This window comes from Arachis stenosperma, chromosome 10, assembly GCF_014773155.1.
Source record: "Arachis stenosperma cultivar V10309 chromosome 10, arast.V10309.gnm1.PFL2, whole genome shotgun sequence".
NCBI classification, from domain to species: Eukaryota; Viridiplantae; Streptophyta; class Magnoliopsida; order Fabales; family Fabaceae; genus Arachis; species Arachis stenosperma.
Window position 1 is genome coordinate 59,931,708 of NC_080386.1, and position 72,089 is coordinate 60,003,796.

At 39.9% G+C, this 72,089-nt stretch overlaps 2 protein-coding genes and 1 non-coding gene across 6 annotated transcripts; 2 read left to right on the plus strand and 1 right to left on the minus strand.

The window, feature by feature from the left end:
- The first annotated feature begins 23,511 nt into the window (after positions 1 to 23,511).
- LOC130959575 (small nucleolar RNA R71) lies at positions 23,512 to 23,619 on the plus strand. Its single transcript, XR_009078647.1, has one exon. It is a non-coding gene; the product is annotated as a small nucleolar RNA R71 (small nucleolar RNA).
- Positions 23,620 to 43,386: 19,767 nt separating this feature from the next.
- LOC130955173 (filament-like plant protein 7) lies at positions 43,387 to 48,197 on the plus strand. Of its 4 annotated transcripts, XM_057881987.1 has the most exons (7): positions 43,387 to 43,533; positions 43,821 to 44,005; positions 44,232 to 44,341; positions 44,526 to 44,673; positions 44,934 to 47,142; positions 47,259 to 47,319; positions 47,400 to 48,197. In XM_057881987.1, exons 3-7 carry the CDS (start codon positions 44,243 to 44,245, stop codon positions 47,907 to 47,909), a joined length of 3,027 nt encoding a protein of 1,008 aa, XP_057737970.1. In that variant the 5' UTR covers positions 43,387 to 43,533; positions 43,821 to 44,005; positions 44,232 to 44,242; the 3' UTR covers positions 47,910 to 48,197. The 4 variants fall into 4 exon arrangements, with proteins under 4 accessions (XP_057737970.1, XP_057737971.1, XP_057737969.1 ...); XM_057881988.1 differs by lacking the exon at positions 43,821 to 44,005; XM_057881986.1 differs by lacking the exon at positions 43,387 to 43,533 and having other exon boundaries at positions 43,548 to 44,005.
- A 614-nt stretch (positions 48,198 to 48,811) lies between these two features.
- LOC130955175 (40S ribosomal protein S16-like) lies at positions 48,812 to 49,573 on the minus strand. The gene has a single exon (XM_057881989.1). The coding sequence runs from the start codon at positions 49,460 to 49,462 to the stop codon at positions 49,025 to 49,027; it is 438 nt and encodes a 145-aa protein (XP_057737972.1). The 5' UTR covers positions 49,463 to 49,573; the 3' UTR covers positions 48,812 to 49,024.
- Positions 49,574 to 72,089: the final 22,516 nt, after the last annotated feature.

Genomic DNA, 72,089 nt, shown 5'->3' on the forward strand with positions numbered 1-72,089 from the left:
TTTCTAATAATATCAACCAATTTGATAATAAATTTTAACTAATTATGTCGAATTTATTTTATAAATGGATAAAAATATTATTCCAAAATCCATTTTTATATTTTGAATTATGAAACTTTGACGATTTTATATCAAAAAATATATTTAAGAGTAAGAGAAATAATCAACATCGACATAAAGTCACAAAAAAATCAACATCGACATAAGTATACTAATGATCCACTCAAATTTTTTTTTTTGTGTTATGTGAAAGTAAAAGATCTAACTTTTACAAAACACAATTAATAAAAATGATAAGTGATATACCAAACCACAATACGTGTGTGAGTATATATATATTTCCCTATAACAAGATATATCTTTCGTTATATTTAGTGTAACTTCTAATTTAATTTTTTAAGGAAGGCAACATTTTTGTTTAAGTATTATGAGTTTATGACATGATCGAAAAAATTTCTTAGCCATAAACTTTTTTCTTTGGATTTTTTTTACTGGCCATAAACTTTCTTTATTTTTTTCCTATTAGTAATAGAGGTCTATTATTTATTTATTGCTCAAATCCAAGCTAAATTGATTAACAATTTTACTGTACACAATTCATTTCTAAATTGCATGAAAGTCTCATCATAATCTAAAGTCAGGTCCATAAAGAGATAAACTAAAATAATATAAAGTATTATTAAATACATTTCTTTTAACGAATTATTAATGTGTTTATGGCTAATTTTAAGTTTATCGCTAAGTATATCGAAGAACAAATACTGCCGTCTATGGGTCCCGATTATGTTTGTACTGGGATTAACTGTAATTATTTTATTGGGACAGGTACTTTTATAGGACACGCGTAACACATAGAGGATGACACCTTATTTCATTAGGTGAGGATAAATTTTAATTTCAGCACCATAGAATTAATTCTTGGAATTAGGTTGTAGTGGATAAGAAGATACTGTTATAATAATATTTTTAATCCAGATAATTTTTTGTCTGGTTATAAGACTGTTGTCAATGCCAGAATCATTACAAATGATCTTCGATTGTATGTGGTAATTATTACAAGATTAATTCTAATGCTAATTTAGCAGTAGATTTGGATATGATTAATTTTTGATGTATTATTAAAAGTTCCAATGATACTTAAATTTTAGGTTATTAGATTCTTATTCTATTTTAAAATATCTTTAGATATAAATTATTTGCGGTTTAGAGAAAACTTGTTTTATCTTAAGAAAAAGAATAAAAAATATTATCTGTGAAATTAATTATTTGAATATTTTTATCCTACTTAAAAATCTTAATTATCTAAAAAAATGTGAAGAGTATGATCTTATCTCCAATATTCAGGAACTCATCCTTTTTAACAATGGGATATTCAGTTTGATTGGATTTCTGGCGAGGTAAATACTGCAACAGATTGATTAGTTTATTATACTACTAAGCACAACATTAATAATGTGACTTGGTTAACTCCATCGCATGATCTTCAAAAAGACATTTTATTCGAATAGAAAAATAGCTAGTTAAACTTCTTGTTTTTTCCCTTTTAAGTTAGTTAAGCTCGAATAGTTATATATACATTTTCTTGTAATCATCATTTATCTAAATCCACATTGTATGTTATTGTATCTTGTGTTTGTATTATGAAGTATGGATAATAATATGAATACAAGATACGAATTATACCATACGATATGCGATATACAAATATATTAATATCAATTTTTTGTAAGATACAAAAATATAAGGATAAAATACATAATTAAATTAAAGATATCTTAAAATTATATAAATCTTTCAAAATAAAAATTTTTACGTCAAAAATGCATGCACATATTTATATAAATTGAATTGAACTAATAATTAGCTTTTTCAGTAATAAATCGAATTGACCTAATTTGATTTATTACTGAACAATTCATACAATAAATTGAATCAGTTTAATTTAATTTAGAACTAATACAGATTATTGATATTTATTACTTTTAGGTTATATTTTTAAAATATAAATGTCAATAAAGATAAATACTTTCATTTGAATTTAAATAAAATATTAAAAAAATCAAAATGAATAAATGAATACTGTACATAGAACTTTGACGTAACAATTTTTATTTTGAAAAATTCATATAATTTTGGAGATGCTGTTGGTTTAATTATGTATTCTAATTAAAATATAGCAAATATATTTATTTTTAAATAAATTTTTAGATATACAAATTTTTAATAATATCTTAATACTTTATATATTAAAATACAAACCGATATTGTTAAGTGCTTTTAATATTTTTTAACTATATAAAATATTTAAAATAATTTTTAATAAATAATAATATATATTATTTTAAAATTTATTTTAAAAATATATATTAAAATTAAGATTTGACATAGTAACTTTTTATAATATTTAAGTTGTTTGAACGTGTCTGGTAAAATATTTTCTTATTAAGGCATACACAAAAAATATGTGTATTAGACAAATATAAAAGTGAATTACTATCATGTTTGAAATGTATACACTTATAGTAAGGAATTCGGAGATAAGCATTCAACATTCCTTATAGTTAAAGGCGTGGGTCTTTTGTTACTTTTCATTTTTCAATACCAACCCCGTATCCTTTATTATTATTATTATTATTATTTGTACGGATGTTTGGGTTCCGGACGGGTCGAAGATGTCTCCTGGATATGATGGGAATCAGCCTTGGTCTGGGTCCGCAGAGCGAGGTACTGGTGTGTTACCGACCTTTCGAGATCTTCGTGATGCGAGGGGGTGCCACCTGCAAGGACACTCCGACGCTCAAGTCAAAAACTGTGCAGGCAGTTAGAGAGTAAGGAATATGGTGACGTACCTTGAGGTAGGGGTAGGACCCTCCCCTTATATACCCTGTTAGTAGAGTGGGCCCCGTAGGAAAAGTTTCCTTCCAGGAAGCTTCATTCCCCATAGCTGTCATGTAGCTGTCAACAGGGGTGCGCGTGTCCGGGCCGCAAGCCGAGTAACGGTCGCCAACCCGACTGCTTAGGTCGGGTCATCCTTGAGCCGGGTCGCTTAACAGGCCAGCTGGTTTGGGCCGTAACAGTGCCCCCAATGCGCCAGCTAGGGCCGTGAGTGCCGTTGTTGGCGTGTTCTTGTGTTCTCTTTTGTGCGTCGTCGCCTTGTCTGTCGCTTGTGGGTAGGATGCGCCTTTGGCGTGTGTGGACTTCTTCGCTGTAGGGGAGCATCTTTTCTCGCCTCGCTCTTCGCGCCGATCATTTAATGCTCTTAATAAGTGATTCAAAACCCTGCGAGGAATGACTATTCTGCCCCTGTCCTTCGCGCTTCTCAAGGTTAGTTATTGTTCAGTTTCTTTTCTCCTTTCTCTTTCACGCTTCATCCTTCCGGTTCATAACCATTTCTTCTTCTTCTTTTTCTTCCATTTTCTCCCAAGTTTCTGCTGCGAATCGCTTGTTTCATACGAATCTTACCAAGGATTTCCAACTGTACGTTTTGTTGCATGTTTGAATAGTGCCAACATTAGGTAGGCGCATTTGGGTGGTTACCATTTTTTAGGATTTACTTTGGCCATAGATTTACACCCTGCTTGGTTGTAGGCATCAGATAGGCAAAATGTAGTTTCTAGGCCAGCTCCGATCTCCCGATCTCTTAGACTAACTGAGTGGTGCCCCTACTGTAGGTATGGCCTAACGTCCTGTTGCACGGGTTTCCGTTGCAAGAGCGCCTTACGACCGGTACGCATGGGTAACCTCGAACGTGAAAGACTCCCCTAACCAAATGGGCGAATAGGAGCTTACCGAGTTCGACAAGCTGAGTACTTGTGCGATGGGACTGACGAGGAATCTAACTATGAGGTCTTCGTTCCCGCCGCTCACGAGTTGATATATCAACTCAACCTACACTCCCCCTGGATTGCCGATTGGATTTGGTTCTTGATGAGCGGATATTTTATACGCTTTTTGGGGATAATTTCATGTAGATTTTAGTATGTTTCAATTAGTTTTTAATAGAATTTTATTAGTTTTTAAGCAAAAATCATATTTCTGGACTTTACTATGAGTGTGTGTATTTTTCTGTGATTTCAGGTATTTTCTGACTGAAATTGAGCGAGCTGAGCAAAAATCTGAGTTAGGCTGAAAAAGGAATGCTGATGCTGTTGGATCCTGACCTCCCTGCACTCAAAATGGATTTTCTGGAGCTACAGGAGTCCAATTGGAGCGCTCTCAACGGCGTTGGAAAGTAGACATCCAGGGCTTTCCAGCAATATATAATAGTCCATACTTTGCGCGAAGATATACGACGTAACTTGGCGTTGAACGCCAAGTTCATGCTGCTGTCTGGAGTTAAACGCCAGAAAAACGTCATGATCCGGAGTTGAACGCCCAAAACACGTCATAACCTGGAGTTTAACGCCAAGAAAGGCCTCTACTCGTGGATAGCTTTAGTCTCAGCCCCAGCACACACCAAGTGGGCCCCAGAAGTGGATTTCTGCACCAATTATCTCTGTTTACTCATTTTTCTGTAAACCTAGGTTACTAGTTTACTATTTAAACAACTTTTAGAGACATTTCTTGTACCTCATGACATTTTCAGATCTGAATTACATACTTTTGACGGCATGAGTCTCTAAACTCCATTGTTGGGGGTGAGGAGCTCTGCAGCGTCTCGATGATTTAATACAATTCCTTTGTTTTTCATTCAAACACGCTTGTTCTTATGTAAGATGTTTATTCGCGCTTAATTATGAAGAAGGTGATGATCCGTGACACTCATCACCTTCCTCAACCCAGGAACATGTGCCTGACAACCACCTCCGTTCTACATCAGATTGAATGAGTATCTCTTAGATTCCTTAATCAGAATCTTCGTGGTATAAGCCGGATTGATGGCGGCATTCATGAGAATCCGGAAAGTCTAAACCTTGTCTGTGGTATTCCGAGTAGGATTCTGGGATTGAATGACTGTGACGAGCTTCAAACTCCTGAAGGCTGGGCGTTAGTGACAAACGCAAAAGAATCAATGGATTCTATTCCAACCTGATTGAGAACCGACAGATGATTAGCCGTGCTGTGACAGAGCATAGGAACGTTTTCACTGAGAGGATGGGAAGTAGCCACTGACAACGGTGACACCCTACATAGAGCTTGCCATGGAAGGAGCCTTGCGTGTGTTGAAGGATTTCAAGGAAGAGTTGAAGTCAAAGGACAAAGCATCTCCAAAACTCCAACATATTCCCCATTACTGCATAACAAGTAACGCTTTTATTCTCCATTATTAAAGTAATAATTATTTATTTTATGCCCTTTTCTTTATTAAAATACGAGGCTAAAGAATCCTATTGGTATCCTGACTAAGACAAATAAAATAAACATTGATTGCTTCAAACCAATAATCTCCGTGGGATCGACCCTTACTCACGTAAGGTATTACTTGGACGACCCAGTGCACTTGCTGGTCAGTTGTGCGAATCACAAATTCGTGCACCAGTTCTATAAGGCGATGTTCACCCAATTGGGGGTTCGTATCCCCTTCTTCCCCTTTCAAATGGCGCTGCTCAATCGATGTGATTGATAAACCCCATTTTTAGGGTTTATCTTGTGCTCAATTTAGAGGAGTTTATCACCTTTTACCCACATTTATCCAAGGAAATAGCATAGTTTCATGATTGTCTCCTAATTTGTGCTTAAGTGTGAAAATATGCTTTTTTTTACCTTTAATGTGTCAATATTAATTCACCTTTGATTCCACTAGATGTCTTAATATGTTTGTCAGTGAATTCAGGTTGGAAAGGCTAGGAATGAATCAAAGGGATGAAAAGGAAAAGCATGTAAGTGGAGAACTCATGAAGAAACAATGATTTGGGATGCTGAGATCGACGCGCAAGCGCAGCAGACGCGCACGCGTGGATTGTGGAGCCGCATGGTGACGCGTACGCATACATGACACATATGCGTCGATGGAAAATTGCCAAGCGATGCGTACGCGTACATGGCGCATACGCGTCGATGCTCGGATGTGACTCACTTAAAGGTAAAATGCTAGGGGCAAATTCTGGGCTTCCCAGGCCCAGATCCAACTCATTTCTGAGGCTATTTAGGGCAAAATTCAAGGGGGAATCAACACATTAGAATCACTTCACACATTAGGACAAAGTTTAGTTAGAGAAGTAGTTAGAGTTAGTTTCTAGAGAGAGAAGCTATCTCTTCTCTCTAGAATTAGAATTAGGTTTAGGTTAATCTTTTAGATCTAGGTCTACTTCTTCTCTTGCTTCAATTTTCCTTTTGCTTTATGAATTCTCTTGTAGATCTACATTTCTTCTCAATGCAATTGGTAAGTTCTTTAATTCTTGCAATTTGTGATATTTACTTTTATTGCTTTCTATGTGTTTGTTGAAATACTTCTTCTAGTTATGAGCTAGGTTTTTCTCCTCTTGGCTTTGGTTGAGTAATTGGAGACTCTTGAGTTATCCAACTCTTTTGTTGATTGATAATTGAACGTTGCTAGTTAATTTGAATTCCACTAACTCTAGTCTTTCCTTAGGAGTTAACTAGGACTTAAGGAATCAAATTGATTTATCCACTTGACTTTCCTTCATAGCTAGAGGTTGATTAAGTGGGAGAAATGGACATTTGATGTCACAATTGAGGATGATAATGAGGATGGGACTTCTAGTTCTCATACCTTGCCAAGAGCTTTGTTAGTTGTTGGTTTATTTTCTTTGCTATTTATATTTCTTGTCTATTATCCCAAGATGAATTTTACTTTCAACCACAACCTCCCATGGAAGAATATTCATGTCCACCAATCCAAGAGCAAGATGATCTTGCTTACCTTAGCAAGTTAGAACCAGAGTCAAGAGATCACCTCAAGGAATCAATGGACCGGCTTCAAGCCACCATGGAGTATGTTGTGCGACGAGTAGAAACATTGGAGAGTGTTGAACCGCCACAACCCTACCAAGAAGAACCACCTTCCTACTATGAACCTGATAAACCCATATTTTATGATATATATTGTGCTCAAATTAAGTGATTTATTTAACCCTTCACTTACTTATTCATGTAAATTGCATGGTTTTACTTTCCCTTCCCTATTATGTGATATATGTGAATTACATGTTTCCTATGCTTTAAAAATAATTATTTTAATTACCCTTTATTACCATTCGATGCCGAGATTTGTGTGTTGAGTAGTTGCAGAGCTTCTAGGGCAGGAATGACTTAAAGGATGGAAAGAAAACATACAAAAATGGAAGGAAAGCATAAATTGGAGTCCTTGGAGAAACTGGCAGTGACGCGTCCGCATGGACGATGCGAATGCGTGGTTCGCGCAAAAGAGAATCGACGCGAGCACATAGATGAGGCGAACGCGTGACCTGCGAAACATAACTGACGCGGGCGCATGACTGACGCAACCGCATGGAAGAGCAACACTCCAGATGACGCGACCGCGTGACCCATGCAGACGCGTGACGTGCGTGATCTGCAGAAGTCATCCTCAGCGATTTCTGGGCCCTTTTTGGCCCAGATCCAAGCCCAGAGAACACAGATTGAAGGATTATAAATGGAGGAATCCACCCATTCATGAAGCATATAGAGAATACACACTTTTGAGGATTTAGATGTAGTTTTTAGTGAGAGAGGTTCTCTCCTCTCTCTTAGGATTAGGATTAGGATTTTTAGAACTTAGGAATATTTTCATCTCATCTTTTTATCAGGTTCAATACCTTTTTATTTTGACTTCTCTTATTTGTTGATTATATATTTTCTCAATTTGGCTTATGAACCATTCATGTTAGGATTTTCTCTATTTAATATAATTTGAGGTATTTCAGACTCATGATTGTTTTCTTTTATTTATATAAATAATTTAGATTTTCCCCCTTTTGGCTTTGGTTAGGTAATTGGTAACACTTGAGTTGTCAAACTCAGCAGTGATTGAAATGGGCAGATTTTAATTGATCTAGATCGCTCTAAAGCAAGTCCTCCCACAGGGATTGACTAGGACTTGAGGATCAAGCTAATTAGGCCACTTGACCTTCCCTTGTTTAATAAAGGGTAACTAAGTGGGATTAAAACCCAATTCTCATCACACCTGATAAGGATAACTAGGATAGGAATTCCAATTCTAATACCTTGCCAAGAGTTTATTTTATTATTACTATTTTATTTTTCTTATCATTTAATATACTTGTTCCTCACTTTCAAAACCCCAAATTTACAAAACTCTCAACCAATAATAAGAACATACCTCCCTGCAATTCCTTGAAAAGACGACCCGAGGTTTAAATACTTCGGTTATTAATTTTAAAGGGGTTTGTTACTTGTGACAACCAAAACTTTTGTAAAAAAGGAATTCTTGTCGGTTTAGAAGCTATACTTACAACGGGAATTTATTCTGAATTCTAGATCGCACGAGAGTTTCTCTCTCCAAAATGGCGCCGTTGCCGGGGAATTGCAAACGTGTGCCTTATTATTGGTTATTGTAAATATTTTTCTTTTACTTGTTTATTTGTTTTTGTTCTCCCTTCTTATTTCTGATAGCTACTATGAATTCTCACCCCTCTCGCTTTGAGTTTGGTTCTACTTTTGTTGCAAGGAATGGAAGCTATAACAGGACTATGCATCAAGGTCTAAGCAATCAAAGATGGATGGAGCCAACAGGATATGATCAACCCTTGAGGCAACAACACCTTCCTAGATATCATGAACAGAGACCGTTCTACAATGCATACCAAATTGATAGGTATGGTGAACCGCCTTGTAGATACCAACAAGCCCTACCCTATGCTCAGAGACCATCCTTTCAACATAACCTCAACCCACCACACTCACAAGCTTCTTTTCACCATTCGCCACCATATGATCCTTATCCGCCCCAACACCAATCCAATTACTCCCAAGAACCACCACTCCCCTATGCACCATGTCCATATCCATCAAGCCAAGAATCACAGGTTCGCTTCTAAGAATCGGTAGACCAATTTAATGCAACCCTTTATCAACTGGAGCAAGCAATAAATCAATTATCTTCCAGACATTCAGACACTCAACAGACTCCTATGGTTTCATGTGGGGAATCTAATGAAGAACGCAGCACGAAGAAGACACTAGAAACTCCAGTGGATAGCATAGAGCATAACTTCGTACTGAAACAAGTAGAGAACGCTGTCATTGTAGAAGAAGAAGAGTTGGTTGAAGATTTAGGAGATGCTGAACCTCCATAGGAATCCAGAGTTGTGGAGAATTCCGTCAAAGAAATTACAGCTGATGCTAAGGAGGATAGTGCACAACCCCCGAAGCAGATATTTTATGAAGAAATGGATGGAATAACCCAAGACGCATGTTTTCTTGATGATGACAATCACAAGTCGAGTTCTCCTAGCAATGAACATGCATCCGCAAGTGAATTCTTTGAGACAGAAGAATCTTCCCCAAGTGAATACGAAAATGATGCAGAGGTCGACTTTTCTCAACCTCCCAATTATGACTCAAGTGATGAGGAACATATCGAAGACTTTGATCAAGACATGGTTGAAGTTGAGGAAATTTGCAAAGACGAGGAGGAATTCACTGAAGACCACAAAGGAGTAGGTCTTGCAGAACCACTGGAAACACTGATCCCAAGGCCATTACCGCCCAACACAAACTTCAAGTGGGTAAAATCCGTAACTTTTATCTTTACTTTTCCACTTGAATATGGTTTACTTGAAACAGATGGCCAGCTTAGAGCTCTTTGCGGCTTTAAGAGAAAAAGGGAAATGACTCGCACTCAGAGATGGTATGCAAGATTCAATGAGGCTTCACACTTCAATTTGAGGTGCAAGGACTGGTGTCAAGCTCCATTGAAAAGATCTTGGAAGCTATTTGGTCACTGCAGTGAGAATTCAGATTACTCACCACCCGACTGGAAAAATGCAGATCAAGACAAAGACGGGTGCAAGAGTAGAGTTTGGGATCCTGGAATTTATTCTGACATTCAACACTTCGAGAGCCTTGAAGCTTATGTGAATTCACCTAAGGGCTTTACATACCTTGTTTGGGACCCCGGAGGATGCTGGCATTCCAAACACTGGTGGAGATATCTGGATGAATTCAAGCACAGGCCACCATAGCAGGAAGCTCATCAAATGTCCAACTTAAGGACTTTAACTAAAAGTGCTAGGTGGGAGACAACCCACCATGGTATGGTCGTTTCCTTTTCAACTTTTATTTCGTACAGTTTAATTTTATGTTATATTGAACCTGGATGTTATTCGTAAGCATTTGCATTAGCATTACATACTGGATAACTGTGTACTGCATTAAAAAAAGAGAGAAAAATAGAGAAAGAGCACGCGACGCGACAGCGTCGCTGACGCGTCCGCGTCAAGGTGCATTAAAGGAAAAGGAAAGTGAACAGAAAGTCGCGCTATAGCAAGGCTGGAGGCGTGCCTTGGGCACAAATTGCTCCACGCGATCGCGTGCCCCACGCGATCGCGTGCCCCACGCGATCACGTCAGTTACGGAAAATGCCTCCCACGCGTATGCGTTACCCACGCGAACGCGTGATCGAGATATCAGCGTAAATATCCAATGCCCAGAAAGTTGGGCTGGAATCGTGCGGCTGGTGTGCGTTTAGCACACTACAACCCATGCGATCGCGTCCGTCACGCGAACGCGTCACTACTACAACCCCATCCCACGCGAAAGCATGAGCGACGCGATCACGTCGCATGAATTTTATGACCCCCTAAACCAAACAGAGAGTTGTGCTGAAATGACGCTAGAATCGTGCGTCTAGCACAAATTCCAGCGATGCATTCGGGTGCTTCACGCGTCCGCGTCACCTATCTTATACCCAACCCCATTTTACCCTCTCGCGATCGCGTGGATTCGCGATCACTAACGCCAGATCACGCGAACCCTAACCCGTCGCGTCCCCATACCCACCTCTCCTCTGCAACTCTCTCTCTCTCTCTCTCTCAACCACCCCCAGCCACCACCAACAACCACCTCCGACTGCCAAGGCCGCTGCCACACCACCACCACCCAAACCCCACCGCGACACTCACCCCCCTCTCTTCTCTCCCCCTTCTTCTCCCTCTCTCTCTTTCTCCTCCATCACTGTTCCTCACCGTGGCTGGCCTCGCACCACCGCTGCCTCCTCCGCCGGCCACCACCTTGAACTTCACCCCTCTCATCAAACCCCAACACTCTCGCCTTCCTCTGCCACCGCCACCTCACCGCGGCCAACCTCCGACGGCCATTGCGCCACCGTTGCGCTGCCGTGCTCCTCCCGGTGCCGCCACATCACCACTTCTCTGCCCTCATCTCTGTTCCATCTTATCACCCTTTCAACACCAGGTTCCGGCATTCTGCGACTCCCTCTTGCGACTCACTAGTTCGTTTTCTAATTTTTGTTCCAACTAGGCTAGATAGAGAAGCATGTTTGTAATGGATTCTAGGTTGTTAGGTAGCTAGGATGTGGTTAGTGGATTTAGGCCTGATAATTGCACCGTACTTGTTACTTGTTTTATCTGTTCCGTAATTTTATTCTGGCTGTGATGTTAGTATTGTTCATATGATGTTCTTACTGTTCATGCTGCCATTGCGACTACTCTTTCATGTCATATCATTTATATCCATTTGCAGTTTTTCTTAATTTATATGAACTATCTTGCTTTCTGTTTATTTTTCGAGAACATCCGATTTTAGCCGGAATGCTGCCCAATTTTCTGCAAATTGTTTTCCTTTTACATTCAAGTATTGTTTTTGGCAATTTCCAATTTTGCACTACTCTACGAATACCAAACCAATTCTTGAATGCACGGGCCAACATTCTTATCACTTTTGATTTCCTGGTTAATAAATTGCATTATTGATGATTTGATTTTAATTTTTACTACTTCTATATCTATATGAATCATCATCAATACCCCGTTAACCCTGCTTGAATATGAGTTGACTGTTGTTTAAATTTGTGGAATTCTTGTCACTTAGAAACTAATCTTCATGCCACTTACTCTGACCTCCTTTTTACTAACTCACTGACTTTCGCTTTCTAACCTCTTTTTCAATTTTACCAATTTTTAACTTTCTAACTTTCTCCTTTTTGCCTTTTTCATACTTCTTTCAATTCATTTCACTCTTGGCATGATTATTGTTTTTTCTAATTAACAGGCTTTCCACTTCTAATATATTTTGGAATGTGATTTATCATCTCAGCTTTTCAACTCCAACACAATCCAAAATATACATTTCCTTAACTCATTTCATTCTTCTACTGCTCCTTTGCCACTTACTGCTTATCTTGTTGTTTGCCTACTTGTTTTTCTGCTTTTATTCCTCAATTATATCTTGAAATTTCTATTTTTCAGGATATCTGACTCTCAAAGAAGAGGTAAGGGCAAAGTCACCACTAGCAAACAAAAAAGAGGTGAATCCTCTGGTTCCATCCTTGGCATCTTACACGATGATTCCTGGCGGGAGAAGAACTTTACCCCGCAGGAAAAGGCTGATCAATTGGTACCTTCGGCTGACCCGGTAAAATTTACGAACAAATACTGTGAGCTGAAATACCTGACCTTTTCCACCGCCAGGAACCTACACCTGGAAAGGACACTCAAAATTTCAGAAGAACTCCAGCAGTACACCTAAGATCAGATCAAACAGAGAGGCTGGTTCTTCCTGGAGAGGAACCTAACTGAGGTCAACTCATCCTGGGTCAGAGAATTCTACTGTAACTACTTTCTATCATCCCTGGATGCAGTACAGCTCAGAGGCAAATAGGTTCTAGTTACTGAGGAAACAATTGAAGAAATCCTCCATCTTCCACCTAAATCAGATCAGCCAGATGGTTACCAGAAAGCTGAGGAGGATATGAGATTCATGAGGTTTGACTAGGATGTAGTAAAGAAGGACATCACTCTTGATCCTACTATTCGTTGGGTCATGGGAACGAGCACATTAGTACCCAAGGGAATCAGGATTATATATCTGAATGATGAGGCTCGGCTATGGCAACAGATTCTGAATAACTATGTGATGCCGAGCACTCATGAGACGGAGGTGCCAACTGCTATGATTACCCTCATCTGGTGTGTGATGACGGGTAAGGACCTTTATCTACCTCGCTTCATCCTGAATTACATGGCCAGGGTCCATGTTAGAGGCACCCTCTCCTTTCCTTACCTGATTACTCAGTTGGGTCGCCGAGCTGAGGTACCTTGGGAGGCTTTTGATGAAAAGCCCCCCGCCGCAGAGTGCTGGAAGATCATCCCTCACGGTCGGAAGTTTCTGGCTTTCGGCTACCACCCTCCATTTCTCATTAACACTACTGAGGTAGCCACTTCTTCAGCTGCTCCTTCTGCTTCTACTGGCCCAGCACTACCCACTGTACCCCCACCTGCTCCTGAGTCCGTCTACCGTCTGGTGCACCGACTCTTTGACCGCCTAGATCAGATGGAGTGCCATCACCAGCAGCAGACGCTATGAGCACCTCAAGCTGATGATCCGCTCTGGTAGTGACATTCCCTCCGAGCCCGACACGTCATCCAACACATCTGAGGAGGGGGTGAGCGATCATGAGGAAGAGGCACCTACCCAGGCTGAGTAGGGAGATCCCGGCCACACTGCACCACGTCATGAGGAGCGCCACCAGCTACAGACCACAGATCTGGAAGTTCCTCTACGGACAGAACCCCCGCTTCAGCAGACCGCTCCTCCGATCCTCACAGCGACTACAGACCCTCAGCCTACCATCGACACACCAGCAGTCCATCCTTCCGGAGATGACACTTCCTCACACCTAGCCTAAGTGAGCATAGCGAACGATGCTATTATTTAAGTGTGGGGAGGTCGTCATCTCTGGCATCTAATTATTTTGGTGAACCACTACAGACTCTTATCTTATTTTAGCTATTTTCTGTATTTTTACACATTTGTCTCTCTTTTGCTTTTGACTGTATTTTTGCATTACGCACTTTGGGCTGTTTAATATCTAGGATATTTTAGCTTGATTTGCACCTTAATTTACTGGTTATATATTAAGTGGATTAATTATTATAATTTACCCTTTTTAGCATATAATAGTTGATTTGATTGAAAATAAAAAGAAAGTAAGCTATAAACTTTAACAGAATCAAAACAATCCACACCCCTTGTATATATAGCATTACATGTTAGTTAGTTAACAACATTTCTTCAAGGAGAAACACTAAAACTTTAAAGCCGTCCAATAAATTTTACATTGAGAATAATGGAAACTCTTAATTTCTACTTGCATGACATACATAACTGATATATGATTTATGAGCTTGAGAACACACAGCCTGTGAGTTTTGAGCTTAATTGTATGGTTACATTCAGACCATAATTTTTATTCCTATGTGTTTTGCCCTTCTTTTTTATTCTGGTGTTCTTTACTTTGCTTTAATCTATATGTCCAATATAGAATATAGATACATACCAAGATAGGATTGAGGCCATGTTTAATTATTAACTCACTTATCCCAAATAAAGCCTACCTTTTATGCCATCCTTGTTAGCCCCCTTGAGCTCTTAATCCCCTTCTGTTTTATAACCACATTACTAGCCTTAAGCAGAAAAACAAAAAAAAATCCCAAGTTGAATCCTTGGTTAGCTTAAGATAGATATTGTGTAAAATTTAAGTGTGGAGAATTTTATGGGAACATGGATGATAGAAAAAAAGTAGGAAATTAAATTAAATAAGTTATGTAAAAATTTGGGAAGCATGCTCATGTGAAATTAGAAAAATTGAATTACCTTGTGCATATAAAAAAAATATTTTATTTTCAACAAGGGGATACAAAAATTCTCCAAACGCAAAATAAGAAGAATCAACGCACATGGGATAAAATTAAAATCAATACATGAGTTTGCAATATAAAGTGAGAAAACTGTGGGCAAATAGGTTGAGAAGCTTTAAATTACAAAATATGTGTGTTAGGTGAGATCCTAGACTAATCAAGGATTCACTTATTAGCTCACTTAGCCTTATACATATACTCTTACCTCTACCTTGGCCCCATTACAACCTTGGAAAAGACCTCATGATTTTTGTTTGTATGTATTCTATAATTGTTGATTGGTTAGATGAAGAACAAAGTTATAGAAAGTAAGGATAAAAAGAAGAATAGAGTGATTAACCCAATAAACACTGAGTAACTAGAGAAGTAAACATAAAATCCAGTGAGGGTTCAATAGCTCATCACCATATATCTCTACCTCTATTGTTAATTGTCTTGCAAGTTTGAAAAATATTTTTTTCCCATCTCAATTGTAAAAGTACCTTAACATTATCTAAGGTTGGCTATGCGTATATGATTCCTTGAGACTGTGAATTAATTTAACTACATGTAAAGCTTTATATATAGGTGAACAATAACTAGATTTGCGTGACTCATTTAGGTATATGTGGTGCACGAAATTGTGATCATCAATGGCGCCATCAACATGGTACGCTCAATTGCAATCTCAACTTTTTATTACAACTTTGCACAACTAACCAGCAAGTGCACTGGGTCGTCCAAGTAATAAACCTTACGCGAGTAAGGGTCGATCCCACGGAGATTGTTGGTATGAAGCAAGCTATGGTCATCTTGTAAATCTCAGTCAGGCAGATTCAAATGGTTATGGATGATTTATGAATAAAGCATAAAACATAAAGATAGAGATACTTATGTAATTCATTGGTGAGAATTTCAGATAAGCGTATGGAGATGCTTTGTCCCTTCCGTCTCTCTGCTTTCCTACTGTCTTCATCCAATCCTTCTTACTCCTTTCCATGGCAAGCTGTATGTAGGGTTTCACCATTCTCAATGGCTTCCTCCCATCCTCTCAGTGAAAATGTTCAACGTGCTCTGTCACAGCACGGCTATTCAGCTGTCGGTTCTCGATCATGTCAGAATAGAATCCAGTGATTCTTTTGCGTCTGTCACTAACGCCCCACAATCGCGAGTTTGAAGCTCGTCACAGTCATTCAATCCTTGAATCATACTCAGAATACCATAGACAAGGTTTAGACCTTCCGGATTCTCTTGAATGCCGCCATCAATTCTAGCTTATACCACGAAGATTCCGATTAAGGGATCCAAGAGATATCCACTCAATCTAAGGTAGAACGGAGGTGGTTGTCAGGCACACGTTTATAGGTGAGAATGATGATGAGTGTCACAAATCATCATATTCATCAAGTTGAGGAACAAGTGATATCTTAGAACAAGAATAAGCTGAATTGAATAGAAGAACAATAGTAATTGCATTAATACTCGAGGTACATCAGAACTCCACACCTTAATCTATGGTGTGTAGAAACTCCACCATTGAAAATACATAAGAACAAGGTCTAGGCATGGCCGTGAGGCCAGCCCCCAAAACATGATCAAAAGATTCAAAGATCTAAAGATGATCAAAGATCCAAAGATGAAAATACAATAGCAAAAGGTCCTATTTGTAGAGAACTAGTGGCCTAGGGTTTACAGAAATGAGTAAATGACATAAAAATCCACTTCCGGGCCCACTTGGTGTGTGCTTGGGCTGAGCATTGAAGCTTTCATGTGTAGAGACTTTTCTTGGAGTTAAACGCCAGCTTTTGTGCCAGTTTGGGCGTTTAACTCCCATTCTTGTGCCAGTTCCGTCGTTTAACGCTGGGCAGTTTTGAGCTGATTTGGAACGCCAGTTTGGGCCATTAAATCTCGGGCAAAGTATGGACTATTATACATTGCTGGAAAGCCCAGAATGTCTACTTTCCAACGCAGTTGAGAGCGCGCCAATTAGGCTTCTGTAGCGCCATAAAATTTACTTCGAGTGCAGGGAGGTCAGAATCCAACAGCATCTGCAGTCCTTTTCAGCCTCTGAATCAGATTTTTGCTCAGGTCCCTCAATTTCAGCCAGAAAATACCTGAAATCACAGAAAAACACACAAACTCATAGTAAAGTCCAGAAAAGTGAATTTTAACTAAAAACTAATAAAAATATAATAAAAACTAACTAAAACAAACTAAAAACATACTAAAAGTAATGCCAAAAAGCGTATAAATTATCCGCTCATCACAACACCAAACTTAAATTGTTGCTTGTCCCCAAGCAACTGAAAATCAAATAAGATAAAAAGAAGAGAATATGCAATGAATTCCAAAAATATCTATGAAGATCAGTATTAATTAGATGAGCGGGGCTTTTAGCTTTTTGTCTCTGAATAGTTTTGGCATCTCACTCTATCCTTTGAAATTCAGAATGATTGGTGGTGGGCAAAATTGTGATCACTACAACTTCGCACAACTAACCAGCAAGTGTACTGGGTCGTCCAAGTAATAAACCTTACGCGAGTAAGGGTCGATCCCACAGAGATTGTTGGTATGAAGCAAGCTATGGTCACCTTGTAAATCTTAGTCAGGCAGACTCAAATGGGTATAGATGATGAATGAAACATAAAGATAAAGATAGAGATACTTATGTATATCATTGGTGAGAGCTTCAGATAAGCGTATGAAGATGCTTTGTCCCTTCCGTCTCTCTGCTTTCCTACTGTCTTCATCCAATCCTTCTTACTCCTTTCCATGGCAAGCTTATGCAAGGGTTTCACCGTTGTCAGTGGCTACCTCCCATCCTCTCAGTGGAAATGTTCAACGCACCCTGTCACGGCACGGCTATCCATCTGTCGGTTCTCAATCAGGCCGGAATAGAATCCAGTGATTCTTTTGCGTCTGTCACTAACGCCCCGCCCTCAGGAGTTTGAAGCACGTGACAGTCATTCAATCATTGAATCCTACTCAGAATACCACAGACAAGGTTAGACCTTCCGGACTCTCTTGAATGCCGCCATCAGTTCTTGCCTATACCACGAAGACTCTGATCTCACAGAATGGCTGGCTCGTTTGTCAGGCGAGCACTCGGTTGTCAGGCGATCAACCATGCATCGTGTATCAGGAATCCAAGAGATATTCACCCAATCTAAGGTAGAACGGAGGTGGTTGTCAGTCACACGTTCATAGGTGAGAATGATGATGAGTGTCACGGATCATCACATTCATCAAGTTGAAGAACAAGTGATATCTTGGAACAAGAACAAGCTGAATTGAATAGAAGAACAATAGTAATTGCATTAATACTCGAGGTACAGCAGAGCTCCACACCTTAATCTATGGTGTGTAGAAACTCCACCGTTGAAAATACATAAGAACAAAAGTGATCATTGGCTTCGGTCCCAGAGAGGGAACCAGAAAAACCAAGATCTGATCTAGGAACTAGATGTCCAAAGATGAAAAATACAATAATAAAAGGTCCTACTTATAGGGAACTAGTAGCTTAAGAATTACAAAGATGAGTAAATGACATAAAAATTCACTTCCGGGCCCACTTGGTGTGTGCTTGGGCTGAGCATTGAAGCATTTTCGTGTAGAGACTCTTCTTGGAGTTAAACGCCAGCTTTTATGCCAGTTTGGGCGTTTAACTCCCATTTTGGTGCCAGTTCCGGCGTTTAACGCTGGGAATTCTGAAGGTGACTTTGAACGCCGGTTTGGGCCATCAAATCTTGGGCAAAGTATGGACTATCATATATTGCTGGAGAGCCCAGGATGTCTACTTTCTAACGCCGTTGAGAGCGCGCCAATTGGGCTTCTGTAGCTCCAGAAAATCCACTTCGAGTGCAAGGAGGTCAGAATCCAACAGCATCTGCAGTCCTTTTCAGTCTCTGAATCAGATTTTTGCTCAGGTCCCTCAATTTCAGCCAGAAAATACCTGAAATCACAGAAAAATACACAAACTCATAGTAAAGTCCAGAAAAGTGATATTTTACTAAAAACTAATAAAAGTATACTAAAAACTAACTAGATCATACTAAAAACACACTAAAAATAATGCCAAAAAGCGTATAAATTATCCGCTCATCACAACACCAAACTTAAATTGTTGCTTGTCCCCAAGCAACTGAAAATCAAATAAGATAAAAAGAAGAGAATATACTATAGACTCCAAATTATCAATGAAACTTAGCTCCAAATTAGATGAGCGGGACTAGTAGCTTTTTGCCTCCGAACAGTTTTGGCATCTCACTTTATCCTTTGAAATTCAGAATGATTGGCTTCTTTAGGAACTCAGAATCCAGATAGTGTTATTGATTCTCCTAGTTAAGTATGATGATTCTTGAACACAGCTACTTGTTGAGTCTTGGCCGTGGCCCAAAGCACTCTGTCTTCCAGTATTACCACCGGATACATACATGCCACAGACACATAATTGGGTGAACCTTTTCAGATTGTGACTCAGCTTTGCTAAAGTCCCCAATTAGAGGTGTCCAGGGTTCTTAAGCACACTCTTTTTGCCTTGGATCACAACTTTATTTCTTTCTTTTTCTTTTTTTTTTCTTTCTCCCCTTTTTTTTTCGTTTTTCTCCTTCTTCTCTTTTTTTTCTTTTTTTTTTGTATTCACTGCTTTTTCTTGTTTCAAGAATCATTTTTATGATTTTTCAGATCCTCAGTAACATGTCTCCTTTTTCATCATTCTTTCAAGAGCCAACATTCATGAACCACAAATTCAAAAGACATATGCACTGTTCAAGCATACATTCAGAAAACAAAAAGTATTGCCACCACATCAAACTAATTAAGCTAGTTTTAAAGATGAATTCGAAATCCTGTACTTCTTGTTCTTTTGTGATTAAAAACAGTTTTCATTTAAGAAAGGTGATGGATTCATAGGACATTCATAACTTTAAGGCATAGACACTAAGATACTAATGATCATAAGACACAAACATGGACAAACATAAAGCACAAATTTTCGAAAAACAGGAAAATAAAGAACAAGGAGATTAAAGAACGGGTCCACCTTAGTGATGGCGGCTTGTTCTTCCTCTTGAAGGCCTTATGGAGTGCTTGAGCTCCTCAATGTCTCTTCCTTGTCTTTGTTGCTCCTCTCTCATGATCCTTTGATCTTCTCTAATTTCATGGAGGAGAATGGAGTGTTCTTGGTGCTCCACCCTTAGTTGTCCCATGTTGGAACTCAGTTCTCCTAGGAAGGTGTTTAGTTGCTCCCAATAGTCTTGTGGAGGAAAGTGCATCCCTTGAGGCATCTCAGGGATCTCATGATGAGAGGGGTCTCTTGTTTGCTCCATCCTTTTCTTAGTGATGGGCTTGTCCTCATCAATGAGGATGTCTCCCTCTATGTCAACTCCAACTGAATAACAGAGGTGACAAATGAGATGAGGAAAGGCTAACCTTGCCAAGGTAGAGGACTTGTCCGCCACCTTATAGAGTTCTTGAGCTATAACCTCATGAACTTCCACTTCTTCTCCAATCATGATGCTATGAATCATGATGGCCCGGTCTAGAGTCTCTTCGGACCGGTTGCTAGTGGGGATGATTGAGTGTTGGATAAACTCCAACCATCCTCTAGCTATGGGCTTGAGGTCATGCCTTCTCAATTGAACCGCCTTCCCTCTTGAATCTCTCTTCCATTGGGCGCCCTCTTCACAAATGTCAGTGAGGACTTGGTCCAACCTTTGATCAAAGTTGACCCTTCTTGTGTAAGGATGTTCATCTCCTTGCATCATGGGCAAGTTGAATGCCAACCTCACATTTTCCGGACTAAAATCTAAGTATTTCCCCCGAACCATAGTAAGCCAATTCTTTGGATCCGGGTTCACACTTTGATCATGGTTTTTGGTGATCCATGCATTGGCATAGAACTCTTGAACCATTAAGATTCCGACTTGTTGAATGGGGTTGGTAAGAACTTCCCAACCTCTTCTTCGAATCTCATGTCGGATCTCCGGATATTCACTCTTTTTGAGTGAAAAAGGGACCTCGGGGATCACCTTCTTCAAGGCCACAACTTCATAGAAGTGGTCTTGATGCACCCTTGAGATGAATCTCTCCATCTCCCATGACTCGGAGGTGGAAGCTTTTGCCTTCCCTTTCCTCTTTCTAGAGGTTTCTCCGGCCTTGGATGCCATAAATGGTTATGGAAAAACAAAAAGCAATGCTTTTACCACACCAAACTTAAAAGGTTTGCTCGTCCTCGAGCAAAAGAAGAAAGAATAGAGGAGAAGAAGAAGAAATGAGGAAGAAGGGAGTGGCTTTGTGTTTGGCCAAAGAGGGGGAGAAGTGGTGTTTAGGTTGTGTGAAAATGAAGGGGTGAAGAAGGGTTTATATAGGAGAGGGGGGCTCATGGTTCGGTCATGTATGGGTGGGTTTGGGAGGGAAAGTGGTTTGAATTTGAAGGGTGAGGTAGGTGGGGTTTTATGAAGGATGGATGTGAGTGGTGAAGAGAAGATGGGATTTGATAGGTGAAGTGTTTTTGGGGAAGAGGTATTGAGGTGATTGGTGAATGGGTGAAGAAGAAAGAGGGTGGTGGGGTTGGTGGGGATCCTGTGGGGTCCACAGATCCTGAGGTGTCAAGGAAAAGTCATCCATGCACCAAATGGCATGCAAAATTGCGTTTTTAGCCAATTCTGGCGTTAAACGCCGGGCTGGTGCCCATTTCTGGCGTTTAACGCCAGGTTCTTGCCCTTTCCTGGCGTTTAACGCCAGTCTGGTGCCCCTTTCTGGCGTTAAACGCCCAGAATGGTGCCAGACTGGGCGTTAAACGCCCATCTGCTAGCCTTACTGGTGTTTAAACGCCAGTAGGTTCTTCCTCCAGGGTGTGCTGTTTTTCTTCCTGTTTTTCATTCTGTTTTTGCTTTTTCAATTGATTTTGTGACTTCTCATGATCATCAACCTACAGAAAACATAAAATAACAAGGAAAAATAGATAAAATATGACATTGGGTTGCCTCCCAACAAGCGCTTCTTTAATGTCAATAGCTTGACAGAGGGCTCTCATGGAGCCTCACATTTTCTCAGAGCAATGTTGGAACCTCCCAACACCAAACTTAGAGTTTTGAATGTGGGGGTTCAACACCAAACTTAGAGTTTGGTTGTGGCCTCCCAACACCAAACTTAGAGTTTGACTGTGGGGCCTCTGTTTGACTCTGATTTGAGAGAAGCTCTTCATGCTTCCTCTCCATGGTGACAGAGGGATATCCTTGAGCCTTAAACACAAAGGATTCTTCATTCACTTGAATGATCAGTTCACCTCCATCAACATCAATCACAGCCTTTGCTGTGGCTAGGAAGGGTCTGCCAAGGATGATGGATTCATCCATGCACTTCCCAGTCTCTAGGACTATGAAATCAGCAGGGATGTAATGGTCTTCAATCTTCACCAAAACATCCTCTACAAGTCCATAAGCTTGTTTTCTTGAATTGTCTGCCATCTCTAGTGAGATTCTTGCAGCTTGCACCTCAAAGATCCCTAGCTTCTCCATTACAGAGAGAGGCATGAGGTTTACACTTGACCCTAAGTCACACAGAGCCTTCTTGAAGGTCATGGTGCCTATGGTTCAAGGTATGGAGAACTTCCTAGGGTCCTGCCTCTTTTGAGGTAATTTCTGCCTAGACAAGTCATCCAATTCTTTGGTGAGCAAAGGGGGTTCATCCTCCCAAGTCTCATTTCCAAATAGCTTGTCATTTAGCTTCATGATTGCTCCAAGGTATTTAGCAACTTGCTCTTCAGTGACATACTCATCCTCTTCAGAGGAGGAATACTCATCAGAGCTCATGAAAGGCAGAAGTAAGTCCAATGGAATCTCTATGGTCTCATTTTGAGCCTCAGATTCCCATGGTTCCTCATTGGGGAACTCAGTGGAGGCTAGTGCACGCCCATTGAGGTCTTCCTCAATGGCGTTCACTTCCTCTCCTTCCTCTCCATATTCGGCCATGTTGATGGCCTTGCACTCTCCTTTTGGATTTTCTTCTGTATTGCTTGGAAGAGTACTAGGAGGGAGTTCAGTAACTTTCTTGCTCAGCTGTCCCACTTGTGCCTCCAAATTCCTAATGGAGGACCTTGTTTCAGTCATGAAACTTTGAGTGGTTTTGATTAGATCAGAGACCATGGTTGCTAAGTCAGAGGGGTTCTGCTTAGAATTCTCTGTCTGTTGCTGAGAAGATGATGGAAAAGGTTTGCCATTGCTAAACCTGTTTCTTCCACCATTATTGTTGTTGAAACCTTGTTGAGGTCTCTCTTGATTCTTCCATGAGAGATTTGGGTGATTTCTCCATGAAGAATTATAGGTGTTTCCATAGGGTTCTCCCATGTAATTCACCTCTTCCATTGAAGGGTTCTCAGGATCATAAGCTTCTTCTTCAGATGAAGCATCCTTAGTACTGCCAGGTGCATTTTGCATTCCAGACAGACTTTGAGAAATCAAATTGACTTGTTGAGTCAATATTTTGTTCTGAGCCAGAATGGCATTCAGAGTATCAATCTCAAGAACTCCTTTCTTCTGATTTGTCCCATTGTTCACAGGATTCCTTTCAGAAGTGTACATGAATTGGTATTTGCAACCATTTCAATTAGATCTTGAGCTTCTGTAGGCATCTTCTTCAGATGAAGAGATCCTCCAGCAGAGCTATCCAAAGACATCTTGGATAGTTCAGAGAGACCATCATAGAAAATACCTATGATGCTCCATTCAGAAAGCATGTCAGAAGGACATTTTCTGATCAATTGTTTGTATCTTTCCCAAGCTTCATAGAGGGATTCTCCATCCTTCTGTCTGAAGGTTTGGACTTCCACTCTAAGCTTACTCAATTTTTGAGGTGGAACGAACTTTGCCAAGAAGGCATTGACTAGCTTTTCCCATGAGTCCAGGCTTTCTTTAGGTTGTGAGTCCAACCATGTCCTAGCTCTGTCTCTTACAGCAAAAGGGAATAGCATAAGTCTGTAGACCTCAGGGTCAACCCCATTAGTCTTGACAGTGTCACAGATTTGCAAGAATTCAGCTAAGAACTGATGAGGATCTTCCAATAGAAGTCCATGGAACTTGCAATTCTGTTGCATTAGAGAAACTAATTGAGGCTTAAGCTCAAAGTTGTTTGCTCCAATGGCAGGGATAGAGATGCTTCTCCCATAGAAGTCGGGAGTAGGTGCAGTAAAGTCACCCAGCACCTTCCTTGCATTGTTGGCATTGTTGTTATTTTTCGGCTGCCATGGGTTCTTCTTCTTTGAAGATTTCTGTTAGGTTCTCTACAGAGAGTTGTGCCTTAGCTTCTCTTAGCTTTCGCTTCAAGGTCCTTTCAGGTTCAGGGTCAGCTTCAAAAAGAATGCCTTTGTCCTTGTTCCTGCTCATATGAAAGAGAAGAGAACAAGAAAATGTGGAATCCTCTATGTCACAGTATAGAGATTCCTTGAGGTGTCAGAGGAACAGAAAAATAGAAGAAAGAGGTAGAAGAATTCGAACTTAATCAGATAGAGTTCGAATTGTGCATTGAAAAGGAGTGTTACTCCATAAATAGAAGGATGTGAGAAGAGAGGAAGAAATTTTCGAAAATTAATTAAAAAGATTTTAAAAACATTTTGAAAAACTTTAATTTGATTTTCGAAAAACAAGAGTGAGAAAGAGATCAAGTAATTTTTGAAAAAGATTTGAAATTAGAAATCAAAAAGATATGATTAAAAAGATATGTTTTGAAAACAATTTTAAAAAGATTTGATTTTAAAAAAATTAATGACTTGCCTAACAAGAAAAGATATGATTCAAACATTAAGCCTTTCTCAACAGAAAAGGCAACATACTTAAAATGTTCAATCAAATCATTAATTGTTATCAAGTATCTTTGAAAAAGGAAAGAAATTGATTTTGAAAACATTTGATTGAAAAGATATGATTTGAAAAAGATTTGATTTTGAAAAACTTTGAAAACTTGAAAAAAAATCTGAATTAAAAACAGAATCTTCCCTCTTGTGCCATCCTGGCGTTAAACGCCCAGAATGGTGCACATTCTGGCGTTTAACGCCCAATGCACTACCTTTTTGTGTAATTCCTCTGCTGCATGTTCTGAATCTTCAGTTCCCTGTACTATTGACTTGAAAATAGAACCAAGATCAAATAAACAATGCATGAAAGACACCAAACTTAGAATAAGACACTAGACTCAACAAGAAACATAAAATCTTTTTTGGTTTTTATGGTTTTGTAATTTTTTTGTGCTTTTTCGAAAATTATATGAAAATAGAAAATAAAGGTTTCAGAATTCTTAATTTGAATTCCAGGAATCATTGCAATGCTAGTCTAAGACTCCGGTCCAGGAATTAGACATGGCTTCACAGCCAGCCAAGCTTTCAAAGAAAGCTTCGGTCCAAAACACTAGACATGGCCAATGGCCAGCCAAGCCTTAGCAGATCATTGCTCCAATAGCAAGATTGATAGAAATCAACAAGCTCTTATGATGATCAGTTGAAACCTCGGTCCAATAAGATTAGACATGGCTTCACAGCCAGCCAAGCTTTCAAAGAAAGCTTCGGTCCAAAACACTAGACATGGCCAATGGCCAGCCAAGCCTTAGCAGATCATTGCTCCAATAGCAAGATTGATAGAAATCAACAAGCTCTTGTGATGATCAGTTGAAACCTCGGTCCAATAAGATTAGACATGGCTTCACAGCCAGCCAGACTTCAACAGATCATCATGAAACTCTAGAACTCATTCTTAAGAACTCTGAAAAATACCTAATCTAAGCAACAAGATGAACCGGCAGTTGTCCATACACAAAACAATCCCCGGCAACGGCGCCAAAAACTTGGTGGGCGAAATTGTGATCACTACAACTTCGCACAACTAACCAGCAAGTGTACTGGGTCGTCCAAGTAATAAACCTTACGCGAGTAAGGGTCGATCCCACAGAGATTGTTGGTATGAAGCAAGCTATGGTCACCTTGTAAATCTTAGTCAGGCAGACTCAAATGGGTATAGATGATGAATGAAACATAAAGATAAAGATAGAGATACTTATGTATATCATTGGTGAGAGCTTCAGATAAGCGTATGAAGATGCTTTGTCCCTTCCGTCTCTCTGCTTTCCTACTGTCTTCATCCAATTCTTCTTACTCCTTTCCATGGCAAGCTTATGCAAGGGTTTCACCGTTGTCAGTGGCTACCTCCCATCCTCTCAGTGGAAATGTTCAACGCACCCTGTCACGGCACGGCTATCCATCTGTCGGTTCTCAATCAGGCCGGAATAGAATCCAGTGATTCTTTTGCGTCTGTCACTAACACCCCGCCCTCAGGAGTTTGAAGCACGTCACAGTCATTCAATCATTGAATCCTACTCAGAATACCACAGACAAGGTTAGACCTTCCAGACTCTCTTGAATGCCGCCATCAGTTCTTGCCTATACCATGAAGACTCTGATCTCACGGAATGGCTGGCTCGTTTGTCAGGCGAGCACTCGGTTGTCAGGCGATCAACCATGCATCGTGTATCAGGAATCCAAGAGATATTCACCCAATCTAAGGTAGAACGGAGGTGGTTGTCAGTCACACGTTCATAGGTGAGAATGATGATGAGTGTCACGGATCATCACATTCATCAAGTTGAAGAACAAGTGATATCTTGGAACAAGAACAAGCTGAATTGAATAGAAGAACAATAGTAATTGCATTAATACTCGAGGTACAGCAGAGCACCACACCTTAATCTATGGTGTGTAGAAACTCTACCGTTGAAAATACATAAGAACAAAAGTGATCATTGGCTTCGGTCCCAGAGAGGGAACCAGAAAAACCAAGATCTGATCTAGGAACTAGATGTCCAAAGATGAAAAATACAATAGTAAAAGGTCCTACTTATAGGGAACTAGTAGCTTAAGAATTACAAAGATGAGTAAATGACATAAAAATCCACTTCCGGGCCCACTTAGTGTGTGCTTGGGCTGAGCATTGAAGCATTTTCGTGTAGAGACTCTTCTTGGAGTTAAACGCCAGCTTTTATGCCAGTTTGGGCGTTTAACTCCCATTTTGGTGCCAGTTCCGGCGTTTAACGCTGGGAATTCTGAAGGTGACTTTGAACGCCGGTTTGGGCCATCAAATCTTGGGCAAAGTATGGACTATCATATATTGCTGGAAATCCCAGGATGTCTACTTTCCAATGCCGTTGAGAGCGCGCCAATTGGGCTTCTGTAGCTCCAGAAAATCTACTTTGAGTGCAGGGAGGTCAGAATCCAACAACATCTACAGTCCTTTTCAGTCTCTGAATCAGATTTTTGCTCAGGTCCCTCAATTTCAGCCAGAAAATACCTGAAATCACAGAAAAACACACAAACTCATAGTAAAGTCCAGAAAAGTGAATTTTTACTAAAAACTAATAAAAATATACTAAAAACTAACTAGATCATACTAAAAACACACTAAAAATAATGCCAAAAAGCGTATAAATTATCCGCTCATCAATTGGCTTCTATAGGAACTCAGAATCCAGATAGTGTTATTGATTCTCCTAGTTAAGTATGATAACTCTTGAACACAGCTACTTTATGAGTCTTGGCCGTGGCCCAAAGCAATCTATCTTCCAGTATTACCACCGGATACATACATGCCACAGACACATAATTGGGTGAACCTTTTCAGATTGTGACTCAGCTTTGCTAGAGTCCCCAATTAGAGGTGTCCAGGGTTCTTAAGCACACTCTTTTTGCCTTGGATCGCAACTTCATTATTTTTTTCTTTTTTCTTTTTTTTTCGTTTTTTTTTTTGTATTCACTACTTTTTCTTGCTTCAAGAATCATTTTTATGATTTTTCAGATCCTCAGTAACATGTCTCCTTTTTCATCATTCTTTTAAGAGCCAATCATTCATGAACAACAAATTCAAAAGACACATGCACTATTCAAGCATATATTTAGAAACCAAAATATTGCCACCATATCAAAATAATTAATCTGTTATAAAATTCAAAATTTATGCAATTCTTCTCCAGTTCTCCTTTTCAATTAAGAACAATTTTTTATTTAAGAAAGGTGATGGATTCATAGGACATTCATAACTTTAAGGCATAGATACTAAGACACTAATGATCATAAGACACAAACATAGATAAACATAAGCATGAAAATTCGAAAAACAGGAAAATAAAGAACAAGGAGATTAAAGAATGGGTCCACCTTAGTGATGGAGGCTTGTTCTTCCTCTTGAAGATCTTATGGAGTGCTTGAGCTCCTCAATGTCTCTTCCTTGCCTTTGTTGCTCCTCTCTCATGATTCTTTGATCTTCTCTAATTTCATGGAGGAGGATGGAATGTTCTTGGTGCTCCACCTTTAGTTGTCCCATGTTGGAACTCAATTCTCCTAGGGAGGTGTTGATTTGCTCCCAATAGTTTTGTGGAGGAAAGTGCATCCCTTGAGGCATCTTAGGGATTTCATGATGAGGAATTTCCTCATGTCCAGGAGTGGGATCTCTTGATTGCTCCATCCTTTTCTTAGTGGTATCCATGAGGACTTGGTCCAACCTTTGATCAAAGTTGACCCTTTTTGAGTTTGAAAGGGACCTCGGGGATCACCTTCTTCTTGGCTATAACTTCATAGAAGTGGTCTTGATGCACCCTTGAGATGAATGTCTCCATCTCCCATGACTCGGAGGTGGAGGCTTTTGCCTTCCCTTTCCTTTTTCTAGAGATTTCTCCGGCCTTAGGTGCCATAAATGGTTATGGAAAAACAAAAAGCAATGCTTTTACCACACCAAACTTGGAAGATTTGCTCGTCCTTGAGCAAAAGAAGAAAGAAGAGAGTAGAAGAAGAATAAATAGAGGAGATGGAGGTGGCTTTGTTCTTCGGCTAATGGGGAGAAGTAGTGTGTAGGTGGTGTGAAAATGAAGTAGTGAAGATGGATTTATATAGGAGTGAAGAGAGGGGTAGGGTTCGGTCATGTATGGGTGGGTTTGGGAGGGGAAGTGGTTTAAATTTGAATGGTGAGGTAGGTGGGGTTTTATGGGGAAGAGGTGGTGAGGTGATTGGTGAATGGGTGAAGAAGAGAGAGAGTTGTGGGGTAGGTGGGAATCCTGTGGGGTCCACAGATCTTGAGGTGTCAAGGATAATTCATCCCTGCACCAAGTGGCAAGCAAAAATGCTCTTTATGCCAATTCTGGCGTTAAACGCCGGGCTGGTGCCCATTTTTGGCATTTAATGCCAGCTTCTTGCCCTTTCCTGGCGTTTAACGCCAGTCTGGTGCCCCTTTCTGGCGTTAAACGCCCAGAATGGTGCCAGACTGGGCGTTAAACGCCCATTTGCTGCCCTTACTGGCGTTTAAACGCCATCAAGGTTTTCCTCCAGGGTGTGTTGTTTTTCTTTCTGTTTTTCATTCTGTTTTTGCTTTTTCAATTGATTTTGTGAATTTCCATGATCATCAACCTATAGAAAACATAAAATAACAAAGGAAAACAGATAAATATAACATTGGGTTGCCTCCCAACAAGCGCTTCTTTAATGTCAATAGCTTGACAATGGGCTCTAATGGAGCCTCACAGATACTCAGAGCAATGTTAGAACCTCCCAACACCAAACTTAGAGTTTGAATGTGGAGGTTCAACACCAAACTTAGAAGTTGGTTGTGGCCTCCCAACACCAAACTTAGAGTTTGATTGTGGGGGCTCTGTTTGACTCTGTTTTGAGAGAAGCTCTTCATGCTTCCTCTCCATGGTAACAGAGGGATATCCTTGAGCCTTAAACACAAAGGATTCTTCATTCACTTGAATGATCAATTCTCCTCTGTCAACATCAATCACAGCTTTTGCTGTGGCTAGGAAGGGTCTGCCATGGATGATGGATTCATCCATGCACTTCCCAGTCTTTAGGACTATGAAATCAGCAAGGATGTAATGGTCTTCAACCTTCACCAAAACATCCTCTACAAGTCCATAAGCTTGTTTTCTTGAATTGTCTATCATCTCTAGTGAGATTCTTACAGCTTGCACCTCAAAGATCCCTAGCTTCTCCATTACTGAGCCTAAGTCACACAGAGCCTTCTCAAAGGTCATGGTGCCTATGGTACAAGGTATTGAGAACTTCCCAGGGTCCTGTCTCTTTTGAGGTAATCTCTGCCTAGTCAAGTCATCCAGTTCTTTGGTGAGCAAAGGGGTTCATCCTCCCAAGTCTCATTACCAAATAACTTGTCATTTAGTTTCATGATTGCTCCAAGGTACTTAGCAACTTGCTCTTCAGTGACATCTTCGTCCTCTTCAGAGGAAGAATACTCATCAGAGCTCATGAATGGCAGAAGGAGATTTAATGGAATCTCTATGGTCTCTATATGAGCCTCAAATTCCTTTGGATCCTTAATAGGAAACTCCTTCTTGCTTGAGAGACGTCCCAGGAGGTCCTCCTCACTAGGATTTTCGTTCTTCTCCTCCCTTGTGCATTCGGCCATATTGATCACATCAATGGCCTTGCACTCTCCTTTTGGATTCTCTTCTGTATTGCTTGGGAGGAGTTTCAATGACTTTCTTACTCAACTGGCCCACTTGTGCCTCCAGATTTCTGATGGAGGATCTTATTTCACTCATGAAACTGAAAGTGACTTTTGACAGATCAAAGACTAAGTTTGCTAAATTAGAGGGGCTCTGTTCAGAATTTTCTGTCTGTTGCTGAGAAGATAATGGAAAAGGCTTGTTATTACTGAGCCTATTTCTTCCACCATTGTTAAGGCCTTGTTGAGGCTTTTGTTGATCCTTCCATGAGAAATTTGGATGATTTCTTCATGATGAGTTATAGGTGTTTCCATAAGGTTCACCCATGTAATTAACCTCTGCCATTGCAGGGTTCTCAGGATCATAAGCTTCTTCAGAAGCTGCCTCTTTAGTACTGTTGGATGCATTTTGCCATCCATTCAGACTTTGAGAGATCATGTTGACTTGCTGAGTCAACACTTTGTTCTGAGCCAATATGGCATTCAGAGCATCAATTTCAAGAACTCCCTTCCTCTGAGGCGTCCCATTATTCACGGAATTCCTCTCAGAAGTGTACATGAATTAGTTATTTGCAACCATGTCAATAAGTTCTTGAGCTTCTGCAGGCGTTTTCTTTAGGTGAATGGATCCACCTGCAGAATGGTCCAGTGACATTTTTGAAAACTCAGATAGACCATAATAGAATATATCTAATATGGTCCATTCTGAGAACATGTCAGATAGACACCTTTTGGTCAGCTGCTTGTATCTTTCCCAAGCTTCATAGAGGGATTCACCTTCCTTTTGCTTGAAGGTCTGAACATCCACTCTAAGCTTGCTCAGCTTTTGAGGAGGAAAGAATTTATCCAAGAAAGCCATGACCAGCTTATCCCAGGAGTCCAGGCTATCTTTAGGTTGTAAGTCCAACCATGTTCTAGCTCTGTCTCTTACAGCAAAAGGGAAAAGTATGAGCCTGTAGACTTCAGGATCTACTCCATTTGTCTTAACAGTCTCACAAATCTGCAAGAACTCAGTTAAAAACTGGTAAGGATCTTCAGATGGAAGTCCATAAAACTTGCAGTTCTATTGTATTAAAGCAACTAGTTGAGGTTTAAGCTCAAAATTGTTAGCTCCAATGGCAGGAATGGAGATGCTTCTTCCATCAAATTTGGACGTTGGTTTTGTGAAGTCACCAAGCATTCTCCTTGCATTATTGTTGTTGGGTTCGGCTACCATCTCCTTCTCTTGTTCGAAAATTTCTGAAAGGTTGTTTCTGGATTGTTGTAATTTAGCTTCTCTTAGTTTTCTCTTCAGAGTCCTTTCAGGTTCTGGATCAGCTTCAACAAGAGTGCCTTTTTCCTTGTTCCTGCTCATATGAAAGAGAAGAAAATAAGAAAAGAAAGAAGAATCCTCTATGTCACAGTAAAGAGGATCCTTGTTGTTAGTAGAAGAAGAAAAGAATAGAAGAAGGAAAAGTGAAGAATCCAAACACAAGGGATAGACTGGGTTCGGATTTTTGGGTAAAGGGAGGTGAAGAGTAGTGTTAGTAAATAAATAATAAAATAGAAGAAGAGAAGAGAGGGAGAATTCGAAAATTAATTTTTGAAAAGGAGTTAGTAATTTTGAAAATTAAAGATAAGATATAATTAAAATTAAAATTTAAAATTTAAAACAATTAAAAAGAATTTTTGAAAAAGAGATGAGAGATTTTCGAAAATTAGAGATGGAGAAGTAGTTAAGTTGTTTTGAAAAAGATAAGAAACAAACAAAAAGTCAAATAGTTAGTTGAAAAAGATATGAAAGTCAAATTTGAAAAGATAAGAAGATAAGTTAGGTAAGATATTTTGAAATCAAATTTTTGAAAAAAATAAAATTTGGAAAAAGATAAGATAAAAAGATAAGATAAAGGATAAGATTTTTAAGAAAAATATATTTTGAAAAAGATTTAATTTTAAAAATTAAGATTAATTACTTAACTAACAAGAAACTAAAAGATAGGATTCTAGAATTTTAAAGATTGAACCTTTCTTAACAAGAAAGTAACAAACTTCAAATTTTTGAATCAATCATATTAATTGTTAGTGTAATTTCGAAAATTTGATATAAAGATAAGAAAAAGATTTTGAAAATAATTTGAAAAAGATTTTTGGAATTTTTCGAACATAATAAAAAATGAAAAAGATATGATTTTTGAAAAAGATTTTAAAAAGATAAGATTTTTAAAATTGAAAATTTGACTTGACTTGTAAGAAACAACTAATTTTAAAAATTTTTGACCAAGTCAACTCAAATTTTCGAAAATTATGAGAAAAATAAGGAAAAGATATTTTTTTGATTTTTGAAATTTTAATTATGAGAGAGAAGAATGCAATTATGACCCAAAACTTAAAAATTTTGGATCAAAACACATGACGCATACAAGAACACTATGAATGTCAAGATGAACACCAAGAACACTTTGAAGATTATGATGAACATCAAGAAAACATCAAGATCAAACAAGAGGACTTACCAAGAACAACTTGAAGATCATGAAGAACACTTTGACTGCATGAATTTTCGAAAAATGCAAGAAAAAATTTTAAAAGCATGCAATTGACACCAAACTTAAAAGTTGACTCAAGACTCAAACAAGAAACACAAAATATTTTTTATTTTTATGATTTTATGATTATTTTGTATTTTATTATTTTTTTTGAAAAACATTATTAGAAAAATGCAAAAGAAAAGAAAAATTTTGAAAAAAAAAAGAAATTTTTTTGAAAAGAAAATAAAAAGAAAATTACCCAATCTAAGCAACAAGATGAACCGTTAGTTGTCCATACTCGAACAATCCCCGGCAACGGTGCCAAAAACTTGGTGGACAAAATTGTGATCATCAATGTTGTATTCTTTGTTGTTGTATGGAATAATTATAATGGCTCTTTGCTATGTGTGGACACAACTCCGTTCAACTAACCAGCAAGTGTACTGGGTCGTCCAAGTAATAAACCTTACGTGAGTAAGGGTCGATCCCACAGAGATTGTTGGTATGAAGCAAGCTATGGTCATCTTGTAAATCTCAGTCAGGCGAATAGTAATTGATTATGGATTTTCGAAAATTAATAATAAATTATAAACATAAAATAAAGATAAAGTTACTTATGTAATCCAATGATGGGGATTTCAGATAGGTGTATGGAGATGCTGTGCTCCTCCTGAACCTCTGCTTTCCTACTGCTTTTATCCAATTTTATCACTCCCTTCTATGGCAAGCTGTATGTAGGGCATCACCGTTGTCAATGGCTACATCCCATCCTCTCAGTGAAAAAGGTCCAAATGCTTTGTCACAGTACAGCTAATCATCTGTCGGTTCTCAATCAGGTTGGAATAGAATCCCTTGATTCTTTTGCGTCTGTCACTAACGCCCAGTCTTCAGGAGTTTGAAGCTCGTCACAGTCATTCAATCCCGGAATCCTACTCGGAATACCACAGACAAGGTTAGACTTTCCGGATTCCCATGAATGTCGCCATCAATTCTAGCTTATACCACGAAGATTCTGATTAAGGAATCCAAGAGATATGCGCCCGGCCTAAGGTAGAACGGAAGTGGTTGTCAATCACGCGCGTTCATAAGTGAGAATGCTGATGAGTGTCACGGATCATCACATTCATCAAGTTGAAGTGTATCGAATATCTTAGAATAGGAATAAAGAGAATTGAATAGAAAATAGTAGTAATTGTATTGAAACTCGAGGTATAGCAGAGCTCCACACCCTTAATCTATGGTGTGTAGAAACTCCACCGTTGAAAATACATAAGTGAAAGGTTCAGGCATGGCCGAATGGCCAGCCCCCCAAAACGTGATCAGTAGTCTCTTAAGATGAAGAATAAAACAAAACTAAGACCAAAGATGTCTAATACAATAGTAAATTATCCTATTTATACTAGACTAGCTACTAGGGTTTACATGAGTAAGTAATTGATGCGTAAATCCACTTCCGGGGCCCACTTGGTGTGTGTTTGGGCTGATCTTGATCTATCCACGAGCTGAGGCTTCTTTTGGAGTTGAACTCCAAGTTGTAACGTGTTTTGGGCGTTCAACTCCGGGTCGTGACGTGTTTCTGGCGTTTTACTCCAGACAGCAGCATGTAACTGGCGTTGAGCGCCAGTTTACGTCATCAATTCCCAAATAAAGTATGGACTATTATATATTGCTGGAAAGCTCTGGATGTCTACTTTCCAATGCCGTTGAAAGCGCGCCATTTGGAGTTCTGTAGCTCCAGAAAATCTATTTCGAGTGCAGGGAGGTCAGATTCCAACAGCATCAACAGTCCTTTGTCAGCCTCCTATCAGAGTTTTGCTCAAGTCCCTCAATTTCAGCCAGAAATTACCTGAAATCACAGAAAAACACACAAACTCATAGTAAAGTCCAGAAATGTGAATTTATCATAAAAACTAATGAAAACATCCCTAAAAGTAGCTTGAACTTACTAAAAACTACCTAAAAACAATGCCAAAAAGCGTATAAATTATCCGCTCATCACAACACCAAACTTAAATTGTTGCTTCCCCAGGACAGGCAGTGCCGAGATTATCTCTTTGAAGTGCTTGAAAGCCTCCTCACATGTCGGGGGCCACTCGAACTCTATCCCCTTTTTCATTAGATTGAAGAAGGGCAGAGCTTTGGCCGCCGACGCACCGAGGAAACGGGATAGCGCGGTGAGTCTGCCCGCCAACCTCCGCACGTCTTTCACACATTCCAGGCTCTTCATTTGTAGGATCACTTTACATTTTTCTGGGATGGCCTCCACTCCTCTTTCGGTTATCATGAACTCCAAGAATTTCTCAGCTTCTATGGCAAAGGCGCACTTGAGCGGATTAAGCCTCGTGCAGTGTCGCTGAAGAGAGGCGAACACGTTCTCTAGGTCGCTGATAAACCACTATTTTATGGTTTATCTTATGCTCAATTGAGTGGTTTTTATCAACTCTTTACTCACTTATTCATACAATTCGCATGTTTTACATTTTCCTTCCTGATTTTGTGCTATGATTGAAAACATGCCTCTTTGATCTTATATTTACTTATTATTAATCCTCTCTTATTACCATTAGATGCCTTGATATGTGTGTTAAGTGTTTTTAGATATTATAAGGTAGGAATGGCTTGGAGGATGGAAAGAAAGCATGCAAAAGTGGAAGGAATGCAAGAAGTTGGAGAAATTGCTAAGCTGTCCAACCTGACCTCTTCGCACTCAAACGGCTATAACTTTAGCTACAGAAGTCCAAACGACGCGGTTCTAGTTGCATTGGAAAGCTAACGTTCAGGGCTTCGATTTGATATATAATTTACCATAGCTACCCCGACGCCAGGCGACGCGAACGCGTGGGTCACGCGAACGCGTGACCTGGCAGGAACGCAACCCGCGCGGCCGCGTGGACGACGCGGCCGCGTCACTCTTCTGCGACCTGTACGGACCAGAAAGTGCTGGGAGTGACTTCTGGGCTGCTTTTGACCCAGTTTTCAGCCCAGAACACACAAATTAGAGGCTATAAAGTGGGGGAATGCATGCATTCATAATTATTCACTCATAATTCACTTTTCATGTTTTAGATGTAGTTTTAGAGAGAGAGGTTCTCTCCTCTCTCTCTCTTAGGATTAGGATCTGGGACTTCTCTTAGTTTTTAAGAGTGACTGTCGATCCCAGGTTTAATATTCTTTTTTACTATTTAATTTCTCTTCTATTTTGTTTGCTCTGAAGTTTTTATTATGTTTGATTGATGTTGCCTAATTGGCTGTTGATATTGTCCATGTTAGAATTGACATTTTTATTTAATATAATTTGAGGTATTTCAGTTTATGATTGTCCCTTTTTATTATCCCTAATCTGAAGTTATTGTTATTCCAGTAGATTTAATTTCCTTCCTTTTGGTCTTGGTTAAGAAATCAGTAACTCAGGAGTTATCTTAGCTCAACATAATTGATAACTGTTATTTTTGCTAATTGAACTGAACTTCAATAATCCCAACATTTTCTTAGGAATTAAATAGGATTCGAAGGTCAATTAATTAGTCCCTTGACTTTCCTTTGCTTTAGCAAAGGTTGACCAAGTGGAATTAAGATACAACTTTCATTATTGTTGAGAGGGATAACTAAGTTGGACTTCTAATTTCCCTTATCTTGCCAAAAGTTGTTTTACAGTTATTATTTATTTTTAATTGCCATTTAATTCACTCGTCATTTAAATCACTTGCTTCTCACCTTCTAAACCCCGATTACAACCTTTATAACCAATAATAAGAACATACTTCCTCGCAGTTCCTTGAGAAGACGACCCGAGGTTTAATTACTCGGTTATCAATTTTAAAGGGGTTTGTTACTTGTGACAACCAAAACGTTTGTACGAAGGGATTTTTGTCGGTTTAGAGACTATATCTACAACGCGACTGTTTTTATGAAATTCTTTACTGGCAAAAATCCTGACGTCAGTCGCCGATGAAGTCCTCGGCCTGGGTGGTCTTCACCAGAATATCGTCCACGTGCACTTCCACCCTCTTGCCGATAAGATCGCTGAATATCTTGTTCATCGGCCTTTAATACGTGGCCCCTGTGTTCTTCAGCCTAAATGGCATCACCTTGTTGCAGTACGTTCCCCCCGGTGTTATAAACGCTGTCTTCTCTTCGTCTGGCCGGTGCATCAGTATCTGGTTGTAACCAGAGTAAGCATCCATGAAGCTCAGATACCAGTATCCCGCCGCCGTGTCGACAAGGGCATCTATGTTGGGAAGGGGGAATGAGTCCTTGGGGCATGCCTTGTTAAGATCGGAATAATCCACGCACATTCTCTATTTTCTACTGTGCTTTCTAACTAGAACTACATTCGACAGTCAAGTCAAGTAATCGAGATCCCAAATGAAGCCCGCTTCTAGTAGATTGGCAGTTTGCCTGGCCACCTCCTCCGCCCTTTCTTGGGACATTTTCCTTCTTCATTGAGTCACCGGCTTGGTCTCTGCCATCACAGCTAGGTGGTGTGACATAAATTGGGGGTCTATCCCTGGCATGTTGGATGGCTTCCAAGCAAACAGGTCGCCGTTAGCCCTGATCATTTCCATTAGGGGTTCTTTCAAGTTATGAGGGAGGTTTCTATTCACGAAAGTGAACTTTTCCTCCGAATCACCGACCCTGAACTTCTCTTGATCCCCTTCAGGTTCTGGCTTGGGTTTGTCGTCAACCCTAGCGTCCAGGTCGGCGAGGAAGACTCCAGACGCTTCTTTGGACTTCTTTTTCAGGGAGAGGCTGGCGTTGTCGCATGCGACTGTCGTTTCCAAATCTCCCTTGATGGATCCAACCGACCCATCATCAGTGACAAACTTCAACATCAACAGCTTTGTGCTGATTACCGCTCCAAAATCATTGATAATATTTTTTCCCAGGATGAGGGTGTAGGCCGTGGAGTCTCTTAAGACGACGAACTACGCCATTAGCGACCTCTTCCCTCGACCTCCGCCAATGGAGACCGGGAGGGAAACTACTCCGTCGAGCTTGATGAAGTTATCGCCTAGGCCGACCATGCCGTATTGGTGGCCCCTCAAGTTGATATCTCGTAGGCCCAAAGTATCAAATACATTGCGGAACATGATGTTAGAATCAGCTCCCGTGTCTACCAAGATCCGTTTCATTAGACCGGTGCCCACCCTGGCTGTGATAACCATCGGAGGGTTCTCTGTTACATCGTCAAACCATTGATCTTCGGGGCCGAATGATATTGACGGTACCCTTCAGGAGGGCGGTGTGGAGCCAGAGGACATAGATAAGACCTTGGCGTCCTTCTTGCTAGCCGATTTTGATCTGGGGGGAACATCTCTCCCGATCACCACGTTTACAATAGTGAGGCCGTGCTCCCTATCCTCCTCGAGCTCCCATCTTTGTCTCACGGCACGGCTTTTTTTCTCACTGGATTGGTCGTGGTCCCGCCTCCTCGGTTCCCTTATAAGGTGGGAGAAATCGTCCAACTTCCCTTCCCGAATTGCCTACTCCAGGGCGTCCTTCAGGTCGAAGCAGTCTTGGATCTTGTGTCGATAGCCCTTGTGGTAATCACAGTAGAGGCTTTTGATTCCTCCCGTCCTATCCTTGAGTTGTCGGGGACTCGACAGGATGCCTTTGTCGGTGATCTACTGATAGACTTCAATAATTGGGGCTGTAAGGGGGGTATAGTTGGTAAACTTCCCTACTCGGGGGAACTGATGACTTACATCATCTACCCTTTTTCTTGCATAAAAAGGACCATAAAAGAGGCATAATCACATTTGATCATTGCAATTCATGCCTTAATTGATGAATATCATAGTATATTGCTTTGAAATGAGTTCGTGCTGGATTTCAGGTGGAGAAGACATCAAAAATGGGAAAGAAAACAACAAAACAAGTGGGGCATGTGAAGCAGGCGGGCCACTTGGAACAAACGCCACAAAAATGTATTGGCGTAGCTGATACGTGAGCATCTTGTCTATCTTTTCCTAGTGAATTTGTATCTAATTTGTTGAGTTTAATTACGAATTAATTATATTTTAGCCACTATGGATGCTATTTTGAGTTTTGTGCAATTTTATTTATTTTAGGTAGCATTCGGAGGGATTTGATGAAGTTTCTGCAGAGAAAAAGAAGAAACCAAAGAGATGACCAGCGAAGACCAACGCGGACACATGGCTCACGCGACCGCGCGGAATGGAGAAATCGCAATGACGCGATCGCGTGCTTGACGCAAACGTGTGGACTGGAATCTGCACAAATGACGCGAGCGCGTGGACGACGCGGACGCGTCACATGCGCGATCTGCAATAATACAAAAAAAGCTGGTTACGATTTCTGGGTTGTTTTTGACCCAGTTGCCAGCCCAGAAAACACAGATTAAAAGCTGCAGAATGGACAAATCAAGTGGTCCCCACCCATCAACTGAAGATCTGTTAATTAATTCGAATTTAAATTCAAAATCTTATCTTTTAGGAAATGATATTATTTTTATTTTTAGATAATTAGATTTTAAATTAATTAGGATTAGTTATAAAAAGGGGAGACTTCTCTTCTAAGCAGAAGACATTACATTCCATTAGAAGGATTCCATTAGGAAATTCTATACAAATTTACATTCTACATTCCATGAGCAACTAACCCTCCACTGTTAAGGTTAGGAACTCTGTCTATTTGTATGGATTGATTTTATTACTTTTTCTATTTTAATTTATGTTTTGGATTTATATTTAAGAATTGTTTTCGTTCGTTATCTTATGAATTTGGGTGGAACGGAAGTATGACCCTCTTTCTATTTGAGTTCTTGTATAACTTGGAAAAGCTCTATACTTGAACAATAGCTTGAAAACATATTCTTCTAAATTCTAATTATCTGGATTTAACGGGATACGTGACATATAATACTTTTATTCTTTGGGTAATTAGAGTTTTTGTGGCATGCAAACTGGAATTTGATCATGTACCCTTTAATTGGAATTAATTGACCAAGGAATTGGCAGTTAATGAATTTTATAGGAGACTAGGAAGGTCTAAGGAATTAGGATCTAGTCACATATAGTTTGCCATAAATTAAATCCTACATAATTAAAATAGTTAGTAAGAAAAGTTAATCCGAAAAAATAGATAACTCTGAGGCCTTAACTGTTTTCCCATATTTTATTTTTAACTTAATTACTTGCGTACTTGCCTTATGATATTTTCAACTTAACCTTTTAAACATCTCAATATCAAAACCAATTTCTGCTTGCCTAACTAAGCCAATCAATCAATTATTGTTGCTTGATCCATCAATCCTCGTGGGATCGACCCTTACTCACGTAAGGTAATACTTGGTACGACCCGGTGCACTTGCCACTTGAGGACCAAGGCGTGGCACGCCAAGCTTATAAGACCCACAATTGAATGGGCATGCCACTTGAGCAACAAGGTGTGGCACGCCAATGAACAAGGAGACAATGCAAAAGCTAGGCGTGCCACTTGGTATCGAAGGCGTGGCACGCTAGCTCAAGAAGTCCCACTATGGTGTGCCACTTGAGCAACAAGGCGTGGCACGCCAGCACCTAAGGAGGCCAAATAAAGCTGGGCGTGCCACTTGGTATCGAAGGCGTGGCACGCCAGCTTAATTATCTCACTTTGGCGTGCCACTTGAACATCCAGGCGTGGCACGCCAACATCTGGAACCATTGCAAATGACAGGCGTGACACGCCAGTCTCATGGCGTGACACGCTGGTAGTGTTTTCCAGGGGAGGAGTTAAAGGGCCAGTGAACTCAGGCGTGCTACTTGGTAGATGAGGCGTGGCATACCAGCAAGAAGATGAAGCAAATGAAGGGTGTGACACGCCAGTCTCATGGCGTGGCACACTGGTAGTATTTTTCAGAGAGGAAGAAGAGGAGCCAATGAACTCAGGCGTGCCACTTGGATGGCGAGGCGTGGCACGCTGGGAAGGAGATGAAGCTTTAAGAAGGGTGTGGCACGCCAGACCTTGAGTGTGCCACGCTGGTACAAATCTCCAGAAGCATAGAGATAAAGGAAGTGACCTTGGGCGTGCCACTTTGGTTCGAAGGCGTGGCACGCCAGGCTACTTTGCCCTTTAAATTGTTCTGGGCGTGCCACTTAGGCTCGAAGGTGTGGCACGCCAGGGGTGAAACAGAGGACGGCGTGCCACTTGAATGAAGAGGCGTGGCACGCCAAATTAAAAACAGAAGGAGCATGACACGCCAGAGACACGCCAGCTGGAAGATCACGTTTGTGGAGTTTCTTTTCCCTCCAAATTGTAATTTTCTTTTCACTTTTATAATTTTCTTTTATTTTCTAGATCTAGGAGTAGTATAAATACCCTTGGAAGCATTGGAAAAGGGGGTTAGCAAGTCACAGAGTTTAGTTTTGGGGGATTTCACTTTTAGTTTTCACACTTCATCTCTTCCATCTTTTGTACTTTTTCTCTGAGCTATGAGTAGCTAAATTTCCTCTCATTGAGAGAGGGAGATCTATTGTACTTGATGGATTAATGATAGTGAATTTCTTCTTCTCTTCATCTTCTCTTTGATTTGCTAGAAGGAATTTCGATTTTAATGCTTAGTGTTCAATTAACTTGGAAAATAGATTGAATGCAAGATGGGTTTCATGGGAACCTTGGAAAAGGAAACATGAAACCAAGCTAGAAATCCCTTCTCACACTTGAGTAGAATCTAGGTTTTGGTGTTTGGATATGGTGACATACAATCCTCCCTTTACCTGGACCTATGATGATGTGTGGTATAATTAGGGACCAAGCATATCTCTCTTCATAAGCAATTAGACCAAGGAATTGGCTATTGATCAAGATCTGAGAGATTGAGTCACCAAGGAATTGGGGCTCAATCAATCATGATTGCCAAGAGGTCAATGAGTTGCATGATTGAAGAGGATATGACCTGGAATTAATCCAAAGAGACAATATCTCCTGATCTCAATGAATTCCCCCATTCTTATCTCTCCCATTCTCTTATAGCTTTACTTACATTCTGCAAAATCCCATTCCCCTTTACATTCTTGTTATTTCCATTTCTGCATTTTATTGCTTTCTTTTATTTCTTTTGCCATTTATGTTTCTGCCATTTATAATTCTACACACACAATTTATAATACTTGATGATAATTTTGGTGCGCTTGCCAAGAACGAATTCATCAATATTGTTGGGGAAGGGTAGTGAATTCAGCCCATCAGGAACGGCTTAAAAGTCTTGGTCGGAACTTTATCCTTGGAGTGCTCCTTCGGCCTTTCCCCGCTACCGTGCTGTCAAGGCTGGTTGTAGGTGGGCTGCCGCTTGTTAGCCGTCACAACCTGACTGACTTTTTCATCATTGATATACTCCCTGGCCACGTTTTGGATTTCTTGCACCGTCCACACGGGCTTGGTGGTAAGATGCTTCCTGAAATCCTCGCTCTCTCTCTGCTGTCTTCTCTGCGTGATCGGCTTCTCCTTGGTCCTTCTCTGGAGTCTTCCCTGCGTGATCGGGTGTATATCACGGGATCTCGCCATCTTCTTGGCGCTTCTCTACTTTCCTCTTGGCTCTCTGGCTCCGATCGCGGGCTTGGAGTACGCCTGGAATGACTTCTTCGGGGGCTTCTTTCCCTCCTTTGAGAAGATCGGGAATGCTCTTGACTTGGAGCTGATTGGCGGTGCTCTCTGCCGGTTTCCCCATTCTAGGTTCTGCACTCTGTGGCACAGCTCATGGATTATTCTGGCGCTGTCACTACCAGTTCCTCCAAAGGGTCGCTTCTCAGGCTGCCGCAGGGGGGGATTTGGTGCGCTTGCAATAGGGAGCCCCTGAGGCTGCCCTACCTTCCTCCCTGCGGGGATTGCCTCCATCGTCCACTGCTACAGGACCCAAAATAAAGTCCATGTCAGCCGGTCCCCACAGACGGCGCTAATGTACGAATGTTCGGGTTCCGGACGGGTTGGAGATGTCTCCTGGATATGGTGGGAATCAGCCTTGGTCTGGGTCCGCAGAGCGAGGTACTGGTGTTGCCGACCTTCCAAGATCTTCGTGATGTGAGGGGGGTGCCACCTGCAAGGACACTCCGATGCTCAAGTCAGAAACTGTGCAGGCGGTTAGAGAGTAAGGAATATGGTGACATACTTTGGGGGAGGGGTAGGACCCTCCCTTTATATACCCTGTCAGTAGAGTGGACCCCGCAGAAAAAGTTTCCTTCCAGAAAGCTTCATTCCCCACAGCTGTCAGCAGGGGTGCGTGTCCGGGCCACAAGCCGGGTAACGATCGCCAACCCGACTACTTAGGTCGAGTCGTCCTTGAGCCGAGTCGGTGAACAGGTCAGCTGGGCTGGATTGTAACATTATTATTATTATTATTATTATTATTATTATTATTATTATTATTATTTTCCGAACTATTCTTTTCTCTTTTACTCTGTCACATATAGTGAATGTGATATCTTCTTTTTCTTTTTCTGTTGTCTCCCCTTCTTTTAGGCAACATCTAACATCACATATCAACTTCTGAGTAGGATAATATTTATACACAAATTACATATACAAATACATCCAAACTAGAATTTAGTAGCTGTCGGTGGAGAATGGAAGCATCCTATGACATATATATCCGTTGAGATTTTCACTTCTTTTACTTTCACCTCCAATTGAGGTTGCTATGGTGGCAAGCTCAAGTGTGAAGTGTTTCATTTTGGCCCCAGTAGTAGCCTTGGGTGAAAAAGAAGAAAAAGAAAAAAAAATGAGAAGCCTTTTTTATTCTTAATGATACTACATTCTTGACAGGTACCAAATGCAAGTATGCAACACACTACACTCTTTGAACACCTCTTAGTGCACTTGTCTTTTCTCTTCTTTTCACCATCCATTAAAATTGTTGTCATCCCTGTTTTTCATGCTTGTTTTAATTCAACCTACAACTGCAGTTTACGTCTGTAACACCAGATTTTTCAGCTGAGAGTTTGAGGAATGAGATATATAGGCTACTATAGCCAAAGTGAACACTGTTCTTCATGACATATAAATGTGAAGCTTAATTTTCTCTCCATCTCAAACTGTTTTTCTTGTAACAGCTTTAGATGGCTTTTGGTGCTTGATTTTCGCCTTTTGATACTAACAAACGGGCATCATCACATATTGCTAGAAAGCTCATGCAAAACGAAGTATAAGCTTTTGGAATTTGAAGTGAAAGATTTGATGTCTCAATAGAACAGCAAAGTACTAATGCATGTGGCCGTAACCTGTTGAAGTAAAACATGTATGCCTTAATTTCAGTAGTGCACATCTTATTCTCTAAACAGTTAAAGGATGAACCTGACTAATGCCTCAAATAATTAATTGCATTGTCGCTTAGTAACTGTTGATAGTGGAGTAGCTCCTACTTGTTTAGATTCTAAATGGATATGAAATTCATATATCATTGGTTTAGCCCTTTTGGCACTTTCTCTTGGTAACTCAACTGAAGTTTCCTTGTTCTTGAATAGTATCTGAAATCATGAACAACAAACCATGGCTTTGGAGGAAAAAATCTATGGAGAAGACAATCTTTGCAATGGACAAAGGTGTAAGCCCTCCTGGAACCAATGAAGAAGAGGTACTCAAAACTCTAGTCTTACTTTTATATGTCACTATTTGCTTCCCTCTTCCATCATCTATTCTCTTGATTTTGCAAATGCAACTCAGAAACCTGCTAAGCCACTATCTGCTGCTCTTGATTTAATTCTGTGAGAGATTTGTGCCATCTGGTTCATATACTAACACTACTACATTTTTGCCAGGTAAATAAACAGCCAACAGATATAAAACCTGGATTGGAAAGATCACCGGAAAGTCTAGACAAGAAGTTGGCAACAGTTCTCCTTGATTACCACGCCGGAGACGATCCTTCCATGGAACGCAACCATAGGCCCCAACAAGAAATTAGAGGTATCTTACATTATATGCATGGCAGATTTCTTGGTAGATACCACACTTTCTGTCAAGGTTATCAAAGTTTTGAGTTAACTTGCAAACTCTTGAACTTGTAAGAGTTTACAACTTTTGGTCCCAAAATTTTGTTTACCACTTGATTTTAGGTAAACTCTCGAGTTTGATAACCTTGCTTTCGGTGCATGCTTTCCTCGTCTTCTCTGTCTGGCTTCCAATTTGGTTTTGGCTGATTGTGATGAATTTCGGATAAAAACTAGACATGGAAGGGGCAGAACAAGTCGAATCTGCCAATGATTCAGATAAAAGATCACCTGCTGAAACCGTAACTTCAACCAATGCAACATGCTATGAACCTTTTCAGCAACCAAGTTATATTCAAGAACAAGAGCAGATTCAGAAAGAACTGGAAGAGAAGTTGAGAGAATCAAGTAAAAGGGTAGCCGAGTTAACTGCTGAGAATGCTCATCTAGCTAATGCCTTACTAGTCAAAGAAAAATCTATTGAGGACTTGCTTCAATGCAAACAACAAGCAGAAGCAGAGTTTACTACCTTGATGGCAAGGTTAGATGCAACTCAGAAGGAAAATATTTTCCTCAGATATGAGTTTCACGTGCTGGAAAAGGAACTTGAGATCAGGAAGGAGGAGATCAACTATAGTCGTCAGTATGCAGATGAATCGCATAAACAATATCTTATAAGTTCTGAGAATGTCTCGAAGTTGGAAGCCGAGTGCCAGAGACTCCGCACACTGCTGCATAAAAGCTCACCTGGTCCTGCTAATTTAGTGAATACGAAAAATGAAGCCAGAAAGACGAGGAGGGAGACAGATATGAGAAGAAAAAAGCCTAATCCTACCAGAGATTTGGTTTGCAAGAACAATGATATTAGAAACTCTACCAAAGTACCCGAGAAGAGCATTGGCTTGGTGTTCAAACGGTTACAAGATCTGGATGAGGAAAACAAGGCTCTGAAAAGAATTTTAACCCAGAGAAATACTGAACTAGATTCATCAAGAATCATGTATGCTGAAACAGCTTCCAGATTATCACAGGCTGAGATTTTGCTCAGGAAGTTTTCTGAGAATCAGAAGTCCATGGAGCTAGCAAAGTATTATCCCACATCAAATGAACTTTCTTTAATATCAAAATTTGATGTTGCTAGTGATGATGGAGCGATCTCTACTGGATCCTGGGCAAATGCTCTTATTTCAGAACTTGAGCATTTGAGAACTGCAGAGGGTGAATGGCATAAGAACATGAGTTTCTTCATGGATGACTTTGTTGAGATGGAGAAACAAGCCATAGTTTCGGTTGATTCTCCTAAAAGAGGATACTGCTCTGATACAAGTGGGAGGGAACTGGTGCCAGTTGAACAAGATATTAGCTTCACTGAAGGGAAACAGCAGAATCAATTCAAACATCCATCTGAGAGATCATTTGATTGGCTACAAGTTGTTTCGAATGCAATCTTGGAAGAGAGACGCTTATCAAAACGAAGCCTTGATGAGCTGTTTGATGACATAAAAATTGCTTTTGGTTGCATGAATCACCCAACAACCTGTAAACCTGATAACAGTTTCAGTGGTTCTGGCGAAGCAAAAAGTTCCAAACAATGTGACTCTCATTTGAGAAAGTCAATACATAAAATTATCAAGCTCATTGAAGGAATCGCTCCCGAATCATTCATCTGTAATAACTCTTCAGATTGCTTGGAGGATAACTCGCATTCTAACATATCTCATTCACCAACATCTAAAGAATACTTTGTTCATGTTTTCCAATGGAAGGTTTCAGACTTGAATCCTCTTCTGCATCAACTTGTTCATACCTGCAAAGATTTGCTAACAGGGACAGCAAATTCGGAAATTTTTTTTGAGGAGGTAGCATTTGCTTTGGAGTGGAGCATCAATAACTGTGCCACCTCCACAAATGCTTCAATTGCAAGAGATAAGATCAGGAGGCATTTTGGCTCTCTTCTGTCCAAAAATAAGACCGGGAATCAAAGAGATTGTGATGATAAACAGTCTTTTCGCTCCACCTCAGGTGCGTATTCAGATGATCAAGGTGTATGCCTCAACACACAGAAAAATCAGTTTGACCCCATTGAAGAAAATAGGAAGTTGAAAGAGGATCTGAGATGCACAATATCTGCAAAGAAGGACGTGGAAGCCAAGCTGACCGAGGCGAATCAGAACTTGACAAAACAGTGTCAAGAAGCACATAATAGTATCAAAGGTTTAGAATCAGAAATGGCAACACTCAGAGAATCCAAAGGAATAATTGAAGATCAGATTGAAAAACAGAAGATGATAAATGAAGATCTTGACACCCAGCTTACCATAGCTCAAGCCAAGTTAAATGATTTCTGTCAAAAGTTTTCATCCTTAGAAGTCGAATTGGAGGATAAAAAGAACTCCTGTGAAGAATTAGAAGCAACTTGTCTTGAGCTTCAGCTCCAGCTGGAAAGGTTTAAGACTTAAGATCTTTTCTTAATTTTCATTTTGGTGTTTTTGTTCTGTTTTGGTTCCAGTTGTTGCAGTTTTCCTTTGGTTCTGATTTTGAGAACATAAAAAATTTTAACAGCATTGCGAAGAAAGATGCTCCAATATATGGTAGATGTGATGCGGAAAAGATATATCGAACTGTAAGTAATTGCATATAATTCAACTCTTATAACTATCATAAAGTTACAACTAATCAGTAATGATCAAACACAAAATTCAGGGCTGGGAGATCACAACAGCTTCATCAAAGTTGGCGGAGTGCCAAGAAACCATCCTCAACCTTGGGAAACAACTCAAGGCACTTGCTTCGTCTAATGAAACAGCACCTTTTGACAGGGTAGTCTCTGCGACTAGTACTACTATGGACAATCCTACTCAAACGAAGAACCTGGTCAAACCATCTTCTCTACTCAATCAAATGCAAGCTGAGGATGATGCTATGGCAGAGATCCATGATCCTTTTCAAGTTGGAGGGAGTGAATGCAGTAAAGATGCAAATAAGCCACCCGTTCTTCAATCCGAAGAGGATAGTGCTATGCATGGTCCAGAAGTCATAGCTAATGCTTCACAACCAACTGTTACCTCAGAGCAAAATGATAGAAGCATTGCTGCTACAGGGTCTCTGGCAATTGTACCGAGTAAAAAACAAGGAAGCCTTGGTTTTCTGAAGAAGCTACTATTAAGACAAAAGAAAGGGAAAGTTAAAGGCACTAAGATATTGGTAAAATGATGATTGGAAATGAAACTTGAACTAAGAATGATCCTTCCAATAAAGTAAAGTTTGGCATCTTCTGCTATCTACCCTGTTCTGTTTGAATTTGTGACCGAGAGACTTTTGTGCAATGCATATTTAAATATCTTCTATGGATTGAAAATGTTTCTTTGATGATTGGTGTTGAGAGTTGCAGGGAGACATGCTGTTGTAAATAGTAGTGGAGAAAACAAACATGTGCAACATTGGTATTTGATATTATGCCCTGCTGATGTTATATATAACTTAAAAATGGAACGGATTCTGCTTGCATCTGTGTTTTCAATCACAATCATTTTGTCCACAATAACAGTTTTATATAGTTTATCACAATATAAGCATCAAAAGCATCAGGTTTGCCATGCCATGGATCCCACACTAATATCTGAACACATCTTTTGCCCGTAGATTTTTGTAGTAAACAACACTAATTCAAACTTATTTTGGCGTTAAATACTTTTACACCCTACAGTTGCAAGAGAGACGAATGTATTTGGGGCATTCATTGGAGACCCACTATTTTGTAGTGTCCTTCTCGGCCCTTCTTCGTTCCACCATTCTGATAGCATTACCCTCAAAACGAGAGATGCTCTGAATTTAAAGGCCGTACTTTTTAAGGAAGAGCACATATTCTAATTTTACAATGAAATAGCAAAAAAAAAATGTACCAATGTAGCTAATAGTCATAACCACACACACGGGGGACTTAATAATCCCAACTATATTTCATATGAAAAATGCTTCATATTGAAAACTTTTGATAGCAGGTGATTAAAAGCGTTCTCCCCAGCTTGACATTATTGTTATTCAGTCATCACTACAGCTACCAGTAAAACAGTAATTAGAAAACTAAATTAAATCAAATTTAAAAACCAAAACACTTAAATGAATGAAGAGTTTTGCATAATTCATATCTAATAATCAATGAAGTTCTTCGATTAAAATTAAATATCTGTAAAAAAAAAGCATCACATAACAATCAAAACGCAATAAAATCTCCAAGACTTAATATAACTACTGCTCAATAAGAGTTTTCCACAGCATAAAACATGAACCGAAACCCCATACCCCAAAAAACCCCTCCTTTTCTCTCCCTAACGGTAAGATTTCTGGAACCTCGCGCGAGCGCCACGACCACCGAACTTCTTAGGCTCACAGCGCCTTGGATCAGCAACAAGTAAGGTCCTATCGTACCTGACGAGAATGTCCTTGATCTCCTTCTTGCTCTGTTCATCAACGTACTTCTGGTAGAACGCAACCAGCGCCTTCGCTATGCTCTGCCTTATGGCGTAGATCTGAGAAGTGTGTCCACCGCCCTTGACGCGGATGCGCATGTCGACGCCGGCGAAGCGGCTCCGCCCTAACAGAAGAATCGGCTCGAAGGCCTTGAACCGTAGGATCTCAGGCTCAACAACCTCGATTGGGCAGCCATTGATCTTGATGAGCCCGCGGCCGCGCTTGCAGTAGGTAACCGCAACCGCCGTTTTCTTGCGACCGAAGCATTGGACCTGCTCGAGAGGCTGCGCCGCCATTGCTTCCTCTCTCTCTATTCTCTCACACTGCTGAAGGCGTTGCTTGTGTTATCTGTCTTTGGAAACCCTAAGTTTTTTGCGCTGAGTGAGAGATAAAGGTGGAAAATTTTGGGAGAGCGTTATATATGGCGTTTAGGGTTTATGTACGGTTGTTAAAATAACCTTGGGTTGTTGCCAGAATTACCAGACTGCCACTTACAGCCCAAAATGAGGCCCATATGAAAATGAAAGCCCACTGATCTACTGTTGGAGCTTTGAGATTCAGCCTGATCTCATGTTAAGCTTTTTTATAAGAAGGAAAAATAAAATTCAACTGTTTAAGTGTTTAATGTGTCTTAGGCGCCGGTTCAGGTTGTTTTCATGGGTCTGGTCCAGTTTTCGGCTCCAGGCCTTGACAAAAAACTGTTGTCCAATAAATTATGAGATATCTATTCATCTACCAAAAAAAAAAAATACTCAGCTCAAGGAAAATGGTATTGCTGGACTGTTTCTTTTTTCTTTTGTTATTGGAATTTTAGCCAAATTTTGGTTTTTTATTGGTATATAGAATTTAATTTATTCAAAATTGAAGGCCCAATCTTGTTCATACCAAAATTATTTTTGTTATGGGAAAGAAGTTGGTATTTTGGGAGGATATTGGAGGGTGGGGTGATTTACCGGGCGGTGGAGTTTCCGGTCAATACGCAGGAGCGTGGTGACCCTGCTACTGAGCAGCGTGTCAGCACCACGCAGGGGCGTGGTGACGCGACGAGCATGCACGATTCTGGCACCACGCAGGGGCGTGGTGGAGTTCCGATGTTCCTGCACCACGAGAGGACGTGCTGTAGCTGCTGCCACGCAGGGGACAGGTCTAACCCCTGTAAACAGCAAGCGTGGCCTCTTCGTTGCTCTATATAAAGAGCCTCCTTCTCCAACTGCAATATAGAAAGAAAGTGTGTTAGTGAGAGGGAAGAAAAGCATTAGGGGAAGGAGGGTTGTGAACTCATATCAGAGAGGAAGGGTCTTGCTACCTCACAAGGTGAAAGGGTGGGAAAATAGGCAGTAAAAAAAATATTATTTTGTACCTAATTTAAAAAATGGTTCGTAATTATAAATTATTTAGATCATCTAATTTATGTAAGTTGGTAAATTATATTTTTATTGTGTATTTTAATTTCTGTTATTTTTTGTTATTTAATATGTTAAAATATAATTTTTTTTTGTTAATTTTGAATTAATTTTCTATTATAAAAATACTAAAATAAAATATATATTGTAAAAAAATTATATATTTCTCTACGATAAAAATATAAAAATAATACTATAGTAAAATAAAAAATATATATTCTGTAAATAAATATGTATGTTGAACATATTCAAAAGTTTAATATATAAATGTTAAAATAATAAATAAATATTAGAAAAATATATATACATTGATGTTATTAATAATATTAGAAAAATATATGTTGATGCACGAAAAAAATATTTTAACTATGGTAATGCATTGCACGTTAATGATTCTAACAAATAAAATATTAAAATAAATAAATATGTAAATAATATTATTAATTAAAGTGATCACAAACAAATAGATATGTTAATATTTGTTTATTAATAAATGAATATTTATAATTAATATAACAAATATATTTTTGTTGATGTAGCCTAACAAAAATTTATTGGTGCGTAAACTGAATCCGCTACAGAGTTGGAATCCGAAGGTCAAAAACTACTTACGCGCCACGAAATTCTACCACGTATCTAGGATTGGGATGATAAGAGGATTTCGCTCGTTGTTAGCTGCTCTGGTTGAAAGGTGGATGCCGGAGACTCACACTTTTGTGTTGCCGGTGGGTGAGGTTACAGTGACATTGGAAGATGACGCACATATATTCGGCTTACCCATTGATGGAGAGTCTGTGAGTGGATGGACTAACAGTAGTAGTGATTTCGTTCAGAGTCAGAGCATGGCAATATTCGGACGTGAACCAGTACTCAGTCGTAATTCGAAATCCTACATAAAGCTTGGTTGGGTTCGATGTATCAGAGATGCGGAGCCATTGGACATTGAAGAGTCCATAAGGAGATACGTGAGATGTCAGATTTTCTGTATGTTAGGGTCGACCCTATTCACAGATAAGTCGACCACATACGCCTATGCGAAGTATATACCGTTGCTTCGCGATTTCGAGTGGATCCATACATATAGTTGGGGTTCAGCATGTCTCGCACATCTTTACAGAGTACTATGCCGTGCATCACGATATGATACGAAAGAGATGGATGGCCCTCTTAATCTGTTGACAGAGACTGTTCTGAAGTTCCATAAACGTCATGGTGCATGGAACCACAAACGTAAACGGATTCTGGCACACAAACCTCACTCCCTCATGAGTATTACGTATTATTTCTCCATCGTGATACACTACCAAATTTGCGGTACCCTCCATTATACCAGAAACACACTCAAAGAACACTCACACACTTCCTCAGCATAAAAATAGACCCGAACACTACCATATATAGAGAGTAGCATTCACCACGCCCCCACATTTTGATTGCCTCCGGCCAATCACGTATTGCCACGTGTTAGGACGCCCCTGCGTGCTGACTCAGCACCCCTCGACGTGCTGCTGTCACCTCATCACGCCCCCACATGCTACCACCGTGTACCAGTCATACACCGCCATGTCATCATCACACCCCCACGGGCTGCGTCAGCACGCCCCCACGTGTTGCCCCGTGTACCACTCATGCTCTGCCACATCATCATCACCCCCCCGTGTAGCAGTCAACACGCCCCCTACGTGTTGACCATGAACACCAGACATCCACCATTGGGTAAAACACAGTCTTCCTTCATTTATGGACAAATCACCACTTTCCTTCCCATATTGAAATTCTTGAGCCTTTGTTCATACATTGATTTATCATTACACGGCAAACATTATTCCAAGTTAAATAGTCAATGACAAAGCTGTTTGTCTCAAGTACAGTCACACCTGTACATTTCTTGCGACCGAAGCATTGGACCTGCTCGAGAGGCAGCGCCGCCATTGCTTCCTCTCTCTCTATTCTCTCACACTACTGAAGGTGTTGCTTGTGTTATCTGTCTTTGGAAAACCCTAAGTTTTTTGCGTTGAGTGAGAGAGATAAAGGTGGAACATTTTTGGAGAGCGTTATATATGGCGTTTAGGGTTTATGTACGGTTGTTAAAATAACCTTGGGTTATTGCCAGAATTACCAGACTGCCACTTACAGCCCAAAATGAGGCCCATATGAAAATGAAAGCCCACTGATCTATTGTTGGAGCTTTGAGATTCAGCCTGAACTCATGTTAAGCTTTTTTATAAGAAGAAAAAATAAAATTCAATTGTTTAAGTGTTTAATGTGTCTTAGGCACCTGTTCAGGTTGTTTTCATGGGTCTGGTCCGGTTTTCGGCTCCAGGCCTTGACAAAAAACTGTTGTCCAATAAATTATGAGATATTTATTCATCTACCAAAAAAAAAAATCAGATATTCAGCTCAAGGAAAATGGTATCGCTGGACTGTTTCTTTTTTCTTTTGTTATTGGAATTTTAGCCAAATTTTGGTTTTTTATTGGTATATAGAATTTAATTTATTCAAAATTGAAAGTCCAATCTTGTTCATACATTGATTTATCATTACAAGGCAAACATTATTCCAAGTTAAATAGTCAATTGCAAAGCTGTTTGTCTCAAGTACAGTCACACCTGTAAACTTTTGGAGGGTTAATAAAGCAAATGAAATATGTGAATGAAAATAAAAATTAAAATTAAGAAAAGAAATAAAAAGAGTAATGAAAACAAAAATTAGGCAAAATTGTAAGGGATCCTAAGAGAGTTGCGGCCGAAACCCTCGAGGAAGATGCAAGGCGCATTTTGTTTAGTTTGGCCCCATAAGTTGCTCTCTTCCATGGGCTCAGGCGACAAAATTAACATGACTTCTTCCTTTCATTTTGTCCAAGCTTCAGCCATGGTTGTTACTGCTACAACATCCTCAAAATTGGGATCACAAAACATATTCCATAAGGCAACCAGGCAATAATTTCAAACTCAAGAACCCCCAAATCAACAGATCATGCCAAAACTCATTTATTATCTCCACTTTTGTTGTTGATGGAGGAAAAAGAAGTTCCTTTGCAATTGGACAAACATGGTTCTACAACTCAGAGATGGGAGGACACCTACGAAAATAAAATTACTTTTACACCCCAAGATATCAACAAAATTACGAAAATGACTGCGGTTACACTCCACTAACCACAATAATAACCAAGGCAAATGACATTTATTCATTTTCTAGTCAATCTTTAGCCACCACAGTCATATTAAAATGTAGCCAGCCGCTAGAAAAAATACCTTTATATATAAGTAGAATAAATGATTATTTATACACCCATAAAAAATGATAATATTGATATATGTATTTATAATAGATTAAAATTGATCTTGTACTCACAGAAAATATCCTATTTTGATTATGCACTTACTTTGTTATTATCCAAACCTACGTGATACCTCAACCCTCTAAAGCCCTATTCTTCTTCAATTTCATTTCTACTATTCTGGCAAATAAAAATGGCTTTGCTTAATCTCTTTTTCATCTTCATGCTTTTACCCTCAACATTGAGGCTTCACTTTCATCAGGCATCGAAACCCAAGACCTAAACTCTATGATTGCACAAGCTTGCATGACTGTCGAAAACCAAAACTCATGCCTCGCCAACATCCAAAACAAGCTCGTCAAGATTGGCCCCCTAAGCCCCACTTCCGTGTTGAGCACCGCACTCAGTGCCACGATCAACAAAGCCAGGGGACCATCGACAAGGAGCTTCTAGACTATTCTGTTTCGGAGCTTGATAAGGAAAAATTAATCTGCAGAACTATCGACAAGTGCACCGGGTCGCATCAAATAATAAAACTCACAAGAGTAAAGTCGATCCCACGAGGATTAAAGGATTAAGAAAGCAAAGTTGATTGATTAATTTAGTTAGACGGTTCAATTTGGAGTGATGAGCAACAAGAAATGTAAATGACTTGAAATTAAATGAAAGCAATAAAGAGCAAGAAAGTAAATGGCATGAATGTAAAGTACAAGAAAGTAAAGTGCTAGAAATGTAAATTGCAGGAAATATAAAGTATGGGAAAGTAAAGTGCAAGAAAGAAAATAACTAAAATTAAGAATAAAAAAAATATTGGGATCAAGAGATATTGCATTCTTAGGATAAAAAATTCTCATCTCCACTTCAATCATGCAATCATTGATCTCTTGGCAAATCTTAAGTAATCAAACCCCAATCTTAAGAAAAAGTAGAAGAGAAGAAGAGTGTGTATTAAGAGAGGAGTCCGAAGACCCCCTCCCCGTCTATCTAATTAACAATGAAACTAAGGCCTATATATAGGCTATCGTAAATTACAAACTCAAATGGAATTGAAAGCAAATTACAATCAAATGAAAATAAACTATTCTAGATGATTCTTGTGGCCTTGATTGAGTGATATTTGTGGGCTTGCTTGCATGATTTTGTAGTAGACCTTGAATTAATTTAATTGAACCAAAATGAAGCTCCAGGGTCTTTTAGAATGTATGCGCGCTGATTTTGGGCGCTGGGTTAGTTTGAGCACTAGTTTTGGGTGCTGGGTTACTCAGCGCCATTCTTAGCACCAGGATGGATGCTTGAGTGTTTTGAGGGGCTTTAAAAATACCTATTGTTTGTACTCCAATTTCATGCTTACTGTTCATGCCCAGGTCGAGCTGTCCAACCCGAGTTGATTGACGACAAGTCGATCGACCTCTTCAGGTCAGGACTATCTGACTTCTTCTCAAAAAAGCTCGGCCATTTCACCAGGAAAGCCTAAAAATAGGGGCCCAAACAGAGAAACACGACCCAAATCTAAAGGCAGCCCAAGCCTATAGAGATAAGGGCGGTCCCCTAGAAGATAAGATGACTTCACTCAAAGATAAGATAAGATAACTATCTTATCTCCAGAAAGGTCACTTCACACTATTATAAATACACTGGAGCACCCAGGTATAACTCATACTCTGATTCCACTAAAAACCTGCCTAAAGCACGTGCTAACTTAAGCATCGGAGTTTCTTGTAGGTACCACCACCCTCCGGTGATCAAGGATCAGTAGCTCCACCAGATCCAACAAGTCGGACACGACAGCTTCGACCACCAGATCCAACAAGTCAGACATAACAGCTCCGGCCACCAACTCTAAACAAGTCGGACACAGCAGCACCGACCACCACCGCAGATCTCGTCCGAGATCGACCTACAGTTTCAGGTAACCCTCAAAATATTGGCGCCGTTGCCGGGGAACCTGGAAGTCATCCCATCATCATGGCGGACAACCTTGACAATGACCACAATTCTGATCTAGAAAACAGAATAGCACATAAGAACGTGGATGTCACACTAGACGATGCTTCTCAACCTAAAGATAAAAATTCACCAAACACAGGAGTCATGGAAGCACTTCAAGATCGCCTAAAGCAACTCGAAAAATAGGTCGAATATCAATGGAAAGCCGAGAGAGACCTACGAAGGGAAGCTAGGCGATGCTGAGAAATAGAAGACAAGCTCCTAAAGCTTGAAGCCGATCTAAAAGCTAAAACTACTCAATCCAGCCACGAAGATAGTTCCCGCAAGGACCAAGACCCATTCACCAAAGAGATCATGAAGGCCAAAATCCCAAAAGATTTCAAACCCCCCAACATGACTCTGTACGATGGCACATCAGATCCCAGCCATCATCTCAGTAATTTTAGAATTAGAATGTATCTCACCGACGCCTCAGATGCAGTCCGCTGCAAAGCCTTCCCGACTACCTTGACAAAAATAGCAATTAAATGGTTCGACAATCTCCCCCCTAGGTCCATCTTAAGCTTTGACGACTTAGCCAAAAAGTTTTTAGACAGATTCTCCATCCAGAAGGACAAAACTAAACACGCCCCAAGCCTATTAGGAATTAAGTAAGGAGATCGGGAAAGTCTTCGCAACTACATGGAAAGATTCAACAAAGTATGTCTGGACATACAAAGTCTACCAACAGAAGCAGCCATCATGGGTCTCATCAATGGCTTACGAGAAGTACCTTTTAGTCACTCCATATGGAAAAAACATCCCACATCTCTAAACGAAGTACAAAAATGAGCAGAAAAATACATCAACATGGAGGAAAACTCTCGACTAGGGGAGACCTCAAAGTCCAGATTCTCCTACTCCTCTCGAGATAAGAATAAAGAGTCCAAGAAAAAAGAAGATCAGCAGGGAGAAAAGATCAAGAAAAAACCTCATTCTTAACCCCAAAAGCAAACTACTGCTACATCGTCATGCCATTCAGACTCAAAAACGTAGGAGCCATTTACCAAAGGTTAATGAATAAAGCCTTCACTGACCATGTCGGAAAGATCATGGAGACATACGTGGATGACATGTTAATAAAGACACAAAGCGAGGAATCATTACTGTCCGACCTCACCCAAGTATTCAATACCATAAGAAGGCACGGCATGCGACTTAACCCTGCCAAATGTACCTTCGCAGTAGAAGCCAGCAAATTCTTAGGTTTTATGGTCACACAAAGAGGAATCGAGGCAAATTCGGATAAATGCCGGGCTATACTCGACATGAAGAGTCCGATGATGGCGGATAATTTATACGCTTTTTGGCATTGTTTTTAGGTACTTTTTAGTAGGATCTAGCTACTTTTAGGGATATTTTCATTAGTTTTTATGCTAAATTTACATTTCTAGACTTTACTATGAGTTTGTGTGTTTTTCTATGATTTCAGATAATTTCTGGCTGAAATTGAGGGACCTGAGCAAAACTCAGATAAAAGGCTGACAAAGGACTACTGATGCTGTTGGATTCTGACCTCCCTACACTCGAAATAGATTTTCTGGAGCTACAGAACTCCAAAGGGCGAGCTCTCAACGGCGTTGGAAAGTAGACATCCAGAGCTTTCCAGCGATATATAATAGTCCATAATTTATTCGAGATTAGACAACCCAAACTGGCGTTCAACACCAGTTCCATGCTGTATTCTAGAGTCAAACGCCAGAAACACGTCACAAACCAGAGTTAAACGCCAAAAACACGTTACAACTTGGTGTTCAACTCCAAAAGAAGCCTCTGCACTTGTAAAGCTCAAGCTCAACCCAAGCACACACCAAGTGGGCCCGGAAGTGGATTTCTGCATCAATTACTTATTTCTGTAAACTCTAGTAACTAGTCTAGTATAAATAGGACATTTTACTATTGTATTAGACGTCTTTTGATTGATCTTTATTCAGTGTATGTGATTTTAGACCTTCATGGGGGCTGGCCATTCGGCCATGCCGGGACCACTATCACTTATGTATTTTCAACGGTGATGCCCTACATACAGCTTGCCATGGAAAGGAGTAAGAAGGATTGAAAGTAAGAAAGCAGTATATTGCAGAGATTCAACAGGGAGAAAGCATCTCCATACACTTGTCTGAAATTCTCACCAATGATTTACATAAGTATTTCTATCTTTATTTTCTGTTTATTTATTATTATTATTCGAAAACTCCATAACCAATTATTATCCGCCTAACTGAGATTTACAAGATGACCATAGATTGCTTCATACCAACAATCTCGTGGGATTCAACCCTTACTCACGTAAGGTATTACTTGGACGACCCAGTGCACTTGCTGGTTAGTTGTGCGAAGTTGTGACAAAGTTTGATTCACGTTTGAGAGCTTTACCAAGTCTTTGGCGCCATTGTTGATGATCACAATTTCGTGCACCAATTTTTTGGTGCCGTTGCCAGGGATTGTTCAAGTTTGGACAACTGACGGTTCATCTTGTTGCTCAGATTAGGTAATTTTCTTTTCATTTATTTAAAAAAAATTTTCAAAAATCTTTCAAAAAAATTTTTTTCCTTTTGTTTTCGAAAATTATTCAAAATTTTTAAGAATGAATTCTAGAGTTTCATGGTAACATGTCGAAGCCTGGCTGGCTGTAAAGCCATATCCAAATTATTTTGGATTGAGGCTTCCACTTGTCAACATAAAAGGCATGTATATAGAGTTGGATGAAGTATCAACTGTTGCATGCCTGATTTATATCCTAAAGCTGGCTGACCATTAAGCCATGTCCAACCCTTGGATTGGAGCTTTAGGCTAACATTGAAAGATTCCTGGAATTCTTATTAAAAATTTTGAATTTCTTATTTTCTTTTTCCAATAAATTTTCGAAAAAAATTACAAAAATCCAAAAAAAATTTAATAAAATCATAAAAATAAAAAATATTTTGTGTTTCTCGTTTGAATCTAGTGTCAATTTTTATGTTTGGTGTCAATTGCATGTTTCAAAATTTTTTGCATTTTTAGAAAAAATCATGCATGTGTTCTTCATGATCTTCAAGTTGTTCTTGATAAGTCTTCTTGTTTGATCTTTAAATTTTCTTGTTTTGTGTCTTTTGTTATTTTTCATGTGCATTTTTGCATTCATGGTGTCTAAGCATTAAAGATTTCTAAGTTTGAGGTCTTGCATGCATTCTTGGTTTTGATCCAAAAACAAAAGAGAAAAACATAAAAATGACGTTTTAATTTTTCTCTCTCATCATTAAAAAAATTTCAAAAATAAAAAAAATTATCTTTTCCTTAATTTTCTCATAAATTTCAAAAATTTGAGTTGACTTAGTCAAAAAAATTTTAAAATAAGTTGTTTCTTATAAGTCAAGTAAAAATTTCAATATTAAAAATCTTATATTTTCAAAAACTTTTTCAAAAATCAAATCTTTTTCATTTTTTTATTTATTTTCGAAAATATTTTTAAATTTGATTTTTAAAATCTTTTTCTCAATTTTATTTCATGATTTTCAAGAAAAACTTTACTAACAATTAATGTGATTGATTCAAAAATTTGAAATTTGTTACTTTCTTGTTAAGAAAGGTTCAATCTTTAAATTCTAGAATCATATCTTTTAGTTTTTTGTTAGTCAAGTAATTAATTTTAATTTTAAAAATTAAATCTTTTTCAATCATATTTTTTTAATCATATATTTTTATCATATCTTTTTAAATCATATCTTCTTCAAAAATTTGATTTCAAAATATCCCTTCTAACTTCTTATCTTCTTATCTCATCAAAATTGACTTTCAAAAAATTTTTTTTTCAACTAACTAATTGATTTTTTGTTTGTTTCTTATCTTTTTCAAAACCACCTAACTACTTTTCCTTCTCTAATTTTCAAAAATTTCTCCCCCCTTTTTAAAATTCTTTTTAAATTAATTAATTATTTTAAATTTTAATTTTAATTTTATTTCCCCCTTTAGTTTTTGAAAATCACTAACTCCTTTTCAAATTTTATTTTAGAATTTCTCCCTCTCTTAGCTTATTCTATTTATTTATTCATTTACTAACACTTCTTTTCATTTCAAGAATTCGAACCTATCCTCCCCCCTTGTGTTTGGATTCTTAACTCTTCTCCTTCTTCTATTCCTTTCTTCTTCTACTAACATAAAGGAATCTCTATACTGTGACATAGAGGATTTCTCTTCCTTTTCTGTTCTCTTCTTTCTCATATGAGCAGGAACAAGGAAAAAGACATTCTTGTTGAAGCTGATCCGGAACTTGAAAGGACTTTGAAGAGGAAACTAAGAGAAGCTAAATTACAATAATCCAGAGACAACCTTACTGAAATTTTCGAACAAGAAAAGGATATGGCAGCCGAACCTAACAACAATAATGCAAGGAGGATGCTTGGTGACTATACTACACCTACTTCCAAGTTTGATGGAAGAAGCATCTCAATTCCTACCATTGGAGCAAACAATTTTGAGCTGAAACCTTAACTAGTTGCTCTTATGCAACAGAATTGTAAGTTTCATGGACTTCCATCAGAAGATCCCTATCAGTTTTTAACTGAGTTCTTGCAGATCTGTGAGACTGTTAAGACTAATGGAGTAGATCCTGAAGTCTACAGGCTCATGCTTTTCCTTTTTGCTGTAAGAGACAGAGCTAGAACATGTTTGGATTCACAACCTAAGGATAGCCTGGACTCATGGGATAAGCTGGTCGCGGCCTTCCTGACTAAGTTCTTTCCTCCTCAAAAGCTAAGCAAGCTTAGAGTGGATGTTCAGACCTTCAAACAAAAAGATGGTGAATTCCTCTATGAAGCTTGGGAAAGATACAAGCAGATGACCAAAAGGTGTCTTTCTGACATGCTTTCAGAGTGGACTATTTTGGATATATTCTATTATGGTCTATCTGAGTTCTCTAAGATGTCACTGGACCATTCTGCAGGTGGATCCATTCACCTAAAAAAAATGCCTGCAGAAGCTCAAGAACTTATTGACATGGTTGTAAATAACCAGTTCATGTACACTTCTGAGAGGAATTTTGTGAATAATGGGACGCCTCAGAGGAAGGGAGTTCTTGAGATTGATGCTCTGAATGCCATATTGGCTCAGAACAAAATGTTGACTCAACAAGTCAACATGATTTCTCAAAGTCTGAATGCATAACAAAATGCATCCAACAGTACTAAAGAGGCATCTTCTGAAGAAGAAGCTTATGATCCTGAAAACCCTGTAATGGCAGAGGTAAATTACATGGGTGAACCTTATGGAAACACCTATAATTCATCATGGAGAAATCATCCAAATTTTTCATGGAAAGATCAACAAAAGCATCAACAAGGCTTTAATAACGGTGGAAGAAACAGGCTCAGCAATAACAAGCCTTTTCCATCATCTTCTCAGCAACAGACAGAGAATTCTGAGCAGAGCACCTCTAGCTTGGCAAACACAGTCTCTGATCTGTCTAAGGCCATTTTAAGTTTCATGAGTGAAACAAGGTCCTCCATTAGAAATTTGGAGGCACAAGTGGGCCAGCTGAGTAAGAAAGTTACTGAAACCCCTCCTAGTACTCTCCCAAGCAATACAGAAGAGAATCCAAAGAGAGAGTGCAAGGCCATTGATATAGTCAATATGGCCGAATGCAAGGAGGAAGGGGAGGACGTGAATCCCAATGAGGAAGACCTCATGGGACGTCTCTCAACCAAGAAAGAGTTCCCTATTGAGGACCTAAAGGAATCTGAGGCTCATATAGAGACCATAGAGATTCCATTAAACCTCCTTCTGCCATTCATGAGCTCTGAAGACTATTCCTCCTCTGAAGAGGATGAAGATGTAACTGGAGAGCAAGTTGCTTAATATCTAGGAGCTATCATGAAGCTAAATGCCAAGTTGTTTGGTAATGAGACTTAGGAAGGTGAACCTCCCTTGCTCATTAGTGAACTAGATACATGGGTTCAGCAAACTTTACCTCAAAAGAGACAAGATCCTGGCAAATTCTTAATACCCTGTACCATAGGCACCGTGACCTTTGAGAAGGCTCTATGTGACCTAGGGTCAGGCATAAATCTTATGACACTCTCTATAATGGAAAAGCTGGGGATCATTGAGGTACAACCTGCCATATTCTCATTACAAATGGCAAACAAGTCAGTAAGACAAGCTTATCGGTTGGTAGAGGACGTGTTAGTGAAGGTTGAAGACCTTTACATCCCTGCTGATTTCATAATCTTAGACACTAGGAAGGAAGAGGATGAATGCATCATCCTTGGAAGACCTTTCCTAGCAATAGCAGGAGCTGTGATAGATGTTAACAGAGAAGAATTAGTCCTTCAATTGAATGGGGACTACCTTGTGTTTAAGACCCAAGGGTATTCTTCTGTATACATGGAGAGGAAGCATGAAAAGCTTCTCTCAGTATAGAGTCAAAAAAGCCCCCACAATCAAACTCTTAGTTTGGTGTTGGGAGGCTTCAGCCAAACTCTAAGTTTGGTATTGAATCCCCACATCCAAACTCTAATTTTGGTGTTGGGAGTCTACAACATTGACCTGATCACCTGTGAGGCTCCATGAGAGCCCACTGTCAAGCTAGTGACATTAAAGAAGTGCTTATTGGGAGGCAACCCAATTTTTATTTATCTAATTTTATTTTTCTTTTATTGTTCTTTTATGTTTTGTTAGGTTCATGATCATGTGCAGTCACAAAATAAATACAAAAATTAAAAATAGAATAAAAAACAGCAGAAGAAACAGCACACCCTGGAGGAAGAGCTTACTGGCATTTAAACGCCAGTAAGGAGCATCTGGCTGGCGTTCAATGCTAGAACAGAGCTTGGATCTGGCGTTGAACGCCAGAAATATGCAGTAATCTGGCGTTTAAACACCATGATTGCACACTGAGGAGAACCGGCGTTCAACGCCAGAAACATGCTGCAGATGGGCGTTGAACGCCCAGAACAAGCATAGAGCTGGCGTTTAACGCCAAAAACAAGCATCAATCTGGCGTTAAATGCCAGGATTGCATGCAGAGGGTATTTTACATACCTCATTGGTGCAGGGATGTAAATCCTTGACACCTCAGGATCTGTGGACCCCATAGGATCCCCACCTACCTCACCTCACCTTCTCTCTTCTTCACCAATCACCTCAATCTCTCTTCCCCATCACCTCTTCACCACTCACATCTATCCATCTCTTCCCCACCCAATCCCACCCATATGACCGAAACATACACATCTCTCCCTCTCCTCCATATCTTCTTCTCCTTCCATTCTTTCTTCTTTGCTCGAGGGCGGGCAACATTCTAAGTTTGGTGTGGTAAAAGCATAGCTTTTTTGTTTTTTCATAACCATTGATGGCACCTAAGGCCAGAGAATCCTCAAAAAAAGAGAAAAGGGAAGACAAAAAGCTTCCACCTCCGAGTCATGGGAGATGGAGAGATTCATCTCAAGGGTCCATAGCTCAGTAGAAGAGCATTTGACTGCACATCAAGAGAGCATGAGGAATTCCCTCATCAAGAAATCCTTGAGATACCTCAGGGGATACATTTTCCTTCACACAATTATTGGGAACAACTAAGGATAGGAGAACCAAAATCACTAGGGATCAAGCAACAGAGGCAAGGAAGAGACATAGAGGAGCTCAAAAAAGCACCATTGGTCCTTCAAGAAGGCACCACCCTCACTAAGGTGGACTCATTCCTTAACTTCCTTGTTCTTAATTCTCTGTTTTTCAATTTTATGCTATATGTTTGTCTATGTTTGTGTCTTTATTACATGATCATTAGTATTTAGTAACTATGTCCTAAGGTTATGAATAATTCCATGAACCCTTCACCTATCTTAAATGAAAAATGTTTCTAATTCAAAAGAACAAGAAGTACATGAGTTTCAAATTTATCCTTGAATTTAGTTTAATTATATTGATGTGGTGACAATATTTTTGTTTTCTGAATGAATGCTTGAATAGTGCAAATTTTTGATCTTGTTGTTTATGAATGTTAAAATTGTTGGCTCTTGAAAGAATAATGAACAAAGAGAAATGTTATTGATGATCTGAAAAATCATGAAATTGATTCTTGAAGCAAGAAAAAGCAGTGAATAGCAAAAGCTTGCGAAAAAAATTTTGCGAAAAAAAATAGAAAGAAAAAAAAAGCAAGCAGAAAAAGCCAATAGCCCTTAAAACCAAAAGGCAAGGGTAAAAAGGATCCAAGGCTTTAAGCATCAATGGATAGGAGGGCCCAAGGAAATAAAATGCAGTCCTAAGCGGCTAAATCAAGCTATCCCTAACCATGTGCTTGTGGCATGCAGGTCCAAGTGAAAAGCTTGAGACTGAGTGGTTAGAGTCATGATCCAAAGCAAAAAGAGTGTGCTTAAGAGCTCTGGACACCTCTAACTGGGGACTTTAGCAAAGCTGAGTCACAATCTGAAAAGGTTCACCCAGTTATATGTCTGTGGCATCTATGTATCTGGTGGTAATATTGGAAAACAAAATGCTTAGGGCCACGACCAAGACTCATAAAAGTAGCTGTGTTCAAGAATCAACATACTTAACTAGGAGAATCAATAAAACTATCTGAAATTCTAAATTCCTATAGATGCCAATCATTCTAAACTTCAAAGGATAAAATGAGATGCCAAAACTATTCAGAAGTAAAAAGCTACAAGTACCGCTCATCTAATTAGAACTAATATTCATTGATATTTTGGAATTTATAGTATATTCTCTTCTTTTTATCTTATTTGATTTTTAGTTGCTTCGGGACAAGCAACAATTTAAGTTTGGTGTTGTAATGAGCGGATAATTTATACGCTTTTTGGCATTATTTTTAGGTGCTTTTTAGTAGGATCTAGCTACTTTTAGGGATATTTTCATTAGTTTTTATGCTATTCACACTTCTGGACTTTACTATGAGTTTGTGTGTTTTTCTATGATTTCAAGTAATTTCTAGCTGAAATTGAGGGACCTGAGCAAAACTCTGATAAAAGGCTGACAAAGGACTGCTGATGCTGTTGGATTCTGACCTTCCTGCACTCGAAATGGGTTTTCTGGAGCTACAGAACTCCAAATGGCGCACTCTCAACGGCGTTGGAAAGTAGACATTCAGATCTTTCCAGCAATATATAATAGTCCATAATTAATTCGAGATTAGACGATGCAAACTGGCGTTCAACGCCAGTTCCATGGTGCATTTTGGAGTCAAAAGCCAGAAACACGTCATGAACCAGAGTTAAACGCCAAAAACACGTTACAACTTGGCGTTCAACTCCAAAAGAAGCCTCTGCACGTGTAAAGCTCAAACTCAGCACAAGCACACACCAAGTGGGCCCCGGAAGTGGATTTTTGCATCAATTACTTATTTTTGTAAACCCTAGTAACTAGTCTAGTATAAATAGGACATTTTACTATTGTATTAGACGTCTTTTGATTGATCTTTAATCAGTGTATGCAATTTTAGACCTTCATGGGGGCTGTCCATTCGGCCATGCCTAGACCACTATCACTTATGTATTTTCAACGGTGATGCCTTACATATAACTTGCCATGGAAAGGAGTAAGAAGGATTGAAAGTAAGAAAGCAGTATGTTGCAGAGATTCAATAGGGATAAAGCATCTCCATACACTTGTCTGAAATTCTCACTAATGATTTACATAAGTATTTCTATCTTTATTTTCTGTTTATTTATTATTATTCAAAAACTCCATAACCAATTTTTATTCGCCTAACTCAGATTTACAAGATGACAATAGATTGCTTCATACCAACAATCTCCGTGGGATTCGACCCTTACTCACGTAAGGTATTACTTGGACGATCCAGTGCACTTGCTGGTTAGTTGTGCGAAGTTGTGACAAAGTGTGATTCACGTTTGAGAGCGTTACCAAGTCTTTGGTGCCATTGTTGATGATCACGATTTCGTGCACCATCCGACCTGTGTCAAAGAGGTACAACAACTAAATGGAAGATTGGCGGTCTTGTCCAGATTTCTAGCCGAATCGGCAGTAAGATATCTCCCCTTCTACGCTACTCTAAGGAAGGGAAAGAAGTTTGAATGGACAGCGGAGTGCGAACAGGCTTTCCAGGATTTCAAAAGGTTCCTAGGACAACCACCTATTCTAACCCGACCATGGGAAGGAGAACCACTTGTATTGTACCTCGTAATAGGACATCGGGCAATAGCCTCAGCACTGGTCAGAGAGGACAAAAGTGGACAATAGCCTATATACTTCATCAGCAAAGCACTACAAGGGTCTGAGCTGAACTACCAAAAAATAAAAAAAATTGCCTATGCTCTCATACTGACATCTTGACGACTTTGCCCTTATTTCTAAGCCCACACCATCAAGGTTCGGACCAACCAGCCCATAAAGGGCATTCTGCAGAAAACAGACTTAGCAGGAAGAATCTTACAATGGGCAGTTGAGTTGTCCGAATTCGACCTTTAATATGAAGCTCGGACAGCCATCAAATCACAGATCTGGCTGACTTCATTGCAGAGTTTACGGACACCCCGAAAATCCCCACTGAATGGAATCTCTACGTAGATGGTTCCTCAAACAAAGCTGGAAGCGGCGCAGGTGTGATAATAGAAAGCAACCAGGAAACCCAAATCAAACTTTTCCTCAAGTTTGGGTTCCCTGCTTCAAATAACCAAGCCGAATATGAGGCATTACTAGCTAGTTTGAAGCTGGATAAAGAGGTCAGAGCTCAAAAACTTATCATCTTCAGTGACTCCCAAGTAGTCACCTAACAAATAGCAGGGAGCTACCAAGCCAAGGATCCCACCATGAAAAAGTACTTGGACAAAACCAGGGAACAGCTCGGATAACTCGGGGAATATGAGGTCCACCACATACCTCGGGAACAGAACGCTCGAGCGGATGCACTCCCAAAACTAGCCAGTACCAAACCAGGGGGCAACAGTAGAAGTCTGATCCAGGAAATACTGCAGAACCCGTCTATCTCGAAAGAAGAAAAGGTCCTAGCCATAACAGGTCTAGATCAAGGATGGATGACTCCCATAATCAACTACCTCAAAACAGAAACACTCCCTACAAATAAGAAGGAGGCAAAGAGGTTAAAACGGGAGGCACAGTATTACACCATAATAAACAATACTCTATATAAAAGAGGGATTTTAACACCCCTGTTGAAATGTGTACCAACTTCTAACACAAAGGAAGTTTTAGAAGAAATACACAGTGGCATCTGTGGCAACCATCTCGGAACGCAGGCTCTCACCAAAAAAGTACTCCGGGCCAGATTCTATTGGCCGACTTTACAAAAAGAGGCAACAGAATTCATGAAGACATGTCCACCATGTTAGAAACATGCCAATTTTCACATCGCCCCACCAGAAGAGCTCATCAGCGTAACCTTACCCTGGCCATTTGCAAAATGGGGACTCGATCTCCTCGGCCCTTTCCCTCAAGGATCGGGACAAGTCAAGTTCCTCATCGTAGGGGTTGATTATTTTACAAAATGTATTGAGGCAGAGACTTTAGCTAACGCCACTACTCAAAAAAGTCGGAAATTCCTATATAGGAACATTGTCACAAGGTTTGGGGTTCCATACTCCATTACCACAAACAATGGCACTCAATTCACAGACGCATGCTTTAGAAAGTTAGTGGCCGACCTGAACATAACACACCAATTCACATCCGTTGAACACCCTCAGGCTAATGGACAAGTAGAAGCTGCTAACAAAGTCATATTAGCCGGGCTAAAACGGAGATTACAAGATGCAAAGGGAGCCTGGGCTGAAGAGCTGCCACAAGTCCTATGGGCATATCGGACAACTCCACACTCCACAACAAGGGAATCACCCTTCCGATTAGCTTACGGAATGGAGGCAATGATCCTAGTAGAAGTCGAAGAAGGATCGCCCAGAGTAATCCACTACAGTGAAGAAGCCAACTCCCAACTTCAAAGGGAAGAATTCGACCTACTTCCAGAAATCTGAGAAAGAGCTCGAATAAAGGAAGAGGCATTAAAACATCGAATGGCTTCAAGATACAATCAGAAGGTAGTACAGCGAAGCTTTGCCAACAGCGACCTCATCCTAATGTGAAATGATATCAGAACAAGTCAACCGGGAGAGGGGAAGCTAGCAGCTAACTGGAAAGGACCCTACCGAGTCACAGAAGTACTGAAAAAAGGCTACTACAGGGTGTCCGAACTAGAAGGGTGAGAGCTACCAAGGTCGTGGCACGCGTACAACCTAAGAAGGTATTATAGTTAGAGGTAATAAAGATCTTAGGTCAACGTCCACTCTTTTTCCTGAAAAGGTTTTTTAACGAGGCACTAAAGCAAGATCTATAAAATTGCCCGACTTAGAAGGGTAAAACACCCACATGTATATACTTGCATACTTTGAATAAAGTTCTTCAGATTTTCTACAAATCCTTTCATCAAGACGCATTAATCTGAAAGTCATAAAGAAGTCGGACTAGTCGACTACAACAACAAAAGTTATAAAAAGTAATCCCTAGAAAGAGGCCTGGCCAGCCCTAAAAGGAGGATTACTATAAATAACTTACAATTCTGGAGCGTCCAAATTGAAAGGCTCAACAACCCTCTATCTTTTTGGAGGAGGGCCAACAGCAGCAAAGGACTGGGGAGGATCAACCAAATGGACCTGAGGAGTTGGAATCATCCTCCTCGGTCCAGCAGAGCTCAAGATCGGCCCCTTAGGAGGAACTTGAGAAGATCCCTCCCCTCTAGCCTTTGCCGAGATGTTCTGGGCAGCGGTAGCCTTCCTTGCCCTCTTAAAGGCTTTCATGGAATCATTGGTCTTTGCCATCTCTGAAAAAATAAATCAACCAAAAAACAAGTTACAAACCGGAAGGAGAAGAAGCAAAAATAAACAAAACAGAGCAAAAAGAAGTCGGTCACTACCCAACGCAGTTCGGACAAGAGAGGGGTCCCCCAAAAATTTTTTTGTATCGAGATGAGGAGGTTCCCCCCAAATATCTTCCAATACATTCACAAAAGCCTACTCAACCCCGTCAAGCATCTCTTACGAGTACCGAGACACCACAACATTCTTTTGCCAGCACAAGGGGAAGGCAGGTTCATTATTCGATTCCAAGAAAAATGGTCGAGCTCCTTCAACAGCTTGGACCTTAAAAAAGTAATTCTTAAAATCCCTATAGGACTCGTCATACATAGCAAACACTTTATGCCCTTGGGCAGACCAAAAGAAAATCCATGAAGCTTTCTTTTTTTGAAGAAACCCCTGGGCTTAGTCAAAACAAAAAGATAAAAAAAAAGAGAGTCTGAGAAGGTTTAATGTCTAACTCTTGGCAAAGCAACTGAAAGATCTTGATAAAACCCTAGGAGTTCAGATGAAGCTAGGATGGAGCTACATTGCACGACCACAACAAGTCGGTCTCAAAGGAGGTAAAAGGAAGGGTGATGTTCATTTGACTAAAAAAGTAATCATAAGCATAAAAGAAGGGGCGTTCCCCCTGGGTCAGAGCCGGAAAACAAACCCTTTCATCAGAGTCAGGCGCCACCAATTCATAGTTGTTCTCCTGATCCCTGCTACTACAGATTCGATGATATTTTCTAAGCTCTGCACAGAACTCAGAATTAACTACGGAAACACACATCAGGACGAGGGAGTCCAGCAATTCAGACATACCCTCAGGAACGTTAGAAGACGTCTCGACAATGTTTTTGCGAGAAGACATGGTCAACTAGTCGTACAGCAAAGAAAAAGAGAGAAGGATTACTAAATAAGCAACTCGGGCATAACAAAGAAAACAACTCGGACGAAAACAGACATAATAGCAAAAGGAAATCCCAGGACACAACCCAAGGTCCAAGGGCATCCTTTGGAGGCAGTGACAGAGCAAGGACTCAGAAAAATCTACAAGGCTACGTTCCAACAAAACTCTCAGCAAAGAAAATAACCCTCTTCCAACAAGAAACACTCCAAGACGAAAATCGTAAAATCATCAGAAAATATCAAAATAAAAAAAGGCACAACCTTCTCTCAAAGTCAAACGGTTCAGCATTTTCACTAAAGGAAAATCATCAAAGGCGCAAATCAAGAAGATACAATCAAGAAGATAAAGCAGCAGTCAAAACCCTAACTAGCAGAAAGCATGAAAAAGTCATGCACAGAATTCTCAGAGCACGCATTTGACCAGATACACGACAAAAGCAGAAAAGATTCAAGCTTTCACAAAACAAAGAACAAAACTTTTCAAAAGTAAGTACGGAAAGAATGAAGAAAAAAGAAAACCAACCTGCAAAAAGGAAGGAGACGATGAATGCTGAAGAGATTGAAGGCGGGAAGTGAGACCAGGAATCACCTTTAGAATAAGTGAAGCACCAACAGCCATCAATGGCGCCACAGAGAGGAGCGTGAAAATGCAAAAACAAAAGTCCCAGATGAGCCAAACAAAATAGAAGAATAAAGAGAAAAGGGGAAGTTACAGCAAGAAACAGAAAAGAGAAAGCTTTGGTGTAATTCAAAATGAAATAAGAAAGCGGGAGGCAAAAGAAACGGAACGTCAAGGAGTTAATAGGGCGTTAAAAACCCTCGCACGTTCCCAAGGCAAGAAACGCCTGTTTTCAAAAAATTAAAGAGGTAAAAGAAAACTGCTCCGCATTCAAAGGGAAGCTCCATAAAAAGAGATCAACAAATGCTCGAGCTCGGCTTCTCCAGAGGAGGATCGAAGTCCTAAAATTAAGGACTCGACCTCAAAAGGAAGACCACACACGAGCAGGGGAACTGTTCATGCCTGGGTCGAGCTGTCCGACCCGGGTTGATTGACGACAAGTTGACCGACCTCTTCAGGTCAGGACTATCCGACCTCTTCTGTAAAGAGCTCGGCCATTTCACCAGGAAAGCCCAAAAAACGGGCCCAAATAGAGGAACATGACCTAGATCTAAAGGCAGCCCAAGCCTATAGAGATAAGGGCGGTCCCCTTGAAGATAAGATGACTTCACTCAAAGATAAGATAAGATAAGATAACTATCTTATCTCCAGAATGGTCACTCCACACTATTATAAATACACTAGAGCACCCAGGTATAACTCATACTCTGATTCCACCAAAAACCTGCCTAAAGCACGTGCTAACTTAAGCATCAGAGTCTCTTGCAGGTACCACCACCCTCCGGTGATCAAGGATCAGCAGCTCCACCAGATCCAACAAGTCAGACATGACAGCTCCGACCACCAGATCCAACAAGTCGGACACAACAGCTTCGGCCACCAGCTCTAAATAGGTCAGACACAGCAGCACTGACCACCACCGTAGATTTCGTCCGAGATCGACCTACAGTTTCAGATATCCCTCGGAACACTTACTATAGACTATTATACATTGTTGGAGAGCTCTAAATGTCTGCTTTCTAACACAACTGGAAGTGCATCATTTAAACTTCTGTATATCATGTTATGCTCCTTTGAAGAGGACAAGGTCATGCTGGCAGGATCGAAGGCGTTGAGCTACTGAGCGCCCAACTCAGCGCCAAGGAAACTCCAACATCCATTTCAATGCCCGTTTTTGAAGCTTCAATTAAATGTCTACCACATACTATTATATACTGTTGGAAAGCTCTGGATGTCTATTTTCTAACTCAATTAGAAGCGTATCATTTGGACCTTTATAGCTCAAGCTATGCTCCTTTGAAGAGGACAAGATCATGCTGGCTGGATCGAAGGTGTTGAATTACTGAGCGCCCAACTCCGCGCCAAACTCAGTGCCAGGGCAACTCCAAGCTTCATTGCAACGGCGCTGATAAACCGCTATTTTACGGTTTATTTTGTATTAAATTGAGTGGATTTTATCCATTATTCTCACACTTGTGCATATAATTCGCATGTTTTACATTTTCCTTCCTAATTTTGTGCTGTGATTGAAAACATGCTTCTTTGGCCTTAAATTTGCTAATTTTAATCCTCTCTTATTACCATTCGATGTCGTGATATGTGTGTTAAGTGTTTTTAGGGTTTAAAGGGCAGGAATGGCTTAGAGGATGGAAAGGAAGCATGCAAAAGTGGAAGGAATACAAGAAATTGAAGGAATTGCTAAGCTGTTAATCTTGACCTCTTCGTACTAAATCGATCATAACTTGAGCTATAGAGGTCCGAATGAGGCAGTTTTCATTGCGTTGGAAAGCTAACATCTGGCGCTTCAAAATGATATGTAATATGCCATAGTTGCCATGTAGTTAGGCGATGCGCACGCGTGGATTACGCGTACGCGTGCTACGCGTGACAGAGCCACGTGTTGCACATATCAGAAAATGCTGG

Excerpts from the sequence above, each read along its gene's own strand:
- LOC130955175 (XM_057881989.1), bottom strand. The coding sequence starts at position 49,462 with ATGGCGGCGCAGCCTCTCGAGCAGGTCCAATGCTTCGGTCGCAAGAAA.
- LOC130955173 (XM_057881987.1), top strand. The coding sequence starts at position 44,243 with ATGAACAACAAACCATGGCTTTGGAGGAAAAAATCTATGGAGAAGACA. Across the intron at positions 44,342-44,525 it reads CTGGAACCAATGAAGAAGAG|GTAAATAAACAGCCAACAGA; the intron begins GTACTCAAAACT and ends CATTTTTGCCAG. Across the intron at positions 44,674-44,933 it reads GCCCCAACAAGAAATTAGAG|ACATGGAAGGGGCAGAACAA; the intron begins GTATCTTACATT and ends GATAAAAACTAG.